This window comes from Microcaecilia unicolor, chromosome 2, assembly GCF_901765095.1.
Source record: "Microcaecilia unicolor chromosome 2, aMicUni1.1, whole genome shotgun sequence".
Classification (NCBI taxonomy): domain Eukaryota; kingdom Metazoa; phylum Chordata; class Amphibia; order Gymnophiona; family Siphonopidae; genus Microcaecilia; species Microcaecilia unicolor.
This window is the reverse complement of record NC_044032.1, coordinates 646,120,198-646,192,286: the sequence shown is the minus strand read 5'-3', so window position 1 is coordinate 646,192,286 and position 72,089 is coordinate 646,120,198.

Genomic DNA, 72,089 nt, shown 5'->3' with positions numbered 1-72,089 from the left:
TTGCGTTTATCCCACGCATGTTTGAATTCAATTACCGTTTTCATCTCCACCGCCTCCCGCGGGAGGGCATTCCACGTATCCACCACCCTCTCCGTGAAAAAAATATTTCCTGATATTACTCCTGAGTCTGTTGTGAGACAAGTATTTTGTGCATATAGGCTTCCCAATCACTTCCACTCGAAGGATGTAATTTTGAGAGCCATCTGATAAAAGAGGTATTTCACACCTTACACCTTGGGGATCTCAAAAGAACTCTAGATCCTATGCAGAAGCCACATGTGAGTTGTTTGGGGCATGCCTACAACTGTGCTAAAAATAATCTCCCTAGTGCCTCATGTTTGTAAGAATTCAAAAATATCGTAGTGTCTGGTAACATCCACAAGTAAACATATAAACCAGGAGCTTAGCCACCAAAATATAAACTCAAATCTCAGCTATCACCAATGCACCGTTTCACCTGTACGGTACACATGATGTAATGTACACATTATATTAAGTATAAAGGGAACCCTCAGAAGTCTCGTGTTAATTTGAGCCTGAGGAAGGAATTGTTCTCCCTTTTTTCTGCCTTAACCCTTGTCCCCGAAGCAAGTAATTGAAACCTGCAGAGTCGGGCGGTTCTCAGGGGAAGGCGTTGCTGAATGTTTCTAGAAGAATTTCAAGGAGACTGATAAGTATTCAGCTTTTCACCTAGCACATTTGTTTCAAGGATTTAAAGTTTGTAGCACTGTGGTGTTGGGAAGCTAAAAAAAAAATAACAAAGAGAAAAAAAGTCTTCCGTAAACACTTTGGGGAGACCCGATGAAAGAAATGCTCTACCACTTCATAGCAGCATTATTGACTGCATGAGAAGTGGAAAAACATCTGAGGGTTCCCTTTATACTTCATCATGTGTACCATACAGGTGAAACGGTGCATTGGTGATAGCTGAGATTTGAGTTTATATTTTGGTGGCTAAGGTCCTGGTTTATATGTTTACTCATGTTTGTAAGAGGCACAGATTGTATGTTTTGAAATAACCCCAAATGCAAACTCTGCTGAAAGTCATCTGAAACACAGCCAAACATTGAAAGGGCAACTGAACATTGCAAACTCAGGTTGTAGCTGATGCTAGATAAAGTAGACAAAATCAGATACGATTTTCATGTGAAACCTCATGACTTAAAGCCTAAAAATTGAGTAGTTCCCCGAGTGGAGGAGTGGCCTAGTGGTTAGGGTGGTGGACTTTGGTCCTGGGGAACTGAGGAACTGAGTTCAATTCCCACTTCAGGCACAGGCAGCTCCTTGTGACTCTGGGCAAGTCACTTAACCCTCTGTTGCCCCATGTAAGCCACATTGAGCCTGCCATGAGTGGGAAAGCGCAGGGTACAAATGTAACAAAAATAAAATAGATACTATTGGAGATTCTACATGGAATGTTGCTACTATTGGAGATTCTACATGGAATGTTGCTATTCCACTAGCAACATTCCATGTAGAAGTCAGCTCTTGAAGATCAACAATGTGGCCGTGTAGGCTTCTGTTTCTATGAGTCTGACGTCCTGCACATACGTGCAGGACGTCAGACTCACAGAAGCAGAAGCCTGCGCGGCCACATTGGTGATCTGCAAGGGCCGGTGGTGGACTTTGGTCCTGAGGAACTGAGTTCAATTCCCACTTCAGGCACAGGCAGCTCCTTGTGACTCTGGGCAAGTCACTTAACCCTCCATTGCCCCATTAAGCCGCATTGAGCCTGCCATGAGTGGGAAAGCGCAGGGTACAAATGTAACAAAAAAAAAAATGCTATGACTACAAGGTAAAGGTAAATACAGACTGTCAAATGGCTGTTTAAGGAGCCCTATATCACTGGCTCTTAGCTGATGTCATGGTGGACGATGATCAAAATTCAATGATTACTGATTAATGCGGTTTGGTGTTAAAATAGAGGCAAAGATGGTTCATTCAAAGGTGAGGGTGCAAGACTTCGAGACAACTAACTTTCTTAAAATGGGAGGAACACCTCAAGGAGTTCTGAACTATACTGGACACTATAACGGAATTCAAACATGCATGGGATAAACATAAAGGAATCCTGTTCAGAAGGAAGGGATCCTCAGGAGCTTAACCGAGATTGGATAGCAGAGCCGGTAGTGGGAGGCGGGGCTGGAGGTTGGGAGGCGGGGATAGTGCGGGGCAGACTTATACGGTCTGTGCCAGAGCCGGTGGTGGGAGGCGGGACTGGTGGTTGGGAGGCAGGGATAGTGCTGGGCAGACTTATACGGTCTGTGCCAGAGCCGGTGGTGGGAGGCGGGGATAGTGCGGGGCAGACTTATACGGTCTGTGCCAGAGCCGGTGGTGGGAGGCGGACTGGTGGTTGGGAGGCAGGGATAGTGCTGGGCAGACTTATACGGTCTGTGCCAGAGCCGGTGGTGGGAGGCGGGGATAGTGCTGGGCAGACTTATACAGTCTGTGCCAGAGCCGGTGGTGGGAGGCGGGACTGGAGGTTGGGAGGCAGGGATAGTGCTGGGCAGACTTATACGGTCTGTGCCAGAGCCGGTGGTGGGAGGCGGGACTGGAGGTTGGGAGGCAGGGATAGTGCTGGGCAGACTTATACGGTCTGTGCCAGAGCCGGTGGTGGGAGGCGGGGATAGTGCTGGGCAGACTTATACGGTTTGTGCCAGAGCCGGTGGTGGGAGGCGGGGATAGTGCTGGGCAGACTTATACGGTCTGTGCCAGAGCCGGTGGTGGGAGGCGGGACTGGAGGTTGGGAGGCAGGGATAGTGCTGGGCAGACTTATACGGTCTGTGCCAGAGCCGGTGGTGGGAGGCGGGAATAGTGCTGGGCAGACTTATACGGTCTGTGCCAGAGCCGGTGGTGGGAGGCGGGGCTGGAGGTTGGGAGGCGGGGATAGTGCTGGGCAGACTTATACGGTCTGTGCCAGAGCCGGTGGTTGGGAGGTGGGGCTGGTGGTTGGGAGGTGGGGATAGTGCTGGGCAGACTTATACGGTCTGTGCCAGAGCTGGTGGTGGGAGGCGGGGATAGTGCTGGGCAGACTTATACGGTCTGTGCCAGAGCCGGTGGTGGGAGGCGGGGATAGTGCTGGGCAGACTTATAGGGTCTGTGCCAGAGCCAGTGGTGGGAGGCGGGACTGGAGGTTGGGAGGCAGGGATAGTGCTGGGCAGACTTATACGGTCTGTGCCAGAGCCGGTGGTGGGAGGCGGGACTGGAGGTTGGGAGGCAGGGATAGTGCTGGGCAGACTTATACGGTCTGTGCCAGAGCCAGTGGTGGGAGGCGGGACTGGAGGTTGGGAGGCAGGGATAGTGCTGGGCAGACTTATACGGTCTGTGCCAGAGCCGGTGGTGGGAGGCGGGACTGGAGGTTGGGAGGCAGGGATAGTGCTGGGCAGACTTATACGGTCTGTGCCAGAGCCGGTGGTGGGAGGTGGGACTGGAGGTTGGGAGGCAGGGATAGTGCTGGGCAGACTTATACGGTCTGTGCCAGAGCCGGTGGTGGGAGGCGGGGCTGGAGGTTGGGAGGCGGGGATAGTGCTGGGCAGACTTATACGGTCTGTGCCAGAGCCTGTGGTTGGGAGGCGGGGCTGGTGGTTGGGAGGCGGGGATAGTGCTGGGCAGACTTATACGGTCTGTGCCAGAGCCGGTGGTGGGAGGCGGGGATAGTGCTGGGCAGACTTATATGGTCTGTGCCAGAGCCGGTGGTGGGAGGCGGGGATAGTGCTGGGCAGACTTATAGGGTCTGTGCCAGAGCCAGTGGTGGGAGGCAGGACTGGAGGTTGGGAGGCAGGGATAGTGCTGGGCAGACTTATACGGTCTGTGCCAGAGCCGGTGGTGGGAGGCGGGGATAGTGCTGGGCAGACTTATACGGTTTGTGCCAGAGCCGGTGGTGGGAGGCGGGAATAGTGCTAGGCAGACTTATACGGTCTGTGCCAGAGCCGGTGGTGGGAGGCGGGGCTGGAGGTTGGGAGGCGGGGATAGTGCTGGGCAGACTTATACGGTCTGTGCCGGAGCCGGTGGTTGGGAGGCGGGGCTGGTGGTTGGGAGGCAGGGATAGTGCTGGGCAGACTTATACGGTCTGTGCCAGAGCCGGTAGTGGGAGGCGGGGCTGGAGGTTGGGAGGCGGGGATAGTGCTGGGCAGACTTATACGGTCTGTGCCAGAGCCGGTAGTGGGAGGCGGGGCTGGAGGTTGGGTGGTGGAGATGGTGCTGGGCAGACTTATACGGTCTGTGCCAGAGCCGGTGGTTTGGAGGCGGGGCTGGTGGTTGGGAGGCGGGGATAGTGCTGGGCAGACTTATACGGTCTGGTATACACAAAAAGTAGCACACATGAGTTGTCTTGTTGGACAGACTGGATGGACCGTGCAGGTCTTTTTTTCTGCCGTCATCTACTATGTTACTATATATCGGTAGCAGAAGAGCAGCAGGCAAAACTGGAAGGAGACATCGTGAGGGCAATGACCATTTTTTTTCTTAGGAAAATAAAATGAAATCAAGACGAGGCCACTATGGATTTCAAAATAAGTAGCTAAAAAGAAATGGGGAAAAAAGGTCATCATTCATAAATTACAAGACGTCACAGAAACAGGAAAACTGGCAACAATATCTGGCAAACAAAGGAGAAGTTGGGAACGTATTCAAGAAAGCAAGGATGCAGATAGAAGAAAAAGTAGCTGAAATGGTACAACAGGGGATAAGGTCATATTTACCCATGTTAGTAACACTATGAAACTCGAAGACGAATGGGAGGAATGAGGAAAAAGTGGAATTGCTTCATAAATATTTCTGCTTCATGTTCACCGAAGACGATCCAAGAGTAGGACGGTCGAAAAGAGATACAAACAGGAATGGAAGTGATTTAGATCCTGAGCCCATTTCAGTTAACCATGTTCAAGAGGAGCTATCTAAACAAAGAATAGATGATCCTGATAGGATACATCTGAGAGCAATAAAGGAGCTATCGTAAATTATGGTGGGCTCCAGTATGTGACCTTTTTCGATGCTTCTTTGGAGATGGAGTAATTCCAAAGATATGACGACAGTTTTTCTCCATATAAGTGGGAGGCTGGTTAGTCTGATCTCTATGGTAAGCAAATTAATGAAGTCACTTAAAAAACAGAAGACAGTGCGGTTTCTGGAATCCATTGGATTACAGGATTCAACACAACATGGTTTTACCAGAGGTAGGTCTTGGTCTGAAGAATCTGATTTATTTCTTTGATTGGTCTGTCCAAGAGCAGGATCAGGGGAGAGAGGTATATGCAGTGTGTACTTGCATGTTAGCAAGTGTTTTAATACAGGTGGAGGGGCATAATCGAACGCGAATGCCCATCTCCATGGGCGTCTATCTCTGAGAACGGGTGCGTGAAGGGGTGGGACAGACCGTATTTTCGTTTGTGCTGGCCAAAAGCATCGGATTTGTGCGGTTTTGAGCTGGACGGTATCGTTTTTCAGCGATAATGGAAACCGAAGGCTCCCAGCTCAAAAACGAACAAATCCAAGGCATTTGGTCGTGGGAGGGGCCAGGATTCGTAGTGCACTGGTCCCCTTCACATGCCAGGACACCAACCGGGCACCCTAGGGGGCACTTGTAACAATTTTAAAAAAAAAGTAAAATACCTCCCAAGTCCATAGCTCCCTTCCCTTGGGTGCTGAGCCCCCCAAATACCCCCCCAAACCCACTGCCCATAACTCTACACCATTACCATAGCACTTATGGCTGAAGGGGGGCACCTAGATGTGGGTACAGTGGGTTTTGGGGGCGGTTTGGAGCACTCCCATTTATCAGCACAAGTGTAACAGGTAGGGGGGGGATGGGCCTGGGTCCACATGCCTGAAGTCCACTGCACCCACTAACAACTGCTCCAGGGACCTGCATACTGCTGTGATGGAGCTGGGTATGGCATTTGACGGTGGCATACAGGCTGGAAACAAAAGTTGTTAAAGTTGTTTGTTTTTTGGTGGGAGGGTTTAATGACCACTGGGGGAGTCAGGGGTGGTCATCTGGTCATTTAGGGCACTTTTTTGGGACTTTTTCATGAAAAAAAGGGTCCAAATAAAAGTGACCCAAATTTGCACTAAAAATGCCTTTCTTTTTTCGATTATCGGCCATGGGCGCCCATCTCTTCTCAGCCGATAAACAAGCCCCAGTCCCGCCTTCACAACGCCTCCGACACGCCACATCAACTTTGCCCGTTTCCGCGACAGATTGCAGTTGAAGACGCCCAAAATCGGCTTTTGATTATACCGATTTGGGCGCCCATGGGAGAAAGACGCCCATCTCCCGATTTGGGTCGAAATATGGGCGCCTTTCTCTTTCGAAAATAAGGTGGTTAGTCAACTAATAAATGCAGTGCCCTTGGTATGGGTTAAAATGTGACTCTTTGGATTAGGAACTGGTTGAGTGGGAAAAGGAGCTCACTCTGAGGTGAGGGACATTATCAGTTGTGTGACACAAGGATCGGTCCTTGATCTGGATCTTCTCACTGTTTTTTGTAAGTGAAATTGGGGGAGGGGGCAAGGTTTTTCTTGTTGTGGATGATACCAAACTCTGCAACAGGGTACAGATCTAGAAAAGTGCAGAAAATATGAAGAGGGATCTAAGGAAGCATGAAGGATCATGCATTTGGACTGAAAATACTCGAAAGAGTTGAACATTATAGAGCTGAATTATTTTTGTTCATAATAGAAGAGTGAGACTTTGAGGGTGATCGTAGCTCATGATTTCCAAACAGGTTTAAAAAAAAAACAAAGGCAATGGGAAAAGCAAGAAGGGTGCTTGGGTACATTAGGAGAGGAAAAATGAGCAGAAACAAAGAGGGATATGCCTCTGCATAAGTCTCAGATGAGACCTCAGTAGGAGTACTCTGCACAATTCTGAAGACTGCACCTGTCCCCCACTTACATGACCACATCGATTGACCTCCCACTCAAGAATTCCCTAACGAACGTTCGAAACTACCTTTTACTCCGCTACCCGAACTGCAAAGGTGTAACTTACAAATCTATCCATGACACAAGGTTCTCCTACCTCGCTACCCAATCATGGAACGCCTTGCCCTCAAACCTAAGGAAATTAAGCAACTATCTTACATTTCACAAAATACTGAAATCCTACCTCTTCAAAATTGTTTTACCTTCACAAGACAAGAACTGAGCACACAACCCGACCACTGGACAGGACCATGCACCAACAAAACAACAAAAAAAATGACATTCCTAGCATATCCCTTATCTCGATTACGAATCGGATGTCTATCACAAAATGGAACCCCCTTCACAACACCCTTAACTCCGCTGACCGCTTACAGCTCATAGCCCCCCTACTAGAATGCAAAGACGGTAACACTAACATAGCAATCCCTTGCTACTCAACTAATCTGGTAATATACCTGAAGACTATAGACTTATTCTGAAAGAAGTCTATAGTCTTCAGGTATAAACTATGATAATTGCTGTCCCATTTCTAAAATGTAAACCAATTCAATTGTACGTGCTACACTGTAAGCCACATAGAACCAAACCTGATTTGGATAAGGTGGGATATAAGACCAAATAAATGAAATGAAAAGGATACAAACAAGATGGTCCACAGGGCACCTACTAAAATGGTTGAGGGCATTCATCATAAACATATGAGGATAGACTTAAAGATCTATAAATGAATACCTTGGAGGAGAAGTGGGACAGGGGAGATACGATAGAGACATTTAAATACCTCCAAGGTATAGATATACAGGAATTTGGCCTTTTTTAATGGAAGGAGGCTCTGCAACGAGGGGTCATATGAAGGCACAGGCAGCTCCTTGTGACTCTGGGCAAGTCACTTAACCCTCCATTGCCCCATGTAAGCCGCATTGAGCCTGCCATGAGTGGGAAAGCGCAGGGTACAAATGTAACAAAAATAAAATAGATACTATTGGAGATTCTACATGGAATGTTGCTACTATTGGAGATTCTACATGGAATGTTGCTATTCCACTAGCAACATTCCATGTAGAAGGCTGCGCAGGCTTCTGTTTTGTGAGTCTGACGTCCTGCACATACGTGCAGGACGTCAGACTCACAGAAGCAGAAGCCTGCGCGGCCTCATAGGTGATCTGCAAGGGCCGACTTCTACATGGCATGTTGCTAGTGGAATAGCAACATTCCGAATCTCAAATAGTAGCAACAGTGGAGGAGTGGCCTAGTGGTTAGGGTGGTGGACTCTGGTCCTGGGGAACTGAGTTCAATTCCCATTTCAGGCACAGGCAGCTCCTTGTGACTCTGGGCAAGTCACTTAACCCTCCATTGCCCCATGTAAGCCGCATTGAGCCTGCCATGAGTGGGAAAGCGCAGGGTACAAATGTAACAAAAATAAAATAGATACTATTGGAGATTCTACATGGAATGTTGCTACTATTGGAGATTCTACATGGAATGTTGCTATTCCACTAGCAACATTCCATGTAGAAGGCTGCGCAGGCTTCTGTTTTGTGAGTCTGACGTCCTGCACATACGTGCAGGACGTCAGACTCACAGAAGCAGAAGCCTGCGCGGCCTCATAGGTGATCTGCAAGGGCCGACTTCTACATGGCATGTTGCTAGTGGAATAGCAACATTCCGAATCTCAAATAGTAGCAACAGTGGAGGAGTGGCCTAGTGGTTAGGGTGGTGGACTCTGGTCCTGGGGAACTGAGTTCAATTCCCATTTCAGGCACAGGCAGCTCCTTGTGACTCTGGGCAAGTCACTTAACCCTCCATTGCCCCATGTAAGTCGCATTGAGCCTGCCATGAGTGGGAAAGCGCAGGGTACAAATGTAACAAAAATAAAATAGATACTATTGGAGATTCTACATGGAATGTTGCTATTCCACTAGCAACATTCCATGTAGAAGGCTGCACAGGCTTCTGTTTTTGTGAGTATGACGTCCTGCACATACGTGCAGGACGTCAGACTCACAGAAGCAGAAGCCTGTGCGGCCACATTGGTGATCTGCAAGGGCCGACTTCTACATGGAATGTTGCTAGTGGAATAGCAACATTCCGAATCTCAAATAGTAGCAACAGTGGAGGAGTGGCCTAGTGGTTAGGGTGGTGGACTTTGGTCCTGAGGAACTGAGTTCAATTCCCACTTCAGGCACAGGCAGCTCCTTGTGACTCTGGGCAAGTCACTTAACCCTCCATTGCCCCACGTAAGCCGCATTGAGCCTGCCATGAGTGGGAAAGTGCGGGGTACAAATGTAACAAAAAAAACCCAGCAAGGTCAGAAGTAATCTAAGAAAATATTTCTTTATTGAAAGAGTAGTGAATACATGGACCAGCCATCCACTGTAAATGGTAGAGATGAAGATAGTATCAGAATTAAAGAAAACATGAACCATGCACAGAAGGGGTTGTAGTTAGAGAATGACACGGGGAAGGGGAACCCCAGTAACCGCAGGGATGGGGACGGGGACAGAGCTCGCAGGGACAGGGCAGGGACAGATCCCATGGGGAGGGGGACAGGGAACAAACTCTGTCCCCTTGTCATTTTCTACTTTGAAGCCTGTTAATGAACTGGATTGTTATTTATGTTTAAGTGATGCCTACAAAGACATTTAGATTTTTTGGAAAAACAAGCAAACGTACTGGCCACAACTAGCAAAATTTGCATGGGGGGATCCTGTACATCCTGCTACCAGCACATCTTCTAAGAAGACAACTTCTATACCAGGAAGCAGTAGCGTAGCCAGCGATTAATTTTTGGGTGGGCCTGGAGGTGGACTGGGTGGGCACAGACCTCTTTCCTCTCCACCGTCCGCCCGCCCACCCACCCGCCACCGCCACCACATTTTGTGTCCACCCGCGACCGCCCCGCCCGCGACAGCCCCCTGCACTGACCTGAAGCGCGTTCTCCCTCCAATCCAGCACCGGTGATCATAGCCAGTCTTCTACCACGTCCAGCGCGCGTCGTCGGAGCTTCTCAGACGCGTCCCGCCTACTCTGCAACTTCCTGCTGGACGTGGTAGAAGGCTGGCTATGATCACCGGTGCTGGATTGGAGGGAGAACGCGCTTCAGGTCAGTGCAGGGGGCTGTCGCGGGCGGGGCGGGCCTGTAGCAAAAGTGGGTGGGCCTGGGCCCATCCAGGCCCACCCGTGGCTACGCCTCTGCCAGGAAGGACTGTGGAAGACAGGAGAGCTAGATTGAATGCTGAGATTGTTGATGACTTCTTACTTATCCACAGATTAAAAAACCATAACAGTGCTTCATAGGGCATATTTTTCCCCTCTAGGGCATAGAGAATGGGTTGTATTTTATACCCCTGGACATTTTAACAGTGTGAATTAGGATTCCTTGGTGTAGTAGAAATCACGTATTGTTGGGGTTGGAAGGGTAGAGGGTGGTGGTGGGAAGGAGGGTTATTATAGCTGCTCATTGTTATTATTGTTCTCTATGTGTAATTTATACACAACAGTTGCACAGCATATTGTACCTTTTTATACTTTAATAAAAAGATTTAAATATAAAATCATAAGTGCTCAAGGCTTCTGCAGATGAGGACAGGGCGGGGACAGGGACAGAACCTGCGGGGACGGGGCAGGGATGGAAACAGAACCCACGGGGATGGGTGGGGAAGGAGACAGAACCCACAGGGACGAGGTGGAGACGGAGACAAACTTTGTCCCCGTGTCATTCTCTAGTTGTAGTGACTGAACTGCTGGTTTGAATGGACAGACCGGATAGGTCATATGGTTGGGAGGAGTGGCCTAATGATTAGTTCAACAAGCTTTGATCCTGGCAACCTGGGTTCAATTCCCACTGCAGCTCTTTGTGATCTTGGGCAAGTCACTTAACCCCATTGCCCCAGGTACTAAAACGTAGATGGTGAGCCCTCTAGGGATAGAGAAAGTACCTGCATGTAATGTGTACAGCGCTTCGTATGTCTTGTAGTGCTATAGAAATGATTAGTAGTCTCTTCTGCCATCATTTTCTCTGTGTCTGTGTTTCTGTGTAACTTCTCAACCTACTGGTCTTCAAACTGAAGATGTCCAAGCTTAGAAGACACTACACAGCAATCATCTGCTCTGTGTAGGGCTGTTGGTCTAGTTTGCATGTGAGTTACCCTACGATTACACATTGTAACCAGGTACCTCTCTTGTGCAGCCAAGGATAGAACAATCTCCTCCAGCCACAGGCTCCCAGTACAGTGAAGAAACAGATGTCCACCAGTAACTTCAATCTTAAGGACTTTTATTCCCATGCAGGTTTCTAGTACACAGTTCCAATAGCAGCATAGCACATACCAGGATTCAATACAGGCTTCAGTCTGGGCTCTTTATCCAGGGCACAATAAACAGTAATTCAATTCCCAAGACAAACAGTTTTCAGTTCATCATCACAGTTCAGTCACCAAGCAGCGTTTTCTACCTTCTATCCTCTTTACCTTCAGGAGAGTTCAATATTTTAGGGACTCCTTCTACCCAAGGGTTCTCCCCTGCATCAGCTTCACCATGAATTCAATACTTTCGGGACTTCTTCTCACCCAAGGAATCTCAGCCTGCTTCAGTACTTTAGGGACCTCCCTGCCCAAGGATTTTCAGCCTGCAAATACTTCTCTCCTTCTGCTTCTCTCTCCTGAACTGAACTCCTCTCCACTCCACTGCTGGGACTCCTTCCCACCTGCCTCATCAATCCCTGGCTTCAGCTACCACCACCAATCATTCTCCTTCCATTAGCTTCCTCACACCCAAACCAGCTGAGTTAAGCATTAGACTAATGAGACCAATGATGAGCTCCTGCACACAGGGTTTCCTAACTTTCTTTCCGCCTAGTGGCAGCCACTCTACACAACCTGCCAGCTTACACCCATGTCTTCCCTGATTGCAGCTAGGAGTCTGGTCCGGGTTCTTCATCTCCCCCTCTGGCTCCTTGCCTGCAATGCCTTCTGGGACTTGTATTTCAGACTGAAACTGCCTTAACCCAACTATCCTGGAGGCGACTTTATCACAACATGGCCTACAAAAACAAAGGCTCGCTAACAGTTATTCCTCTGATACTAATGTAGAACCAGAAAGCCATCATGTAGCAGCAAGAAAACCAGCAGATTTTCAGAAATGAGGTGCTCAGTAGGTCCCCAGCCAAGCAGGGTTTTAGACCCTATCAACTGTTGAGGAGATTCACCAAAAAACTTGCTGTGTGTTCAAATGTATCAGGGCATCTCATGGTCTCCCTACACCAGTTCCCTCAGCAGAACTTTCTAATTGCAAGGAAGCCCATTCCGATACACCACTGGCGTCACCTGCGCTAGATCAGAGGAATGTGTATTAGGTGATGTAACAATTGATCCTACTACCTCACCCTGAAAACGTTCCTCTTGAGTGTTTCTATTATAATGACATCTTAGAACCTTGTGCTACAGATTTGCCTGGAAGGTCTGGAAGAGTGAAACTTTCTGATTAAACCCCTGTTGATAGACCGTTACATGTGGTTCATAAAGCAATTTTTGTTGAGTGGGAGCTATCATCAGGTTGAAGAAGTCATTTCACTTACAGCTCTGTAAGATTATTGGGCTCATTTTCGAAAGAGAAGGACGTCCATCTTTCGACATAGATCGGAAAATGGACGTCCTTCTCCCATGGACGTCCAAATCGGTATAATCGAAACCCGATTAGGACGTTTCCAACTGCACTCCGTCGCAAGGACGGCTAAAGTTCAAGGGGGCGTGTCGGAGGTGTAGCCAAGGCTTGGGCGTTTCTAACACTTGGACGTCCTTGACTCATAATCGAAAAAAGCAAGGACGTCCCTGACGAACACTTGGACGTTTTCACCCGGACCTGTTTTTCTTACGACTAAGGCACAAAAAGGTGCCAGAAATGACCAGATGACAACCGGAGGGAACTGGGGATGACCTCCCCTTACTCCCCCAGTGGTCACTAACCCCCTCCCACCCTCAACAAACATCTTTAAAAATATGTCTTGCCAGCCTCAAATGTCATACTCAAGTCCATGACAGCGCATGCAGATCCCAGGAGCAGTTTTAGTGGGTGCAGTGCACTTCAGGCAGGCGGAACCAGCCCCACCCCCCTACCTGTTCCGTTTGTGGATGAAACAGCGAGCCCTCCAAAACCCACTGTACCCACAAGTAGGTGCCTCCCTTCATCCGTAAGGACTATGGTAGTGGTGTACAGTTGTGAGTAGTGGGTTTTGCGGGGGTTTGGGGGGCTCAGCACACAAGGTAAGGGAGCTATGTACCTGGGAGCAATTTATGAAGTCCACTGCAGTGCCCCCTAGGGTGCGCAGTTGGTGTCCTGGCATGTCAGGGGGACCAGTGCACTACAAATGCTGGCTCCTCCCACGACCAAATGGCTTGCATTTGGTCATTTTTGACATGGACGTCTTTGGTTTCGAAAATCGCCGAAAGTCAGAAACGTCCATGCCTAGGGACATCCAAATCTAGGGATGGCAAAATTTAAGGATTTGAACGTCCCTGACAGTATTTTCGAAATGAAAGATGGGCGTCCCGCCCCTGGATTTCACCGTTTTGCAAGGACGTCCAAATCGCAACTTGGACGTCCCTTTCGAAAATGTCCCTCCACGTCTGTTAGATATTTAGTTAGACATCAGAATGATTAGATTAGCTAAAATTGTATTATCACTTGTACTTAACATTAACTTCAGACAGTCAAAGGTTTACATGGTGGGGGGGGGGGGGGTGGAGAGGGATAGGAGATGCCACCAAATGCTATTGTTAACCTCCATCATAGTACCTTAACCTTTATTTTGCATTTCTTCCGTACTGCCCAAGTGTCCTTCTGCATTACCGTTCTGGTTAGTTTTTATTAAGTTCTCATAGCTCCATTGCCCTGATCACCTAAGCTTCATTTCTCTATCCCTCTGTTCAGGGAAGGCGATAGAGCATTATACAACATGAACAATGTAGAATAATAAAAACCAGAAAAGACTCCCAAGCTGCCGGGCCTGCCACACCCTGTCATTATGCTCTTGGGAATTAGTTTAGTAATGGGGGGGGGGAAAACTCAAAAACAAGAGCTTCATTTTATTTCATTAACATTATGTAAACATATACAATTTAGAAAACAAAGTTTCAGCCTGGTAAACCACCCTGGTCAGATGACGTGCTTCAAAACTATGAATGCACTTTGAGTTGAGTCAGGCCTTGAAAAGAAAGAAAGACGGTGGATAAGCATTTGAATTTATTGCTTTGAATTCCATCTCACTGCTAGGAATTGATCCTTTTAAATGATGAAGCGTGAGGTCCATAGCTCTGTACGTTGTCGCCATCTAGTGGCAAACCTCTCAAGCCTTGGCTGTCCCCAGTATTCATAATCACATAGTAAATTGATTCCAGGGCTCCTGTTTTCTCTGGGAAAGACAGCAAAATCCAAGTTTAATTGCCGGGGTCCGCCCAGTCCCATTTAATTCTCCTAAACAATAGGGCATAGAAGAGGTTGGGTTTTTTTTTTTTTGGTTTGAATAAATTAGTCACGGTATTAACTCTTAACAATGGGTTTTATTTAAAATCTATTATTGCACTGTCTGATTGTGAAATTCTCCAGAGACCAGGCTACAGATCGGCTTATATAGTGAAGCAATCTGAATTTAGGGGAGCTCAGAAATGCTAAAACCCTCTGCTCAGTGTGCTGCGGCGGCTAAGAAAGCAAATAGAATGTTAGGTATTATTAGGACAGGAATGGAAAACAAAAATGAGGGTGTTATAATACCTTTGTATCGGTCCATGGTGCGACCGCACCTCGAATATTGTGTTGAATTCTGGTCGTCGCATCTCAAAAAAAGATATACTGGAGTTAGAAAAGGTGCAGAGAAGGGCGACGAAAATGATAAAGGGGATGGGACGACTTCCCTATGAGGATAGGCTGAAGCGGCTAGGGCTTGAAGAAAAATGGCTGAGGGGAGATATGATAGAGATCTATAAAATAATGAGTGCAGTGGAATGAGTAGACGTGAATCGTTTGTTTACTCTTTCCAAAAATACTAGGACTAGGGGGCATTCGATGAAGCTACAATGTAGTAAATTTAAAATGAATCGGAGAAAATATTTCTTCACTCAACGTGTAAACTCTGGAGTTCGTTGCCACAGAATGTGGTAAAGGCGGTTAGCTTAGCGGGGTTTTAAAAAAGGGTTTGGGCGGAGTAGCCTAGTGGTTAGTGCAGAAGACTTTGATCCTAGGGAACTGGGTTTAATTCCCAGTGCAGCTCCTTGTGATTGTGGGCAAGTCATTTAACTCTCCGTTGCCCCAGGTACAAAATAAATACCTGTATATATGTAAACCGCTTTGAATGTAGTTGCAAAATACCACAGAAAGGCGGTATATCAAGTCCCATTTCCCTTTCCTAAAGGAAAAGTCCATAGACCATTATTAAAATGACTGGGGAAATCCACTGCTTATTTGTGGGATAAGCAGCATAAAATGTATAGAACTTCGTCTGGATCTTGCCAGGTATTTGTAACCTGGATTGGCCACTGTTGGAAACAGGATGCTGGGCTTGATGGACCTTTGGTCTGTCCCAGTGTGGCAATACTTGTATATATTTATCAAAAAAAAAAAAAAAAGAAAAACTTGTTTGAACTGCAGGCTTGAACTCTGTCCACTTGTATAATCTGAACAAATATAAAAATGACACATCACAAACTACTATTTCAGCCCTATTGCATTCACATTTCTTTGCAATTTACAAGTCCTGCAACAATGCCTTGTATATCATTGCATTAGCTATACAACTCAGTTGATTTGGGACAGTGCTCATTAGTAATACAGGATATACTCTATTTTTCTAATTGACTGAGCTCTGCCCAATATTATGTAAAGTTCTTGCAGTTCTGTGGGCAATACTGTTCCTCCGTCCTTTCTCCTCATCAGCCTTCTCTGTCTGTCTTTCTCAACACCTTCCTTTCTCCCCCAAGTAACTAAGGGTCCCTTTTACCAAGCTGTGGCAGAAGGGGGCCAGCGCTGGTGTCGGCGTGTTCTACACGCACGTCGAGGCCCCCTTTTACAGCAGCTGGTAAAATAGAAGTCTTGCTTTCCTACAGGAAATGGCCGTGCGGCAAGTAAAGCACTTGCAGCGAGGTCATTTCGAGGGGGGGAGCCCTTAACACCACCCATTGAGGTGGCGGTAAGGGCTCCCACGTTCCCGGTGGTAACCGGGCAGTGCGCGGCGCTGCCCTATTGCTGCCGGGTACACTCCGGCACTACAAAAATAAATACATTTTTGTAGCGCGGGAAATGACAATGCGCTAGGGGTGGGAAGTCCCGCTAGGCTGCTGCAGTAGCCCGGTGGTACTTCCTGTATAGCGAGCGGTAAGCCCGCATTGGGTTTACTGCCACTTAGTAAAAGAAGCCCTAAATGGCTCTTTTCCAAGGTCAACCCAATTGTTTTATTTGTAAGTTTTTGTTTTTTTTGTAATTGCTCCTTTCCATCAAATGATTATGATTTTAATTTGTAAATGTAGATAATAATTTAAAAAGACAAAAATATGAGGCATATTTTCAAAAACACATAGACTTAAAACGTTATATAGAGGCATAAGCATAAGCACATAAGCATCGCCATGCTGGGACAGACCAAGGGTCCATCGAGCCCAGCACCCTGTCATCGACAGCGGCCAAAAGAACAAGCAATTTGTCCCGCCCATCCTAGAAATACTGTATTATTCCCTCGTCCATTCAATAACATTCGGCTTTTTTCCTCCAGGAAGCCGTCCAACCCTTTTTTGAAGTCCGCTAAGTTAACCGCCTTAACCACCTTTTACAAAGGTGCGTAAGATCCTAAGCGCTTCCATTGTGCGCCGTCGGCATTACCGTGTGCCCTGGGCGGTAATTCCAAATTTGGTGTGAGCCGAAAACACCCGGTAGAAAATAATTTTCTATCGCGGGGAGCATTCCTGGTGGTAATCGTCATTTGGCGCGCTGCACAGTTACCGCACAGGTAACGCATGAGCCCTTACCACGAAATCAGTGGCTGGTGTTAAAGGCTCAGGCCATAAATAGACGGGCATTGGTTTTTATTTGGCTGCATGTCCATTTCCAAGCCCTAAGAAAAAAAAACCTTTTTCCAGACACGGTGGTGAAATGGTCTAGCGTGCGTCCAGTACACGCGCCAACGCTACCGCAGGCCATTGATTGGGAGGCAGGGCTAGTGCTGGGCAGACTTCTGTGTTCTGTGACCTGAAAATGGCCTTGTTTGTCCTGTCTATCTGTCCTGAATTAGATTGTAAGCTCTTTTGAGCAGGGACTGTCTTTTCTTCATGCTCAATTGTGAAACGCTGCGTACGACTGGTAGCATTATAGAAATGATTTATAGTAGTAGTAGAAGCCTGCCCTTGCAGATCAGCAACGCGGCCGCGCAGGCTTGTTTCTGTGAGTCTGACATCCTGCAGGACGTCAGACTCACAGAAATAGAAGCCTGCGCAGCCGTGTTGCTGATCTGCAAGGGCAGGCTTCTACATGGAATGTTGCTAGCGGAATAGCAACATTAACATTCCATGTAGAATCTCCAATACTAGCAACATTCCATTTAGAATCATTCCTATGTGTCCTTCTACCCTTATCCTTATTGGTCCTGTCTGTCTGTCCTGATTTAGATTGTAAGCTCTTTTGAGCAGGGACTGTCTTTTCTTCATGTTCAATTGTGAAGCGCTGCGTACGACTGGTAGCGCTGTAGAAATGATTTGTAGCAGTAGTTGTAGTAGTAGATACAAATCAAGGTCAGGTATACACATAAAGTAGCACATATGAGTTTATCTTGTTGGGCAGACTGGATGGACCGTACAGGTCTTTATCTGCCGTCATTTTTCTATGTTACTATGTTAATCTTTGGGGTTCTACATGGAATGTTGCTACTCTTTGAGATTCTATATAGAATCTTGTAACTCTTTAGGATTCCAGAATCCTCAGAACTTTTAGTACAAGAACAGTGCTGGGCAGACTTCTACGGTCTGTGCCCTGAGAATGGCAAGGACAAATCAAACTCGGGTATAAAGTATCACATACCATGTAAATGAGTTTATCTTGTTGGGCAGACTGGAAAACTCTTTTTATTGGAAAAAACTAAAAACAAATAACATACAAATCAAAAACAAGCCCCTAGCTATACACGGTCCTCCTATCTATGTACACCCCCTCCCCCTCCTCAATAGTACAGTGGAAACTGTTTATTAGAAAGACCAAAGAAAAAAACCGGACATGCAAATCAAACCCCAGGCTCCTAGCTAGACATGGTCTGCCTATCTATGTACACCCCCTCCTCAATAATACAATGGATCAACCCCCCCCCCCCCCGACCCCCCACAACCCCTTCAGACAACTGGCACACAATCCCCTGGGAAGCATGTCCCCTCATGGCGGCTTAAGCCTCACGTGTCTCCACCACCTCGAAGCCACCCCCACCCCTTTTTCTACCCTTTCCCACTTCGCCGCTTCCTGCACCGCCCTTACCACATCCCAGCTGACTACCTCCGCTGGCCGGACCTCCTGGTACAGGGACACCCTGCAGCGCGCCATCCAGAGGCAGTACCGCAATATCACCGAAATCAGAAAGCGTGTTACCGGATCCCCGCGTCCCTCTCCACCCTCTGGGCCATACACCCAGTCCGCATAGCTGTAGTTGCGGAAACTGGGGATCTGCAGCAACGAGGAAACCCGGTCAGAGACCTGGACTGTAAATGGGCACCTCACCAGGAAATGCTCCATCGTCTCTTCAGTTCCAGCACATTCCTCCCGTGGGCACCCTCTATCCCGCACATTGCGATATTTCAAATTTCCTCGGACGTACAGTCTACCGTGAAAGGACAGCCACGCCAGGTCTTTATACTTCACCGGGATGCGGTTCGAAGCAATCAACCGTAACCCCTGCTGCATCCGTGGGGCCGGCGCGTCCCTCAGCGCCAGAGGAGCTGAGAACACCTGCGCCCGTACTCTGTCCATCCAGACCCCCCGTTGTCCTGCCTTCACCTCCCCCACCGTCAGCCCCCACACCCTCACCAATTTCACTAGGGTCTTGCAATAACTCACCCCCCCCGGAGCCCCCCTTCGCAGTGCCACTACCCTCCCCCCCTCCCGCCATAGGTCCCAATATCTCGGCCACCACTGCAGGACACTCCTAGCCCACCCCGGTGGCTCCCGCCCTACCGCCCTCCCCAGATTGAACTGCAGGAACAAAGCGCTGAAAAACAGGACTGGGTTTATCATGCCCACCCCCCCCTCCCTCCTAGGCAGATAGGTAACATTCCGTTTTACCGGATTCGTCCTGTTGCCCCAGAGCAGCCGGAAGAACACCCCATACAAGGCCGTGTACCGGCTCTCCGGCAGCAGGCAGATGTAACTGACGAACAGAAACAAAGGAACTAAGTGTGCCTTGATGAGCTGTACCCGCTCCCCCATGGTCATTTTCCACCCCTTCCATCTATCCACCCTCCCCTTCACTTCTTGGAGACACCTATCCCAGTTGTAGAGCCTATAATCCCCCTTCTCGAAGTATATTCCCAAGACCCGTATACGTTCCACAGCTGTAGGAAACCTACCTCCCAACTCAAATTGCAGCCCCTGATCCCCAACCCACAGGCTATTGGACTTTTGAAAATTGACCTGCGACGCTGTTGCCTGCGAGTATTCCTGGATCAGGTTCTGCAATCTACCTCCCTCCCTCTGGTCCGCTACCCACACTGTAACGTCATCTGCATACGCCACGACCCTTAACTGGTTATTGTCCCCCACCTCCACCCCTTCCAGCCCCTCCGCCCCCCCCTTCTCCAGCCGTCTTATAAAAGGGTCGATGGCGTATGCATACAACAGCGGGCTGAGTGGGCACCCCTGTCGGACCCCTGCCCCTACCTCAAACCCCTGCCCTCTCCACCCGTTAACCAGGGGAAAACACCCCGCATGCCGATAGAGTAGCTGTAATTGCTCTATCCAACCCTTCGGAAACCCATAGCGCTCCAGAATGCTCCATAGGACACCCCACTGCACTCTATCAAACGCTTTTTCCTGGTCGAGTGTTACCAACAGCCTACCATGCCCTCCCACTCTACTGCGTTCTACCCCCTCCCGCACCCACGCTGCAGCTTCCAAGACCCCTCTCCCTTTAACCCCACATGCTTGCGAGGCTGCTAGCAAATCCCCAGACACCTGCCTCATTCTCTGGAATAGCATTCGCGCAAAGATTTTTCGATCCGTATTAAGCAGTGCTATAGGCCGCCAGTTGGCCAGCATCGCCGGGTCCTTCCCCTTACTTAGTAGGATAAGAGCCGCCTCTGTCAAGGAACTAGGCAAGGAACCCTCCAACTGGGCTGCCCCCCATACCCTCACCAGGATCGGCACCAGCTGCTCCTTAAAGGCCTGGTAGAACTCAGTTGTTAGCCCATCCGGCCCCGGCGAGGTCTTCCTGTGGAGCGCCCCGATGGCTTCCTCCACCTCCTGTTCTGTCCACGGGTTCAAGAGGGCCTGAAGCTGGGGTCCCCCGTGACCTATCCCCGGGGTTCCTTCCACATAACACTCCATCTGCTCCATATCAATCTGCTGGGCTGAAAGGAACGCCGCAAAGTGGTCCCTCACTGCCCCAAGAATCCCCTCCTTGGTGTCCTGCAGGACCCCCTGTGCATCCCGCACCCCCTCCATCACCCTGCGCGCCCTCCGCTCCCGGCAGCATGCGAAGGGGTCCGGGCTACACATTTTCCCGAAGTCCCGCTCATACACCAAGGAGGTGTAGCGGTTGTACTGTACCTGCTCCAGGAGTGCTTGGAGATCATGTATTTCTTCCTCCCTCCCCCCTTGTGAAATCAATGTGTCCCTCTTTTTCTTTATTGCCATGCCCAACTTTGTCCTTTCCCTCCCCTCCCTTCTCGCCTGTCTGAGAAAGAATCCCCGCGTTCGTCTTTTCACTGTATCCCACCACTCCCCCAATGACTGAAATGCCCCCTGCACTGACACCTGATCTTCCAAAAACCGGCGGTACTCCTCCCGCACCTGCTCGCTACCTAACCACTTTAAATTTAGTCGCCATAACCCCCTCCCTGGCCTCTGCGCTGCCGCCCCCCCCACCTGAAGGAGGACCATGTGGTGGTCTGAAAAGTCCACGTCCACGGCTCGTGGACCCCCCAGACAAACCCCCTTCTTTACCAGGAATCTATCGATTCTACTTTTACACTGCCCTCGAAAGAACGTGAACCCCTCCTGTTCCTCACAGAAGGCCACATGCGCGTCTACCAGCTCCGCCTCCCGCATGATCCCTGCCAGCCTCACCCCGTCATAGCCCACCTGTACCGATCGTCCCCCACTATCCTTTTTCCGCAATATGGTGTTAAAATCTCCCCCCCAGACTACTTGGCGCGAAGTGTATAGGTAGGGCTTGATCTTCCCAAAGAGGAGCACCCTTTCCTTCTTGCTTTGGGGCCCGTACACATTCACCACCCTCAGTGCTCTATCCTCCCAAATCGCATCCACAACAAGACATCTCCCCACCCCCAGCTCCACCACTCGCTGAATATTCACCCGGTGGGACTTAAATAAGATCCCCACCCCACCATACCTCTCCCCCGCCAACCCCCACACCGAGGGACCCCACTTCCAGGCCCGCCTTGCCCGCCTGATCACCTCAATGGACCGCAGCCGAGTCTCCTGGAGCAGGAAGCAATCTGCTTGGACCCTCGCGAACCAGTCATACGCTAAACCCTGCTTCTTCGGAGAGGCGATGCTGGCCACATTCAGCGTGGCAAATGTCAACACTAAGCCTGCCATCCTCATTGCGAGTCACGGGTCTGCTCACTCCCAACTTCTTTCCTTATCTCCTGGGATACCCCCTTCTTACCCTGAAGCAGGTCCTCTGCTATGCGGTCTACATCATCCCCTGCCAGATCCCCCTCCCCCCCCCCGCAGCCGTCCTGTCTGCACCTTACCCCCCCCCTCCCCCTTTCTTCCTTCCTTTCTTCTTTGCTCTATCCGGACCCACCCCCTGATCCCTCCCTCTCCCCTCTTCACCCCCGCCCCCTACCTCCTCCTCCGAGTCCTCCACCTCCCCCAAGTCCTCCAAGTCCTCCAGATCCTCCTCTAGCTCCACTCTGTCCCCCCAAGCCTGCACTTGGGCCTTCACCACCTGCCCGGCCCCCTCAGCTTTCCTCTTACTCCCCTTTCCCCTCCCTCCCTCCCTTCCCTCTTCCTCCTCCCTCACCCCTCCCCCTCCCCCCAGAGCCTTCCCGCCCTTCTTCCTACCACCAGTACCCTCCTCCAGTGCTTCCTCATATTTCCGTTTGCCCTCCCCAATCCCCCTGCCGCCCCCTCTTCCTCCATTAACTCCACCTCTTCTCCTTCCCCCTGTTCTTCCTCCTCCCTCCCAACCTCCCTATCCTCCTCCTCCTCCTCCAACACCTGAAATCTGTTCCCCTCCCTCTTCCCCTGCAGCGACCCCTCCCTGCCCACCCCTACTTCCCCCCCCCCTCCGAAACTTCCCTTTCCTCTGTGGCACTTGTACCCACTCCCCCTCTCCCCCCTGCTCCACTCCTGACCCAGCCCCCTGCCGCCCCCCCTCCTGCATCCCCTCCTTCTCCCCCCCTTGCCCCTCCCTGCCTATCACCCCCTGCCCTATCCCCTCCTCCATTACCCCCCCTCCACGTCCCTTCCCCCACATATCCCACTCGTTATGGGCCGCCCTAGGGCAGTTCCGATATGCATGGCCTAACCCGCCGCAGAGGTTGCACCTGATCGCGGTGCAGTCCTCTGTGGCATGCTGATCCCCGCATCTTCCACACTTTACCACTGGGCATGACATGCTGAAGTGCCTAAACGAACCACATCTGAAGCACTGCCGCGGCTGCCCCTTGTAAAAGCACAGTATCCTGTCACGACCGATAAAGGCAGCCGAAGGAATGTGCTGGACCACATGGCTCTCCTGTCTCAATTTGACCAGGGCTCCCCAACCTCCTGCCCAAACCCTGCTTGGATCCGGTAACTTTGCAAGTGGGGATCTCAGCTCCGCGTACCTCTGTAGCCAGTAGGCTAAATCTGCCCCAGAGATAGACTCATTTCTCACGAGCAGGGTGATCTGCACCAGGTCCGGCTTGCTGACTGGAATGGCCCTGAGGTCCCGCCACTCCCCCTTTCCCCTCACCCCCTCGTACCTTTCCCAGAATATTTCCATCCCCCTCTGGGTCATGAAGCTCAAGTCATATTCTGGGATGTTGATGGGGTGTATACACGCGTAAAAGTCCTCGGGTATAAACCCCATCCCCATCACCAGCCTCAAGACCCGATCCCTGGAGGGCATTGCCCCCTCCCCTATCCATTTCAGCTGTACCACATTTCGCCGCTTAGGCAGCTGTCCACCCCCTGTCCCCGCTCCCCCCCAACCCCTCCCTGGGCCCTCAAAACCACCCGATCTCCCCCCCTCCCTCCTTCCCCCTCCCTGGACTACTGCCGCAAAGGACTTGGACCCCAGCCCCCACCGCCCCCCCTCCACACTTGTTCCAGCCCTTCCCTCTGCCTCCCCCCCCTTCTGTCCCTCTGCCCCTCCCCTCATCCCTCTCCCTTCCTCAATATCCACCGCCCCCTCCCCCTCCCCTTGTCCCCCGTCCCCTTCCCTCTCAGACAAACATCCAGCAACGTCCATAGTCAGTTCTGCGGCTTGGGCTGCCTCCAACTGATTGTCCTGCCCATCACCACTTCCTGGAACGTCCCTGCTCGTCCCTGCCACTGCAGGCTCCAGCCTCTGGGCTAATCGCCTCCTCTCCTCTGTCTCCTGGCGATACTCTGGCACCTGCCCAGTCAGGTCTGCAGCTGGCGATACCAGACTCCCTGCTCGCTCTGCCCCCGAACTCCCTCCAACCTCCGGCACCAGGGGCGAAGCCTCCGGAACTCCGCCGCTCCCCTTGGCTCCTCGCTCCCAGCCGTCCTGCTGGCAGGTCTGCTCCACCACCCGCTGCACATCTGTTAGACTTGCCATGTCCACTTCTGTAGTCAACGAAAGTCTCTCAACAATCGGGTTACTTCCCCCTTGCTTCTGGTGCAGTCCCTCCTGCGTTCTCCCAATGGCTGGCGCTTCCCGGGGGCATGGCTTGTCTGTTCCTGATTCCGCCACAGGCTGGCTGTTAGCACCCCCCGATTTCACCTCTTGTAATGGACAGCTGGTCAAATGAGCTCCCAGCTGCTGCCCGCTCCTATTCCTCTCTCTCCGACCCCTCTCCTGTAAACCGCCAGCTACTCCATGCTCAGGGAAGACCTCCCCTGCTCCCGGACTTCGTGGGCGGGGCTTCTCCAGATGCCATGCTGCTTCGGTTTCCACTTCAGTCATTGCAGACCCGGCCAAAAATACCGGAGTCTGCCTCTGCTGACCCTTTTCCAACAGGGCCTCCTTCACGGCAACTGTCTCTGCTGTTTGCACAACTGCAGGTAAGCCCTCTGAGACTTCGACCACCACCTCTGTAGAAAACAGGCTGCTACCTGCGTCTCCCTCTGCTGCCTCCATTATCTGGAGTTTTGAAAAGTTACTGAGTTCTGTCCTCCCCTCCACAGGTAGGATCTCTACTCCAGCCCCCACCTCAGAGCCATGTCCTGCCGCTGCCTCCTTATCCTCTGGCTGCTGGGTAAGTGCTCTAGACTGTGTTGCCAACTGTCTCATGTATTTTAAAGTGGGGTCACCTCTGAACCCAGACAACTCTTTTGAGTCTAATGCTGCTGAAGACACTGAAGCTTGCTGCAACTGTAGTGTTCCTGAACCCCCAGACTGAGGTATTGAAGCCATCCTTTCTTGGTTAACATAGAGCTCCCTCAAAGGATTCACAGAGCCCTTTTTTAAACAGTTCAACAAGTGTTCTTTTTTCCCCAACAACTTTGATATCCGGGCTTCCTCTTTAACATACATTTGTCTGTGCTCCGCTGGGGCAAATTTACACATAGTTCTTGCCATTTTCAGACGTTTTCCTAGCTCCACTACTTCTTTTTCCACCAGCTTAATTCGTCTTACAATATTTACCACACTACTTGCTGGATCATCAGGGTCATAGCTCACTTCAAGGAACTCCTCATCTGACGATCCATTCTCCTCACTCTCACTCTCAGCTGCCTCCAGCAAAGGCTTCTGGCAAACTTCCATCGCCTCTTCCTTCTCCCTTCCTTGGAAGCGCCCTTCTGGGGCCTGTACTATCTTCCTCCCCCCTCCACTGTCTTCTCGCTTACCTTCCGCAAGCTGGGCCATGGAGGGGGAAATGCTCTGGTGGCCTCCACTGGGCTGCTTCTCCCTTCGGTCCACTGGACTCCTTTCCCTTCTCCCGGTAGTCAAACCAGGGAGAGAGCCACTCCTTTCGGCCTTCTGGTCCCGGGCCCCAGGAGGCCCCATAGCCTGGGACTTTCCTGAGGCCTTCTCCCCAGGGACCCTCCTCATCTTTGGGGAGGGAGCTAGGTCTCACTCCCTTTCCACTGGAAGTCAGCAGAGCTCACTAAAACACCTCCTTCCTCCTCAGCAGACTGGAAAACTCTTTTTATTGGAAAAAACTAAAAACAAATAACATACAAATCAAAAACAAGCCCCTAGCTATACACGGTCCTCCTATCTATGTACACCCCCTCCCCCTCCTCAATAGTACAGTGGAAACTGTTTATTAGAAAGACCAAAGAAAAAAACCGGACATGCAAATCAAACCCCAGGCTCCTAGCTAGACATGGTCTGCCTATCTATGTACACCCCCTCCTCAATAATACAATGGATCAACCCCCCCCCGACCCCCCACAACCCCTTCAGACAACTGGCACACAATCCCCTGGGAAGCATGTCCCCTCATGGCGGCTTAAGCCTCACGTGTCTCCACCACCTCGAAGCCACCCCCACCCCTTTTTCCACCCTTTCCCACTTCGCCGCTTCCTGCACCGCCCTTACCACATCCCAGCTGACTACCTCCGCCGGCCGGACCTCCTGGTACAGGGACACCCTGCAGCGCGCCATCCAGAGGCAGTACCGCAATATCACCGAAATCAGAAAGCGTGTTACCGGATCCCCGCGTCCCTCTCCACCCTCTGGGCCATACACCCAGTCCGCATAGCTGTAGTTGCGGAAACTGGGGATCTGCAGCAACGAGGAAACCCGGTCAGAGACCTGGACTGTAAATGGGCACCTCACCAGGAAATGCTCCATCGTCTCTTCAGTTCCAGCACATTCCTCCCGTGGGCACCCTCTATCCCGCACATTGCGATATTTCAAATTTCCTCGGACGTACAGTCTACCGTGAAAGGACAGCCACGCCAGGTCTTTATACTTCACCGGGATGCGGTTCGAAGCAATCAACCGTAACCCCTGCTGCATCCGTGGGGCCGGCGCGTCCCTCAGCGCCAGAGGAGCTGAGAACACCTGCGCCCGTACTCTGTCCATCCAGACCCCCCGTTGTCCTGCCTTCACCTCCCCCACCGTCAGCCCCCACACCCTCACCAATTTCACTAGGGTCTTGCAATAACTCACCCCCCCCGGAGCCCCCCTTCGCAGTGCCACTACCCTCCCCCCCTCCCGCCATAGGTCCCAATATCTCGGCCACCACTGCAGGACACTCCTAGCCCACCCCGGTGGCTCCCGCCCTACCGCCCTACCCAGATTGAACTGCAGGAACAAAGCGCTGAAAAACAGGACTGGGTTTATCATGCCCACCCCCCCCTCCCTCCTAGGCAGATAGGTAACATTCCGTTTTACCGGATTCGTCCTGTTGCCCCAGAGCAGCCGGAAGAACACCCCATACAAGGCCGTGTACCGGCTCTCCGGCAGCAGGCAGATGTAACTGACGAACAGAAACAAAGGAACTAAGTGTGCCTTGATGAGCTGTACCCGCTCCCCCATGGTCATTTTCCACCCCTTCCATCTATCCACCCTCCCCTTCACTTCTTGGAGACACCTATCCCAGTTGTAGAGCCTATAATCCCCCTTCTCGAAGTATATTCCCAAGACCCGTATACGTTCCACAGCTGTAGGAAACCTACCTCCCAACTCAAATTGCAGCCCCTGATCCCCAACCCACAGGCTATTGGACTTTTGAAAATTGACCTGCGACGCTGTTGCCTGCGAGTATTCCTGGATCAGGTTCTGCAATCTACCTCCCTCCCTCTGGTCCGCTACCCACACTGTAACGTCATCTGCATACGCCACGACCCTTAACTGGTTATTGTCCCCCACCTCCACCCCTTCCAGCCCCTCCGCCCCCCCCTTCTCCAGCCGTCTTATAAAAGGGTCGATGGCGTATGCATACAACAGCGGGCTGAGTGGGCACCCCTGTCGGACCCCTGCCCCTACCTCAAACCCCTGCCCTCTCCACCCGTTAACCAGGGGAAAACACCCCGCATGCCGATAGAGTAGCTGTAATTGCTCTATCCAACCCTTCGGAAACCCATAGCGCTCCAGAATGCTCCATAGGACACCCCACTGCACTCTATCAAACGCTTTTTCCTGGTCGAGTGTTACCAACAGCCTACCATGCCCTCCCACTCTACTGCGTTCTACCCCCTCCCGCACCCACGCTGCAGCTTCCAAGACCCCTCTCCCTTTAACCCCACATGCTTGCGAGGCTGCTAGCAAATCCCCAGACACCTGCCTCATTCTCTGGAATAGCATTCGCGCAAAGATTTTTCGATCCGTATTAAGCAGTGCTATAGGCCGCCAGTTGGCCAGCATCGCCGGGTCCTTCCCCTTACTTAGTAGGATAAGAGCCGCCTCTGTCAAGGAACTAGGCAAGGAACCCTCCAACTGGGCTGCCCCCCATACCCTCACCAGGATCGGCACCAGCTGCTCCTTAAAGGCCTGGTAGAACTCAGTTGTTAGCCCATCCGGCCCCGGCGAAGTCTTCCTGTGGAGCGCCCCGATGGCTTCCTCCACCTCCTGTTCTGTCCACGGGTTCAAGAGGGCCTGAAGCTGGGGTCCCCCGTGACCTATCCCCGGGGTTCCTTCCACATAACACTCCATCTGCTCCATATCAATCTGCTGGGCTGAAAGGAACGCCGCAAAGTGGTCCCTCACTGCCCCCAGAATCCCCTCCTTGGTGTCCTGCAGGACCCCCTGTGCATCCCGCACCCCCTCCATCACCCTGCGCGCCCTCCGCTCCCGGCAGCATGCGAAGGGGTCCGGGCTACACATTTTCCCGAAGTCCCGCTCATACACCAAGGAGGTGTAGCGGTTGTACTGTACCTGCTCCAGGAGTGCTTGGAGATCATGTATTTCTTCCTCCCTCCCCCCTTGTGAAATCAATGTGTCCCTCTTTTTCTTTATTGCCATGCCCAACTTTGTCCTTTCCCTCCCCTCCCTTCTCGCCTGTCTGAGAAAGAATCCCCGCGTTCGTCTTTTCACTGTATCCCACCACTCCCCCAATGACTGAAATGCCCCCTGCACTGACACCTGATCTTCCAAAAACCGGCGGTACTCCTCCCGCACCTGCTCGCTACCTAACCACTTTAAATTTAGTCGCCATAACCCCCTCCCTGGCCTCTGCGCTGCCGCCCCCCCCCACCTGAAGGAGGACCATGTGGTGGTCTGAAAAGTCCACGTCCACGGTTCGTGGACCCCCCAGACAAACCCCCTTCTTTACCAGGAATCTATCGATTCTACTTTTACACTGCCCTCGAAAGAACGTGAACCCCTCCTGTTCCTCACAGAAGGCCACATGCGCGTCTACCAGCTCCGCCTCCCGCATGATCCCTGCCAGCCTCACCCCGTCATAGCCCACCTGTACCGATCGTCCCCCACTATCCTTTTTCCGCAATATGGTGTTAAAATCTCCCCCCCAGACTACTTGGCGCGAAGTGTATAGGTAGGGCTTGATCTTCCCAAAGAGGAGCACCCTTTCCTTCTTGCTTTGGGGCCCGTACACATTCACCACCCTCAGTGCTCTATCCTCCCAAATCGCATCCACAACAAGACATCTCCCCACCCCCAGCTCCACCACTCGCTGAATATTCACCCGGTGGGACTTAAATAAGATACCCACCCCACCATACCTCTCCCCCGCCAACCCCCACACCGAGGGACCCCACTTCCAGGCCCGCCTTGCCCGCCTGATCACCTCAATGGACCGCAGCCGAGTCTCCTGGAGCAGGAAGCAATCTGCTTGGACCCTCGCGAACCAGTCATACGCTAAACCCTGCTTCTTCGGAGAGGCGATGCTGGCCACATTCAGCGTGGCAAATGTCAACACTAAGCCTGCCATCCTCATTGCGAGTCACGGGTCTGCTCACTCCCAACTTCTTTCCTTATCTCCTGGGATACCCCCTTCTTACCCTGAAGCAGGTCCTCTGCTATGCGGTCTACATCATCCCCTGCCAGATCCCCCTCCCCCCCCCGCAGCCGTCCTGTCTGCACCTTACCCCCCCCTCCCCCTTTCTTCCTTCCTTTCTTCTTTGCTCTATCCGGACCCACCCCCTGATCCCTCCCTCTCCCCTCTTCACCCCCGCCCCCTACCTCCTCCTCCGAGTCCTCCACCTCCCCCAAGTCCTCCAAGTCCTCCAGATCCTCCTCTAGCTCCACTCTGTCCCCCCAAGCCTGCACTTGGGCCTTCACCACCTGCCCGGCCCCCTCAGCTTTCCTCTTACTCCCCTTTCCCCTCCCTCCCTCCCTTCCCTCTTCCTCCTCCCTCACCCCTCCCCCTCCCCCCAGAGCCTTCCCGCCCTTCTTCCTACCACCAGTACCCTCCTCCAGTGCTTCCTCATATTTCCGTTTGCCCTCCCCAATCCCCCCTGCCGCCCCCTCTTCCTCCATTAACTCCACCTCTTCTCCTTCCCCCTGTTCTTCCTCCTCCCTCCCAACCTCCCTATCCTCCTCCTCCAACACCTGAAATCTGTTCCCCCCCCTCTTCCCCTGCAGCGACCCCTCCCTGCCCACCCCTACTTTCCCCCCCCTCCGAAACTTCCCTTTCCTCTGTGGCACTTGTACCCACTCCCCCTCTCCCCCCTGCTCCACTCCTGACCCAGCCCCCTGCCGCCCCCCCTCCTGCATCCCCTCCTTCTCCCCCCCTTGCCCCTCCCTGCCTATCACCCCCTGCCCTATCCCCTCCTCCATTACCCCCCCTCCCCGTCCCTTCCCCCACATATCCCACTCGTTATGGGCCGCCCTAGGGCAGTTCCGATATGCATGGCCTAACCCGCCGCAGAGGTTGCACCTGATCGCGGTGCAGTCCTCTGTGGCATGCTGATCCCCGCATCTTCCACACTTTACCACTGGGCATGACATGCTGAAGTGCCTAAACGAACCACATCTGAAGCACTGCCGCGGCTGCCCCTTGTAAAAGCACAGTATCCTGTCACGACCGATAAAGGCAGCCGAAGGAATGTGCTGGACCACATGGCTCTCCTGTCTCAATTTGACCAGGGCTCCCCAACCTCCTGCCCAAACCCTGCTTGGATCCGGTAACTTTGTAAGTGGGGATCTCAGCTCCGCGTACCTCTGTAGCCAGTAGGCTAAATCTGCCCCAGAGATAGACTCATTTCTCACGAGCAGGGTGATCTGCACCAGGTCCGGCTTGCTGACTGGAATGGCCCTGAGGTCCCGCCACTCCCCCTTTCCCCTCACCCCCTCGTACCTTTCCCAGAATATTTCCATCCCCCTCTGGGTCATGAAGCTCAAGTCATATTCTGGGATGTTGATGGGGTGTATACACGCGTAAAAGTCCTCGGGTATAAACCCCATCCCCATCACCAGCCTCAAGACCCGATCCCTGGAGGGCATTGCCCCCTCCCCTATCCATTTCAGCTGTACCACATTTCGCCGCTTAGGCAGCTGTCCACCCCCTGTCCCCGCTCCCCCCCAACCCCTCCCTGGGCCCTCAAAACCACCCGATCTCCACCCCTCCCTCCTTCCCCCTCCCTGGACTACTGCCGCAAAGGACTTGGACCCCAGCCCCCACCGCCCCCCCTCCACACTTGTTCCAGCCCTTCCCTCTGCCTCCCCCCCCTTCTGTCCCTCTGCCCCTCCCCTCATCCCTCTCCCTTCCTCAATATCCACCGCCCCCTCCCCCTCCCGTTGTCCCCCGTCCCCTTCCCTCTCAGACAAACATCCAGCAACGTCCATAGTCAGTTCTGCGGCTTGGGCTGCCTCCAACTGATTGTCCTGCCCATCACCACTTCCTGGAACGTCCCTGCTCGTCCCTGCCACTGCAGGCTCCAGCCTCTGGGCTAATCGCCTCCTCTCCTCTGTCTCCTGGCGATACTCTGGCACCTGCCCAGTCAGGTCTGCAGCTGGCGATACCAGACTCCCTGCTCGCTCTGCCCCCGAACTCCCTCCAACCTCCGGCACCAGGGGCGAAGCCTCCGGAACTCCGCCGCTCCCCTTGGCTCCTCGCTCCCAGCCGTCCTGCTGGCAGGTCTGCTCCACCACCCGCTGCACATCTGTTAGACTTGCCATGTCCACTTCTGTAGTCAACGAAAGTCTCTCAACAATCGGGTTCCTTCCCCCTTGCTTCTGGTGCAGTCCCTCCTGCGTTCTCCCAATGGCTGGCGCTTCCCGGGGGCATGGCTTGTCTGTTCCTGATTCCGCCACAGGCTGGCTGTTAGCACCCCCCGATTTCACCTCTTGTAATGGACAGCTGGTCAAATGAGCTCCCAGCTGCTGCCCGCTCCTATTCCTCTCTCTCCGACCCCTCTCCTGTAAACCGCCAGCTACTCCATGCTCAGGGAAGACCTCCCCTGCTCCCGGACTTCGTGGGCGGGGCTTCTCCAGATGCCATGCTGCTTCGGTTTCCACTTCAGTCATTGCAGACCCGGCCAAAAATACCGGAGTCTGCCTCTGCTGACCCTTTTCCAACAGGGCCTCCTTCACGGCAACTGTCTCTGCTGTTTGCACAACTGCAGGTAAGCCCTCTGAGACTTCGACCACCACCTCTGTAGAAAACAGGCTGCTACCTGCATCTCCCTCTGCTGCCTCCATTATCTGGAGTTTTGAAAAGTTACTGAGTTCTGTCCTCCCCTCCACAGGTAGGATCTCTACTCCAGCCCCCACCTCAGAGCCATGTCCTGCCGCTGCCTCCTTATCCTCTGGCTGCTGGGTAAGTGCTCTAGACTGTGTTGCCAACTGTCTCATGTATTTTAAAGTGGGGTCACCTCTGAACCCAGACAACTCTTTTGAGTCTAATGCTGCTGAAGACACTGAAGCTTGCTGCAACTGTAGTGTTCCTGAACCCCCAGACTGTGGTATTGAAGCCATCCTTTCTCGGTTAACATAGAGCTCCCTCAAAGGATTCACAGAGCCCTTTTTTAAACAGTTCAACAAGTGTTCTTTTTTCCCCAACAACTTTGATATCCGGGCTTCCTCTTTAACATACATTTGTCTGTGCTCCGCTGGGGCAAATTTACACATAGTTCTTGCCATTTTCAGACGTTTTCCTAGCTCCACTACTTCTTTTTCCACCAGCTTAATTCGTCTTACAATATTTACCACACTACTTGCTGGATCATCAGGGTCATAGCTCACTTCAAGGAACTCCTCATCTGACGATCCATTCTCCTCACTCTCACTCTCAGCTGCCTCCAGCAAAGGCTTCTGGCAAACTTCCATCGCCTCTTCCTTCTCCCTTCCTTGGAAGCGCCCTTCTGGGGCCTGTACTATCTTCCTCCCCCCTCCACTGTCTTCTCGCTTACCTTCCGCAAGCTGGGCCATGGAGGGGGAAATGCTCTGGTGGCCTCCACTGGGCTGCTTCTCCCTTCGGTCCACTGGACTCCTTTCCCTTCTCCCGGTAGTCAAACCAGGGAGAGAGCCACTCCTTTCGGCCTTCTGGTCCCGGGCCCCAGGAGGCCCCATAGCCTGGGACTTTCCTGAGGCCTTCTCCCCAGGGACCCTCCTCATCTTTGGGGAGGGAGCTAGGTCTCACTCCCTTTCCACTGGAAGTCAGCAGAGCTCTCTAAAACACCTCCTTCCTCCTCAGCAGACTGGATGGACCGTACAGGTCTTTATCTGCCATCATTTACTATGTTTCTATGTATTATATGTTACTAAGGCGCGCCAAAGCGTGGGCTGCGCTGGTGCAGACGCGTGTATTGGACACGTGCAGGTCCATTTTTCAGCGCACCTGCAAACGCCTTTTTTTTTTGGCCAAAAATAAACATGCGGCAAAATGAAAATTGCCGCACGTCCATTTTGGTCCTGAGACCTTACCGCCACCCATTTACTTAGCGGTAAGGTTTCGCACGTTAACCGGATGGTAATCGTCAGCGCACGTACAATGCCGATTGCCGCCGGGTTAGCGCCACACGCTGAAAATAAAAAAATATTTCCAGCGCGTGTAGCGGATGCGTGTAAAAAGAATTGGCACACGTTGGGCTCGCGTAGGCACCTACGCAGCTTAGGCTAATATGCGTTAAATCAATTTTGCATGCAGAAAAATTTGTAAGGTGCCTTAGCAAACCGAATGCACATCTCCAGTAGCAGACGTCGTAACAGATCGAGTTTAAGGAAAGGGGCGACGGAAGAGACTAGTTTCAAGTGGGTAATACAAATAATATACATTGTTTAAAGCAAAAAAATATGACCTGTGTTCCACATTGCTAACTTCTGGGAGGTATTTTCCAGGACTGGGCCTGCAGTCTGAACTGAAGGTAATTTACAAGACTGTGGTGAGGGGCCTAAATCGTGTAAACATCTTGGACATCGTGTTTATAACAGAAAACCTTGTAAAATGGCGTATAGGAAAATCACTTGGCATACTCAGCAAGTCCTTTACATCCAAGGGAGGCCACTTATGTGAGATGCATTTCCAAGGCCTCCCCTCAGTGAATCTGTAGCTATAGTTAATCATATGCCCTCAACAAAAAGGACTGTTTTTTTCTGACATGGTTTCAAAGGAGCCTTTGTTGGTCCAGGAGCCGTTTCCACAAGACCCAGACCGGTGGAAAGGATTCACAGCGTTAATAATAATGAGCCACCCCAAACCCCCGTCATCAGTTTCATGTTACTGGCCTGCTGTCCTAAGGCAACACTGAGCAGTCTCTCAGGATATTTAATCCTCTGTCTCCCGGTTCAGCCAAAACTAATGTTAAGAATCGCAAGCCAGGTAACGGGGAAGGCTGCCCCCACACACGTGCGAGACCTTACCAGCTTAGAAAACCAGGGATTTTTACATGAGCCACGACACTTTCTCAGATTTTACTCAGTAAGGGGCCCTTTAACTAAGCCGTGGTAAAAAAAATGGCCTGTGGTACTGCGAGCGCGTCTTTTGGAAGCGCGCCTTCCCATTTTATACTGCGTCTAGGCAAAAGCGCCTTTTTTAAGGGGTCGGAAAAGGGACATGCGCTAAAATTGAAACCAGCACGGGTCCGTTTTTAGCCTGAGACCTTAGCGCCACCCACTGAGCTAGCGGTAAGGTCTCGCGCGCTACCCGCGTTGTTAGCATGCAGCGCGCCAACTGCTGTTTACCGCTGGGTAAGTGGCCCGCAGTAGAAAATAGAAAATTAATGTTCTACCGCGGGATTTGACGCATGCCAAATTCCGAATTACCCCCCGGCTCACGCTCTAGCCGGGAGAAAGTGCCGATTTGGCGTACACTGTACGCAGTTTAGTAAAAGGGCCGCTTAGAGCCTTTGTCTGTAGCAGAGTATTCTTTCTATGGGATGCCAGTGCTGTTTCCTGATAAAAGCAGGAGGAAAAGCTCAGAGAAAACGTGGGGGCCCTATTCTGTGCTGTGAGACTGTGGCTGCTGGATGAACACTGTATTACCCAGATAAGTCCCGAGCCCTTTTTGTATTTGCGCTGCGGGATTATATCAGATGGGCTTCTGAGTGTATATGTGATGAGAGAATATACCAGTAAATATTTTAAAACTAATTTGCAACATAAGATTTTTTCAAAACATATGTTTTTAGGGGGGGTTTGGGATCTGTGATGACTTTTTGCAACCTTCTTCTCGCTGGCCTCCCGCTTAGCCATCTATCCCCCCTTCAATCTGTCCAAAATTCCGCCGCACGTCTCATCTACCACGTGAACCTATACTCTCATATCACCCCTCTCCTCAAGTCGCTTCACTGGCTCCCGATCCGCTACCGTGTACAGTTCAAGCTTCTCCTATTGACCTTCAAGTGCACTCAATCTGCAGCCCCCCATTACCTCTCTACCCTCCTCTCCCCATATGTTCCCACCCGTAACCTCCGCTCTCAGGACAAATCACTCCTTTCTGTACCCTTCTCCACCACCGCTAACTCCAGACTCCGCCCCTTCTGCCTCGCATCACCTTATGCCTGGAACAGACTTCCTGAGCCCATATGCCATGCGCCCTCCCTGCCCATTTTCAAGTCCTTACTCAAGGCCCATCTCTTCTCCCTTGCTTTTGGTGCCTAACCACCTTCCCATTCCTGATACCTACACTGACTACATACTTTTTACCTTTAGATTGTAAGCTCTCTTGAGCAGGGACTGTCCTTCCCCATGTTTAAACTTGTACAGCGCTGCGTAACCCTGGCAGCGCTATAGAAATGCTAAGTAGTAGTAGTACTTTTTCACTGTGTGCCGCCTCAAAGTCATAAGAAGAAGAGCTGTTTGTTTTTCGTGCCACAGTATTTATTTATGTATTTGTATCCCAAATTTTCCCACCCATTAGCAGGCGCAGTGTGGCTTACAGAATACTGTCAAGGCGATCGCCAAGTCATAAGTACATAAGTATTGCCATTCTGGGAAAGACCAAAGGTCCATCAAGCCCAGCATCCTGTTTCCAACAGTGGCCAATCCAGGTCACAAATACCTGGCAAGATCCCGAAAAAGTACAAAACATTTTATACTTCTTATCCCAGAAATAGTGGATTTAATAATGGTCTATGGACTTTTCCGTTAGGAAGCCATACAAACCTTTTTTTAAACTCCGCTAAGCTAACCACCTTTAATAAGTACATAAGGTGAAGAGCTCCTACAGCCTTTGACCTGACCTTACTCAATCTGAAGGCTAGAATAGGGAAAGTGCATATGAATCTCAAATCCCTGGGTCCCCTTAAGCCCTGGATCAAAATTCCCAAAACTGGATCCAGTCATCTCTCCTGCAAATTCTTTTCTCATTTGCATTACATACTGTATTTTGTTCTAAACAAATACCTAAGCAAAACCGGAATCTCGCAATTTCTCACTTGGAGTATTGTGTTCAGTTTTGGAGGCCGTATCTTGCTAAAGACGTAAAAAGACTGGAAGCGGTGCAAAGAAAAGCTACAAAAATGGTATGGGATTTGCGTTACAAGACGTATGAGGAAAGACTTGCTGACCTGAACGTGTATACCCTGGAGAAAAGGAGAAACAGGGGTGATGTGATACAGATGTTCAAATATTTGAAAGGTATTAATCCGCATACGAACTTTTTTCGGAGACGGGAAGGCGGTAGAACTAGAGGACATGAATTGAGGTTGAAGGGGGGGCAGACTCAGGAGTAATGTCAGGAAGTATTTTTTCACGGAAAGGGTGGTAGATAAGTGGAATGCCCTCCCGTGGGAGGTGGTGGAGATTAAAATGGTAATGGAATTCAAACGTGCATGGGATAAATGCAAAGGAATCCTGTTTAGAAGGAATGGATCCACGGAATCTTAGCGGACGTTGGGTGGCAATGCCGGTAATTGGGAAGCGAAACTGGTGCTGCGCAGACTTCTACAGTCTACACCCTGATCGTAACTGAATAGATAGGGATGGACTGGAGTGTAAATTTTAAGGGGCTTCGACGTTAGCGTCAGAACTTTTAGTACAAGAACAGTACTGGGTAGACTTCTTTGGTCTCTGGGCAGAGTGGATAGACCGTTCAGGTCTTTATCTGCCGTCATTTACCACGTTACTATGTAATTAGTTTCAACAATATTTTATGCATTATTGTATCAGACAGAACATCTTACAAATGTTGACAGTGAGCACGCACAAACATTTTGTCCTAATCTAAAATCCCAGAACGGATCTGTGCAACCTTGGCTAAGAAACTCTGCTCTAGGGGTGAGGTGCTGGATGCCAGTTTTCATTCCACATAGCAGCTCTTGCCAGAGTTATAAATGTCTGACAGTGTGGTTTCACAAAGTTCACCGATGCACAAGAAACTAACTGCATGTCATGCTGCGCCGACCTGTTTTCCATCAATCCTGGCAAGTCTGTGATTGCATCTGTGCCTCCTTACAGACTTCGGTCTTTAAAACAATAGCAGAAAGCAGAAAGGAAGACTATGGATGGACCGTACAGGTCTTTAGCTGCCATCATCTACTATGTTACTATTAAAGGAAGAAAAACTGTTCAAATACAGCTTCACTGGCAAAAACTGCAAACAGAGCACTTCTAATTGCAAAAGTGCAGGTTTATGCATGCAAAGTTTAAGGGGTAGATATTCAGCTGTCAGCAGCCAAAAAAGCAAACTGGATGCTAGCAATTATTAGGAAAGGGATGCAAAAGAAGACCAAGAATATTAGAATGCCTCTGTATCACTCCATGGTACAGTGGCGTTCCTAGGGGGGCTGACACCCGGGGTGGATCGCTGATGCGGCCTGCCCCTCGGGTGCAGCGCCCCCACCTGGATGCAGCGCGACCCCCCCCCCGGGTGCACGCCGCTGGGGGGGTGCCGCGCGTGCCTGTCCTTCGTTCGTTCCATGCTCCCTCTGCCCCGGAACCGGGGCAGAGGGAGCATGGAACGAACAAAGGACAGGCGCGCGCAGCACCCCCCCCCCAGTGGCACGCACCCGGGGCGGACCACACCCACCGCCCCCCCTAGGAACTCCACTGCCATGGTATGACCTCACCTTGAGGATTGTGTTCAGTTCTGCTCACAGTATCTTTAAAAAGATACAGCGGAATTAGGAAAGGTTCAAAGAAGAGCGACCAAAACGATAAAGGGGATGGAACTCCTCTCGTATGAGGAAAGGCTAAAGAGGTTAGGGCTTTTCAGCTTGGAAAAGAGATGCCTGAGGGGAGATATGATAGAGGTTTACAAAAATTCTGAGTGAATCCATTTTTTACTCTTTCAAAAAGTACAAAGACCAGGGGACACTGATTGAAATTACTACTACTACTACTTAACATTTCTAAAGCGCTACTAGGGTTACGCAGTGCTGTACAAATTAACATAGAGGGACGGTCCCTGCTCAAGGAGCTTACAATCTAAGAGACAAGTGAACGGACAGTCCGAAACACTTTTAAAACATATAGGAGGAAATATTTTTTTCACTCAAAGAATAGTTAAGCTCTGGAACTTGTTGCTGGAGGATGTGGTAACAGTGGCTAGAGTATCTAGTTTTAAAAAAGGTTTAGACAAGTTCCTGGAGGAAAAGTCCATAGCCTGTTACTGAGATAGGCATGGGGAAGCAACTGCTTGCCCTGGGATTTGTAGTATGGAATGTTGCTACAAGGTTTCTGCTAGGTAAAATGTTGCTACTCTTTGAGATTCTGCATGGAATCTTGTCACTCTTTAGGATTCCAGAATCTTGCTATTCTTTGGGGTTCTACATGGAATGTTGCTATTCTTTGGGGTTCTACATGGAATCTTGCCACCCTTTAGGATTCCAGAATCTTGCTATTCTTTGGGGATTCTACATGGAATGTCGCTGCTATTTGAGATTCTACATGGAATGTTGCCATGATTTGGGTTTCTGCCAGGTACTTGTGACCTGGATTGGCCACTGTTGGAAGCAGGATACTGGGCTAGATAAACCATTGGTCTGATCCAGTATAGCTAATCTTACGTTCTTAGGACAGCAGGTTTGCTACTTCTTATTTCTACAGCAATACTAGATGTACGCAGTGCTGTACACATTCCCCCTGATACTGAAAATCATTTAACCAGCCAACGTAGCCGGTTGAATGGCACTTAACCAGCAATCCGGCGATATTCAGCAGGGGATTGCTGGCTATCCCCTGCTGAATATTCCAGGTTAACAGCTAGAAAATAACCATCTTTATTGTTTGATATAATCAGCTATCCATGACTATTCACCACGTAGACAGGTCTTATAAACAGCCACATTGGGCTATCTCTGAATATTAACTTAGCTAACCGCCAACTGTGGGAGTTAGCCAGGCTCGCTCCCATGGTCTGAATGTCAGCTGTTTTATATAAAGGGACTTTCTCCGTACCTAGAGGGTGTCACGGTCTTACCATGACTTGGCAACATCTTCGGACGAGGCTGGCCTCTGAGAGTGAGGAGGAGTCTACAGTTTCACCTACCAGAGCTTTGCCAGGCACACATTGAACCATTTCGGGGATTGAACGGGCCGGCGTCTATATTGGATGACGTCAGACACCGGACCCGATTTAACCCCGCCAGTATTTGAATCAGACGCTCTAGCGTCATAGCCGCCCCAGCCTTGGTTTGTCATGTACTGTGTGTTTTTGAGACGTGTGCTGCTTGTGTCAGTGTGGGTTCACCTTTAACCCTGTGTTTGCTGAGTATCTCCTAAGCAACGTGTTGCTGCTTGAGTCTGTACAAGCATGCATCTTGGCCTTTTGTCTGCGTGAGTTACGAGTGCAGCGTGTGCTGCTTGTGTCAGAGTGGGTTCGCCATTGCCCTTATATTCGCTGAGCATTCCTAGGCAGTGTGTGGCTGCTTGTGTTTGTGTGGGCTTGCCTTTAGCCTAATGTTTGCTTCTGCCCACTTGTACTCTCTTTCCTTTTCTTCCTTGTTCTTTGGGTTCCAGTTCGGCCTTGCGGCCCGTGTGCCTGGATTCTGTTACACATGTGTTCCATTTCAGCCTTGTAGCCCATATGAGTGTTCTACCTTTTCCCTCCTGTGTCCCGCTTTCTGGTCTCTGTGCATGCAGGGCCTTGCGGCCTTTTAGTTTCCTTTTACTAATGTGGGTTCTGTCTAACAGGCCTCGGCATAGGCGCCCGGTATAAGAGGCTTGGAGAGGCTAAGCCTCCCCTGCTGTGCTCTGAGGGGTTTAAATTGTTGATTTACCTTCATCCTCACAGCAGGAGCTGCAGTGAAAGCCCTCTAGCCTTGTAGTAGTTGTGTAACCAGTTGTAGAAATTGGTTTATGGTTTGTTTACCTTACTGTTGGGAGAGCAGGGGGGATTGGCTGGAGGTGTCCTGGGTTGCCAGGGAGATATTTAAGGAGGATGACTTCCTGACCTGCACTGAGGACAGATAGCAGGAGAATCGGATACTGGACCAGCATGATCAGAAAAAGTCACCAAACAAAGGTAGAAAAGATAATTTTATTTTCATTATAGTGTTTGGAATATGTCCACTTTGAGAATCAGGTGCTCAACATTAAAAGTTTATATTTATTTACTTATTTATGGCATCTTATCCCACATTAAACATGAATTAGGGTGTTTTGTGGCTCTACATGAGAATTGTGATGATATGATCCCTTGTTTCATATTGTTGACGGTCTGCATTTTCCGTATGGGTGGTATATTGGTGTATTAGGTTCTGCCCAGTGTAATATTTATGGTACAGTAAGGTTCTGAGTGTGTTTTTGCACAAAGTTGTGCATAGTGTTTTGCAGTTGAGTGATTGTGGTTAGAATATGCTTTGAGCAACCACTTTATTCTTTGACATATGATACATATCTAATATCTAAATTTAATAAAAGGTATTAATTGTGACTTTTATTTTTATTTATTTTTTCTGTGTGTTATCAGACAATTATGGATTTAAGCTCCACCCCTGGCCCCACCCCTAACCCCACCCCCTTTAGCCTCCCCAAACAGTTGGGCCACCGACCGCTTATGGGCCTCGGCTTTTGTCCAAGGGCTCACTACCAAACATACATAACAGAGGGCTCACAATCTAAGTTTTGCACCTGGGGCAGTGGAGAGTTAAGTGACTTGTCCAGGGTCACAAGGAGCTCCAGTGGGAATCGAACTCAGTTCCGCAGGACCAAAGTCCACCACCCTAACCACTAGGCCACTCCTCCACTGTTGCTACTATTTGAGATTCTACATGGAATGTTGCTATTCCACTAGCGAAGTCGGCACTTGCAGATCCCCAATGTGGCCTGGCCGCGCTGCGCAGGCTTCTGCTTCTGTGAGTCTGACGTCCTGCACATACGTGCAGGACGTCAGACTCACACAAACAGAAGCCTGCGCAGCCTTCTACATGGAATGTTGCTAGTGGAATAGCAACATTCCATGTAGAATTTCCATGTAGAATCTCCAATAGTAACTATTTTATTTTTGTTACATTTGTACCCTGCGCTTTCCCACTCATGGCAGGCTCAATGCGGCTTACAGGCTCAATGCGGCTTACATGGGGCAATGGAGGGTTAAGTGACTTGCCCAGAGTCACAAGGAGCTGCCAGTGCCTGAAGTGGGAATCGAACTCAGTTCCCCAGGACCAAAGTCCACCACCCTAACCACTAGGCCACTCCTCCACTGTTGCTACTATTTGAGATTCTACATGGAATGTTGCTATTCCACTAGCAACATTCCATGTAGAAGTCGGCCCTTGCAGATCACCAATGTGGCTGCGCAGGCTTCTGCGAGTCTGACGTCCTGCACACAGTCTGACGTCCACTCACAGAAACAGAAGCCTGCGCAGCCTTCTACATGGAATGTTGCTAGTGGAATAGCAACATTCCATGTAGAATCTCCAATAGTATCTATTTTATTTTTGTTACATTTGTACCCTGTGCTTTTCCACTCATGGCAGGCTCAATGCGGCTTACATGGGGCAATGGAGGGTTAAGTGACTTGCCCAGAGTCACAAGGAGCTGCCTGTGCCGGGAATCGAACTCAGTTCCCCAGGACCAAAGTCCACCACCCTAACCACTAGGCCACTCCTCCACTCCAAGAGTCTTTGATGCATTTTCAAAATGCATCAAAGACTCTTGGGCATAGGTCTCCCCAGTTCCCCTTAGTATAAAGGAGTATTTTTGGTTTGTTTGTTTGTTTTTTTAGTTCACTATAAACTGCTCTTTATTTTTTTGATCACATTGGATACAGTTTTCAAGCTGCTAAATTTGTGAATACCTCCACGCAAATCTGCAGCAAGTTTCTAGTGTTTTCCTAATATAAACACCCTTCCTGCAACTTCCTCTCAATGCAGCTGAACATATGTGCCTTCTATGAAAAATCATGCGCACTTTAAGCCAGGTGGAGCAGGGCAATTTTCAGCCAGAGCAATTTGGCCCTGAGTAAGTAGCTATTTACCTGGGGAAATTACTTTGAAAACTGCTCGCTACTCTGGCAACCTGAGAGGCATCTGTTTCGGGTCCCTCCAATCTGCCATCAAAGTGAAAAGGAAGCAAACATCAGACAGCAGACCAGACCTCCAGTATCTGCCATGTGAGACACAGCATGCAAAATAAAACAGGGCGGGAAGTGTGGCAAAGTGCAGCGGCCACAAGCATGTATGCTATTCGAACGAGATTGTTTAACGATTGCTGCCAAGTAGGGAGTCAAACATATGCCATGTGCAGAGTCCAAGAAAACACCAAAGACAGAGAAAACAAACCAGTAGACTTTGAACACCACGCGGAGGAGAACAGATGAAATCCTAATGGAGCACTGACAGCGAAGGCGTTCATCTCAACAGAATTCATAGTAACATAGAGGGCCATAATCGAACGGGGCCGGCCATCTCTAATGACGGCCCCGTAAAGCGGCGTACCCGACCGTATTATCGAAAAAGATGGGCGGCCATCTTTCATTTCGATAATACGGCCGGGGCCGGCCAAATCTCAACATTTGAGCCGCCCTTAGAGATGGCCGACATTGGTTTTCGCCGATAATGGAAACTCATGGCGGCCATCTCAAATCCGGCCAAATCCAAGGCACTTGGTCATGGGAGGAGACAGCATTCATAGTGCCCTGGTCCCCCTCACATGCCAGGACACCAACCGGGCACCCTAGGGGGCACTACAGTGGACTTCACAAATTGCTCCCAGGTGCATAGCTCCCTTACCTTGTGTGCTGAGCCCCCCCAAACCCTACAACTGTACACCACTTCCATAGCCCTTTTGGGTGAAGGGGGCACCTACATGTGGGTACAGTGGGTTTGTGGTGGGTTTTGGAGGGTTCACATTTACCACCACAAGTGTAACAGTTAGGGGGGGGGGGGGGAATGGGGATGGGCCTGGGTCTGCCTGCCTGAAGTGTACTGCAGTACCCACTAAAAACTGCTCCTGGGATCTGCATAGTGCTGTGATGGTGCTGGGTATGACATTTGAGGCTGGCATAGAGGCTAGCAAAAAATGTTTTTTTTAATTTTTTGGGGGGGTGGGAGGGGGTTGGTGACCACTGGGGGAGTAAGGGGAGATGATCCCTGATTCCCTCTGGTGGTCATCTGGTCAGTTTGGGCACCTTTTCAAGGCTTGGTCGTGTACAAAAAGGGACCAAGTAAAGCCAGCTAAATGCTCATCAATGCCGGCCTTCTTTTTTCCATTATCGGCCGAGGACGGCCATCTCTTAACCACGCCCCCGTCCCGCCTTCAGTACACTGCCGACACTCCCCCTTGAACTTTGGCCATCCCTGCGACGGAAAGCAGTTGAAGCCAGCCAAAATCGGCTTTCGATTATACCGATTTGGCCGGCCGGCCATCTCTGTCGATTTGTGTCAGAAGATGGCCGCCCTTCTCCTTCGAAAAGAAGCAGGATAGTAACATAGTAGATGACGGCAGAGAAAGACCTGCACGGTCCATCCAGTCTGCCCAACAAGATAACTCATATGTGCTACTTTTTGTGTCTATCTGACCTTGATTAGTATCTGCCTGGTCTGTCACTGATGATGCGGCCCACCCCCCGCGACAACTTCCTTCTTCAAGGGCGGGCCACGCGGGACGGGCAGAGAGAGAGTTCCAGTTCCAGTTCCAGCTTGAGCTTCCAGCCGCAGTCAGTCAGAGACAGAGTGACAGAGTCGGAGTCTTCTTGAGTCAGAGAGTTGTGGTATATATTTTAAAACAATTTTAATACCTAGGTGGTCTATATGTTTTTATATTGTACATTATATTTTACACATCACTTTATTTTATTGTATATCTTTTCATTTCATTTTTATTTTATTGCATATATCTATATTATTTTTGCTTATCAATGGGGTGGAGCTAGGGTGGGGGCGGGGCTGGGATGAGGCCCCACCAAATTGGTCTGCACAGGGCCCCGCACTTGCTACGACCGGCCTTGCTCTTCAGCTGGCAGGGCTTGGGAATCACCACCAGTCACTGCAGCGAATAGTGCCTCCATTATTGGGGGTCCTGAACCCTTCCCCCACCCCCCATGGCTACACCACCTCCAAGAAGCTTATAGAGTAACTTGAAGCATTTCCTGTAGGTTAGAAAAATCATGCATGAAGTGGTTTTTACAAATGCAAACGAGCATGCAAACATTTGCTAGCGGCCCGACAGAAAATTAGACAATTACCTTTTATATAATAACTAGCCGTTAAGCCCGTAAAAATGGGCGAGTATTGCAGCCCGCCTCTCTCCCATGGCCTCCCCCCCTCCCCCCATGTCCAGCAACCCTCCTCTCTACCCTGCTCTCACCCCATGTCCAGCAACCATGCCCTCTCCCCCCTGCCCTCCCCCCATGTCCAGCTACCTTCCTCGCCGCCGCTCCCTCCCCCCTCCATACCGGGCCCCCTGCACTGACCTGACAGCGCCTCTCCCCTCCGTGTGAAAGCGCTACAGGCAGCAGCAGATCACTCTGCTGCAGCGCTTCCACACGGAGGTGAGAGGCGCTGTCAGGTCAGTGCAGGGGGCCTGATACGGAGGGGGCGGGAGCGGTGGCGGGGATGGGAGAGGGTGGAGGTTGGTTCGCACGATGTTCGTTTCCAGGCGGCAGCGGCGGCGTCCGACAGTCCGACTCCGTTTCCCTCTCTGTTCCGCCCTCTGACGTCATCACGTCTTGACGCGAGGGAGGGACAGAGAGGGAAGTCTGTACTGCGCATTTGCAGGTGAGTCGGTCACTTGCCGTTTATATGTTCGATTATTATTTTTTTTATGAAAACCAGCACGAAACGGAGTTTTTGAGCACTGGTTTTAGATATAATCATCATTTATTTCTGCAGGCTCTCTCATCAGAGCAGAGAGACAGGCACAATTTTGGAACAATTTTCAGAAACAGACTGGAGTTGTGAAAAACAAAGTGCAGAACCTTTAAATGCCAACATGTTCTTGTGTTTCAGGGGGGTTTTATGTACGTCCGCATGTGCAGGCCTCTCTCTAACTGCAAGCACATTCGCTTGCCAGTTCATCAGCCTTCAAGCCTATAAGGACTAAGAAAGTTTCCAGATTTATACCTTCACGAACACTGGCCCCAATTTCATTTCAGCTGCACATGAATAGAGGCCGTTTTCACAGGCGGCCCTAGGTAAACTGAAACAGATGCTGGAGGAATAGTTTGAAAAACACTGATTTATGTCAACCGCCTTGTAGTCTCAGCAAATCAAAGCAATGCATTCAAGGAGTTCGGTCAATTTTCAGGAGGACGTCAAGGGAATGATTTGAAATGTCTACTCTAGACATTTCTAATTATTCATATATTCATTGGCACTGCGAGGGTCAATCTTTAAGTGGGCACCTCCCTTAGGTGTCCCAGTGCTGCACAGTGAAAGTATATGCTATAACATAGTAACATAGTAGCATAGTAGATGACGGCAGAAAAAGACCTGCACGGTCCATCCAGTCTGCCCAACAAGATAACTCATATTTGCTGCTTTTTGTGTATACCCTACTTTGATTTGTACCTGTGCTCTTCAGGGCACAGACCGTATAAGTCTGCCCCGCACTATCCCCGCCTCCCAACCACCGGCTCTGGCACAGGCACAGACCATATAAGTCTGCCCAGCACTATCCCCGCATCCCAACCACCAGCCCCTCCTCCCAACCACCGGCTCTGGCACAGACCGCATAAATCTGCCCAGCACTATCCTCACCTCCCAACCACCAGCCCTGCCTCCCAACCATGGCTCTGGCACAGACCGTACAAGTCTGTCCAGCACTATCCCCGCCTCCCAACCACCAGTCCCGCTTCCCACCACCGGCTCTGGCACAGACCGTATAAGTCTGCCCAGCCCTATCCCCGCCTCCCAACCACCAGCCCCGCCTGTGTTACGGAACGCTAGTATAGCCCATAAGAACATAAGAATAGCCACACTGGGTCAGACCAATGGTCCATCTAGTCCAGTAACCTGCTCTCAACAGTAGGTAATTATCTATTTATTTGTTTATTTTAGGACATTTATACCATGCCATTTGCCACAGGTTTGCAGCCCCAAAGCGGCTTACAATGAACCAATAAAATAAATTAAATACAGTTACGGTTACATTTCAATAGTTAGGGCGGGAGAGCAGAATGAGAAGGGAAAGGGAAAGGTAAGGGAGACAAAGATGGGCAGCAGAAGTCCAGGTGGGCCAAGAGGGATGATGGAAATCCAGCCTAACAAGAACAGGTCAAGCAAGGCGAATGAAGATCTGAAGAAACAGCAGCAGCATGTAGAGGCAGGACGACGCTGGAGGCAGGCTTCCTCTGCGACGGAGTCAGTGGCGCAGGAGTCAAGATGGCGGACCAAACGGTCGTCCTCCGCAGCACCAACCGTCGGGGCTTTCCAAGCCAGAGACCTCCTCCACTGCACCTCCATCAGGCCAGCCGAAGAGAAGAGCCGGGGTACAAATCCGACAGGCGGGCAGGAGGACGCGAAGGCAGCAGACTCCCCGATGGATGAGATGACGAGCAGGGGAGAGGCAACAGCGCAGTAGCCAAGTGAGGTCACAAGTACTTGGCAGAAACCAAAATAGTAGCAACAGTCCATGGTACCAATCCCAGGGCAAGCATTGGGTTCCCCCATATCTATCTCAATAACAGACTATGGATTTTTCCTCCAAGAACTCATCCAAACCTTGTTTAAAACCCAAATACGCTAACTGACATTACCACATTCTCCAGCAACGCATTCCAGAGCATAACTATTCTTCGAGTGATAAACTACTTCCATTTGTTTTAAAAGTATTTCCGTGTAACTTCACTGAAAGTCCCCTGGTCTTTGTACTTTTTGAATGAGTGAAAAATCGATTCACTTTTACCAGTTCTACAACACTCAGGATTTTGTAGACCTCAGTCATATCCCCCTTCAGCCGTCTCTTTTCCAAGCTGAAGAGCCCTAAGCTAAATCCAGAGGTCTCTATTCCATCCTCATTCTTCTTGATCTTTCCGCTGCTTTTGACACTGTCGATCACAGCATACTCCTCGATACCCTGTCCTCACTTGGATTCCAGGGCTCTGTCCATTCCTGGTTCTCTTCCTACCTCTCCCTCCGCACCTTCAGTGTTCACTCTGGTGGATCCTCTTCTACTTCTATCCCTCTGCCTGTCGGCGTACCTCAGGGTTCTGTTCTTAGTCCCCTCCTCTTTTCTATCTACATTTCTTCCCTTGGTTCATTAATCTCATCCCATGGCTTTTCCTACCATCTCTATGCTGATGACTCCCAAATCTACCTTTCTACCCCTGATATCTCACTTTGCATCCAAACCAAAGTTTCAGCGTGCTTGTCTGACATTGCTGTCTGGATGTCTCAACGCCACCTGAAATTAAACATGACCAAAACCGAGCTTCTCATCTTCCCCCCCCAAACCCACCTCCCCCCCCCCCCCCCCCCCCCCCCCCCCCCGTTTTCTATTTCGGTTGATGGCTCTCTCATTCTCACGGTCTCCTCAGCTCGAAACCTTGGGGTCATCTTTGACTCTTCTCTCTCCTTCTCTGCTCATATCCAGCAGATTGCCAAGACCTGTCGTTTCTTTCTTTACAACATCCGTAAAATCCGCCCCTTTCTTTCCGAGCACTTTACCAAAACCCTCATCCACACCCTTGTCACCTCTCGTTTAGACTACTGCAATCTGCTTCTTGCTGGCCTCCCACTTAGTCACCTCTCCCCTCTCCAGTCGGTTCAAAACTCTGCTGCCCGTCTCGTCTTCCGCCAGGGTCGCTTTACTCATACTACCCCTCTCCTCAAGTCGCTTCATTGGCTCCCTATCCGTTTTCGCATCCTGTTCAAACTTCTTCTACTAACCTATAAATGTACTCACTCTGCTGCTCCCCAGTATCTCTCCACATTCGTCCTTCCCTACACCCCTTCCCGTGCACTCCGCTCCATGGATAAATCCTTCTTATCTGTTCCCTTCTCCACTACTGCCAACTCCAGACTTCGCGCCTTCTGTCTCGCTGCACCCTACGCCTGGAATAAACTTCCTGAGCCCCTACGTCTTGCCCCATCCTTGGCCACCTTTAAATCTAGACTGAAAGCCCAGCTCTTTAACATTGCTTTTGACTCGTAACCACTTGTAACCACTCGCCTCCACCTACCCTCCTCTCCTCCTTCCTGTACACATTAATTGATTTGATTTGCTTACTTTATTTTTTGTCTATTAGATTGTAAGCTCTTTGAGCAGGGACTGTCTTTCTTCTATGTTTGTGCAGCGCTGCGTACGCCTTGTAGTGCTATAGAAATGCTAAATAGTAGTAGTAGTAGTTTTCTTGTATGGAAGAAGTTCCATCCCCTTTATTATTTTAGTTGCTCTTCTTTGAACCTTTTCTAATTCCACTATATCTTTTCTGAAATACGGCGACCGGAACTGAATGTAATACTGAAGGTGAAGTTGCACCGTAGAGCGATATAGAGGCATTATAATAGTCTTGGTCTTATTTACCATCCCTTTCCTAATAATTCTCTGCACCTTGTTTGCTTTTTTGGCTGCCACTGCACACTGGGCAGAAGATTTCAGCGTATTATCTACGTCAACACCTAGATCTTTGTCTTGGGTGCTGACCCCCAAGGTGGACCCTCGCATCAATGCACCTCACATTTTTGTGCCCACATAGGATTACCATATGTGAGGACATAAAAAAACATGGTTGCTACCTTTGCTAAAAAAAAATATTTAATCATAGCAAATCAGAGGCGTTCCTAGCATTTACCCTTGTTTTTATAGAATAACTAGTAAAAAAGGCCCGTTTCTCAAAAAAAATGAAACGGGCACTAGCAAGGCTATCTTGTAATGGTGATTATGTTTTTAAGGCTCTCGTTGAAATGATTTCTCCTCTCTCCCCTGCCCTCCCCTCCACGTCCAGCGGTTCTTCCCTCCCATCCCCTCCGTGTCCGGCAATTCTGGCCTACCCTCCATTTACAGCAATCCTCCTCTGCACTGCCCTCCCCTCCATGTCCTTTTGTGAGATAAACGTCCATCTCCCGATTTAGGTCGGAACTTGGGCGTTTTTCTCGTTCGATTATAAGCAGGAAGGACTCACGTGTTAACCGGGTAGTAATGGCCTATCCTGCTTATAATCGAACGAGAAAAACGCCCAAGTTCCGACCTAAATCGGGAGATGGACGTTTATCTCACAAAAACGAATAACGCGGTATAATCGACAGCCGACCTTGGACGTTTTCAACTGCACTCCATCGCGGAAGCGTACAAAGTTGACGGGGGCATGTCGGAGGCGTGCTGAAGGCGGGACTGGGGCATGGTTATCACCCGAACAGAGTTGGGCGCCTTTCGCCAATAATGGAAAAAAAGTATGTGTTTGTAGCTAGAATTTAGGGCACTTTTCCTGGACCCTTTTTTTTCACGAATAAGGCCCCTAAAAGTGCCCTAAATGACCAGATTACCACCAGAGGAAATAGGGGATGACCTCCCCTGACTCCCCCAGTGGTCACTAACCCCCTCCCACCACAAAAAATGATGTTTCACAACTTTTTATTTTCACCCTCAAATGTCATACCCACCTCCCTGGCAGCAGTATGCAGGTCCCTGGAGCAGTTGTTAGGGGGTGCAGTGGACTTCAGGCAGGTGGACCCAGGCCCATCCCCCCCCCCCCCCACCTGTTACACTTGTGCTGGTAAATGGGAGCCCTCCAAACCGCCCCCACCAAACCCACTGTACTCACCCCTCCTTCACCCCTTAGGGCTATAGTAATGGTGTAGACTTGTGGACAGTGGGTTTTGAGGGGGATTTGGGGGGAAGGGAAGGGTGCTATGCACCTGGGAGATCTTTTACCTTTTTTTTTGGTTTTTGTAAAAGTGCCCCCTAGGGTGCCCGGTTGGTGTCCTGGCATGTGAGGGGGATCAGTGCACTACGAATCCTGGCCCCTCCCACAAACAAATGCCTTGGATTTATTCGTTTTTGAGCCAGGCGCTTTCATTTTCCATTATCGCTGAAAAGCAAAAACGCCCAGCTCACAAATTGTCGAATAAAACATGGACGTCTATTTTTTCCGAAAATACGGTTCGGTCCGCCCCTTCACGGACCCGTTCTCAGAGATAAACGCCCATGGAGATAGGCGTTTCCGTTCGATTATGCCCCTCTATGCGTACCAAATGCCACTTGGCGCGTGTAATGGACGCATGCCGGAAAATAAAAATTATTTTTCGGACACGCGTATTTGACGTGTGCCAAAAATGAAATTACCGCAAGAGCCACATGGAAGCTGGGCAGTATCTCCAAATTGGCGCGCGTTGCTTGCTCGTAGACACTTACGCAACATAGTAAGTACATAAGTGTTGCCATACTGGGACAGACCAAAGGTCCATCAAACCCAGCATCCTGTTTCCAACAGTGGCTAATCCAGGTCACAAATACCCGGCAGGATCCAAAAAATGTACAAAACATTTTATACTGCTTATCCCAGAAATAGTGGATTTTCCCCAAGTCCATTTATTAACGGTCTATGGAGTTTTCCTTTAGGAAGCCGTCCAAATCTTTTTTAAACTCCGCTAAGCTAACCTCCTTTACCACATTCTCTGGTAACGAATTCCAGAGTTTAATTACACTAGCCATAAAGTTAGCGTAAATGTTTAGATTGCTCAGGACAGTAAGAGGTTGCTGGGTTGATGCATGGTAAGTGTGAATTCTGTAAAGGTCATTCTGTGAGGAACTGTCTTTATCGAATATTATTGTGACCCCCCTCCCCCCAAAATGCCCATGCTTGAAGGGTGGGAGAAAGGATTTTCAGGGTGGTCACTAAGGAGACACAGCCTAGATCCCTTGAGAAAGCAAAGTAAGAGGGCCCCATATAAAACAAAGCAACTGGGTTACACACACATGCACAACCAGTGGCAGGCATGGAGGGGCATAATTGAACGGCAGCGTCCAAATTGATGGCCGGCCATCTTCGGGGCCGGCTCTGCGATGGGGTGGAGCCAGGCATATTTTCGAAATATGCTTGGCGCCGGCCAAATCGCTCGCCGGGTTTAGAACAGGATCACTGGGTTTATATGAGATGGCGGGCTTCGTTTTTCAGCCATAATGGAAACTGGGCCTGACCATCTCAAACCCGGTGAAATGCAAGGCATTTGGGCGAGGGAGGAGCCAGCATTTGTAGTGCACTGGCCCCCCTCACATGCCAGGACACCAACCGGGCACCCTAGGGGGCACTTAAAAAAATAAAAAAACAAAACAAAAATAGCTTCCAGGTGCATAGCACCCTTACCTTGGGTGCTGAGCCCCCCATATCCCCCCCACCAAAACCCACTCGCCACAACTCTACACCATTACCATAGCCCTAAGGGGTGAAGGGGGGCACCTACATGTGGGTACAGTAGGTTTTGGGGGGTTTTGGAGGGCTCAACATTAACCACCACAAGTGGAACAGGTAGGGGGGGATGGGCCTGGGTTCACCTGTCTGAAGTGCACTGCACCCACTAAAACTGCTCCAGGGACCTGCATGCTACTGTCAAGGAGCTGGGTATGACATTTCAGGCTGGCATAGAGGCTGGCCAAAAACGTTTTAGGTTTTTTTGGTGAGGTGGGAGGGGGGTTGGTGACCATCCCGTACCCACGCACCCGTCCCGCCCCCGTCTCGCCTTTGCTACCCTACCAACATGCCCCCTTGAAGGTTGGCCGGTGCCGCGACGAAAAAGCAGTTGGGGCCGGCCAAAATCGGCTTTCGATAATACCGATTTGGCTGGGATCAGGAGATCGCCGGCGATCTCCCGATTTGTGTCGGAAGATCGCCGGCGATCCCTTTCGAAAATAAGCCTGATACTACTACTACTACTACTTATCATTTCTAAAGCGCTACTAGACGTACGCAGCGCTGTACACTTGAACATGAAAAGACAGTTCCTGCTCGTCAGAGCTTACAATCTAATTAGGACAAACAAGAGATAAGGGAATATTAAAGTGAGGGTGATAAAATAAGGGTTCTGAACAAGTGAATAAGGGTTAGGAGTTAAAAAAGTGGGCTTTTAGCTTAGATCTGAAGACGGCCAAAGATGGAGCTTGACATACCGGCTCAGGAAGTCTATTCCAGGCATATGGTGCAGCAAGATGAAAGGAACGGAGTCTGATAGCGTACATCTGTGTACACGACACCAGAGGATCATTAAAAAAAAGCAGCATATACTTACGAATAACCAACAACTCCCTGCCACACACCCTCGGCTACCAGACACAGCTGCAGCAACATGACCACATGACATCCTTATAGTAAAGAGTGCCTGTGAAGGTTTTGTGTTCTCCCTGGGATACACCTTGCCAATGTTGTGGGGAAAAGGCAGCATAACGGAAGGTTTTTCTTAAAAGCATCAAAGGAGAAAAAGCCTCCAATACATCAGACTTCCCTTTTATTTATGTTTTTTGATATGTGAAACAATCCGTCTTTTAAACAAAACATTATTCAATGCGAGCCCTGGCTGGTACCAAGCAAGCTTTCAGATTCAGCCTGAAGGTCCTAAGCAGCAGAACGAAAACACACGAGAGCCAGCGGGAGCTTGGTAAACTTCTGCGCTCTCTCGATCAAAACAGAGCAACCTGTGGGCCGCCCGCAAAAATATTTTTCTAGACCGTTTCTCAGAACGGAAGGGGCTGTGGCACAGATGGTCTACAAAACTCGGACTGTGGGATGGCACTGTGGCCTAAGCAGTCGCCAAAACACAGAGGGAATGAGGTGGAGAGAAGAAGGTTCCACCCTAGCCAGGCAATTTGATAATCGGTCAGGGCAGGCCGCTGCTTTTCCAGCCATGCCCGTTGCCCTGCGCTCTGGCTTCAGGAGCAGTTTCTAAGAAAAAAACTGAACACAATCAGAGGAAGACCAGGAATTACGTTTAAAACTACTGTGTGACAAACATGCAGCAGCTGTACTTTCAGGCTTCCTGAGATACAAAAAGAAGCTCATTGTCTTGGCAGCGTAATGGCCTGCTGCATTGTTCAAGATTTAACCTGTGAGGGAGGGGGTGAGGAGGTCATACGTCGCAGACCATGTGGATCTTCTCATACACCAGAGAGGATTAAGATGCTCTTCAGAGGGCCAGATGCACTAAACTTAACGAGCAAGTAGATTACCCTGGCATGCACTAAAGGCCCTTTTCCGATGACGGTAGCAGCTAATGAAAACGGAATGCAGATGAGCAAATTATTATTATTACTAGGAAAGAAGGCCCGTTTCTCAGAGCAATGAAACGGGCGCTAGCTTTTTTTTTGGGGGGGGGGTGACTCACATACGGAGAACAGTGGCGATTTTCCTGGGCCGCCCCGTGGTTCGTCGCGGTTGTAGCTGGTTCGTGCGCCGCCGCTGTTGCTAGTGTTGTACCTCTGTGTGGGTGGCGATTTTCCTGGGCCGCCCCTGACGTCATCGCGTTTTGACGCGAGGGCGGAGCACAGGTACAGTAATAAAACTCACCCTCAACGTTTGCTCCGCCCTTGATGTCATGACGTTTGACGCGAGGGCGGGGCCCGGTGGCTTCACCACCACGAACCTTCGAACCTGAAGGAACTGAAGTCAGTGGCTTGGCTTCACTGACGTCAGTGTCCTCAGAACGTTGAGGGTGAGTTTTATTATAGTAGATTTATTGCATTTGTATCCCACCTTATCCCACCTATTTGCAGGCTCAAAGTGGCTTACATAGTATTATTAACATGGTTTTTCCAGTGTATCAATCATGTAGAAACCATATTGTAATGAGATGCACTAACATTTTCCGATTGCCTTAACGCTGGAAAATGTAGCGAGAGGTCTGTACCTCTCGTTGGGGCTGCGCGGGATTGAAAACTTCATAAAATGTAACAAAAAAAAATCGGAGGGGGGTGGGGAACGGCCAAGTGCTCGTCACGGACGGCCATTATGGGCGGTCTTCACCCGAAAAAATGCCCAAGTGCTCGTCAGGGGCCTTAAGCTTTATTAAATATTATTTGCGCTCCGTTTCAAAAAAGATGTCTTTTTTGGCCGTTATTCACCCCCCGCAATAATAAAAACTTCCTTTTTGGCCGTGCTAAACGTGCTGTGATTGGCTCAGAGACTTCCAGGTCTCTCAGCTGAGTGAAGCACGGCCAAAAAGGAAGTTTTTATTATTGCGGGCATGAATAACGGCCAAAAAAGACGTCTTTTTTCGATGGACGCCCTCAACTGCACTGTCCTCTGCGAGCCGCATCGGAGGGGGTGAGCGGCGCGGTGTCCGGGCAGCACAGGAGGCGTATTTGGCATGCGCAGAGCAGCCAGCATAACGCTTTGCTGCTCTGCGCATGCTCGACCGGCTGATTTGCCGACTGTTTTACGATGGAATAGAGAATGCAAGTGAGCTACAAGGAGTAGCTCATTTGCATTCCCTTTCCTTGATGCATAGCCGTGCCCTACCCATTCGCTATGGAATTCGGCAGGGAACGGCTCTAATGACGACTTTAGTGCATCTGGCAGAATGCAGGAAGTTGAAGTGGGTTTTCACCTGATAAGACTGATCCGTTCTTGATTTTAATGAGAGTCCTTAGCGGGGGCAGGTGAGATAGGTAGCTGCCCAGGGCATCAGGCCACAGGGGTGTCAGTGCACCTCATTAAGAGGCATGGTGTGAGCACTCCATGCTGTAGGAGGGTTTCTGCTATACACAGATACGATCAATTACCGATGTCTTCAAAGAGGGTCTTTGATAGGCTGTCCTTGTCATCCGAAGAATATCCATCTCCTACATGGCTGACTCCATTCTCAAACTGCCCAGGGCCACTGGGTCTGGCATTATCCCCACTATGAGGGTAATTCTATAACAGTTAAACACTAACAGCCTGCCCAAAACCAGCATCTTCATGCTTGTAACGCAGGAACATGCTAAGCACAATTCTGTAAAGCGAAAATAGGCAGACATGTGGCAAGATCCCAAAAATGTACAAAACAACATTTTATACTGCTTATCCAAGAAACAGTGGATTTTCCCCAAGTCCATTTAATAACGGTCTATGGACTTTTCCTTTAGGAAGCAGTCCAAAACTTTTTAAAACTCCGCTAAGCTAACCGCCTGGTGGTAATCGTCATTCTACGCGAATAGACCATTACTGCCCGTTTAACGCATGAGACCTTACCACTGGTCAATGGTGGAAAGGTCTCAGGCCCCAAATGGATGCGTGCCAATTTTGATTTTGCCGCATGTCCATTTTCAGCCCCCCCCCCCCCAAAAGGCCTTTTTTGCAGGTGCGCTGAGAAATGGACCTGCAAACGTCCAGTACACGCATCTACACCGGTGCAAGCCATATTTCGGCGCACCTGATAGTTGAATTGGTAGCTGGAAGTGTTAAGTTTTTATTACCTGCTTTGTAAGAGAGAATTATTTCAATTTTAAATGCTGAGGCCACAGTTGTCAAAAGTAGACAGAACAGTTACAAGGTGAGAGGTTGGAATGGGCAGACTGGATGGACTGTGCAGGTCTTTTTCTGCCGTCATCTACTATGTTACTATGGTATGTTACCTTAGTAAAAGGACCCCTGAGTAACATGTTAGACACAGGATACTGGGCTTGATGGACTTTGAGTCTGTCCCAGTATGGCAATGCTTATACAGTGATACCTTGGTTTTCGTCGATAATCCGTCCGAAAACAATCGGTGAAATCCGAAACCGACGAAAACCGAGGCAATGAGATTTGAAACTGAAAAACGCAAAATAAACACATTACACCGAATACTGTAATTGTAGTATTAGCACTGAGCAGGAGGACGTGTGGGTCGCCCTTTGTTTTCGCAAAATTAGCAGCGAGGTCACGTGGGCACGCCGACGAAATCCGAGGCAACCGCCGAAAACCGAGAGAAATTTTTTGCGGGAAAAATCGACGAAAACCTAAACCGGCAATAACCGAAGTCAACGAAAACCGAGGTATCCCTAAGTTTAATCAGGAGAGTCATGCATTTCTACCTATGCTACAGTTCAAGCCCACAAAAGTCCAGGGAACTTATTGTCTCAGCTTGTAAATACCTGGGTTCCATGTGACAGAACTTTTCTCTCTGCTTTTCCCTGAGGCCCTATCAGCTCAGACTCTCCTGGGGAGTGGACTATAGCCCTTAAATTGACCAGCCACAATGGGGAGGCAGGGTGGGGGGGGGGGGCCTGATTCCAGCACAAAAATGGTTTTGAAGTCTGTGAATCGGGTTCCCCTCAACAAGAGGCCAATGATACTTTTGTTTTTGCCAGCTGAAAAACCCTGGCTTGCTTTGCCAGGTCAGCCTTACAAGCTGAGACACTAAAATTTGCTGCAATCAAATGAATGAAGGGATGATGCTCATGGTATTTATTTATCTACTTATTTATTTATGGCACTCATACAGGTTTCCAGAGCGCAAATAACTCAGTGGAGGAAACCCAGACTTTTCAAGGTTTCGTCTACAATGGCTGACATTCTTAGCGGCTTGTTCCCGTTTTTTTGTAACATAACAATCGGGGCAGGATGTAAGAAACAGCAAGTGAAGCTTTTCAGAGGGAATTCAAAGAGGTTCAATGAACGCGGCCATGAAAATCCTCTAGGAAAAATACAGCATCTGTCCTGAGTGACAGCCATTCTTCGAGCAAGTGCATTTACTGTAACACCTCGGAGTTAGCGGTGGATGAAGTGACCTGAGTAACTCATACCATTGGGTAGGGGTTAACGCAGTTTCTTATACGCCCGCTTACTTTCAGAGGTAAAAAAAATGGCACCGTTTGAATGGCAAACCTGATCACATGCCCTTCATTCTTTTGCACCGGGGTGAGTGACAGCATTACATAAGAGTTAACAAACCTTATCCACTTTTAAACACATTTCTGCATTGAAGACTAATGGAGCTGAAAACTGAATAGGGAAAAGGCTCCGCTTTTGTGCCCATTCTCTGGAAGCAGTTGTGAAAGGACACCCGGAGAGAACTTAAAGGAAAATGTTATGGCTTTTCTGAAGAGAAATCCATGGACGGTGGTGGGGGGGGGGGGGGGGGGGGGGGGAGGTGGGTTGAGAGAAAGAGGGTTGAGGGGTCTGTTGTCTTTCAATATCATAAAATGGTAACCAAACTTTCAGACTAGCAGCTTAAGTTAAATTCTAATACCTGGAAATGAAAAAAAAAATCATCAATTCAGGTCTGGGAGCATTTTCATGCTCTAGAAATTCAAAATACATCATTCAACGCTGAAAGTGAAAGAATTTTGAGAAGCACATTGCTTATTTTATGGCTTTGAGACCTAGGTAAGACAATAACCTCCCAGTTGCCTTTATTTCACACTGAAAGCCTGTTTAGAAGGATTTCTCTGCTGAGGAAAGGAATGAATGTTATGGCAGCGATCTCTTGGGGCAATGGCAGAAGGCTGGATGACCCGTAGATGAGGTCAACCTGATCTGAAGGTTCGGTCTTATTTACTGAGCTATTTCTAACGCTGCTCTTACCAAAATTGTATTGTTTTATGACGGCTTGAACATGAAATATGACCCAACTCAGACTATAATAACAATAGTTCAACAACAAGAGAATAAGAGAGTTTAGGATTCACAAAACATAAAGGCAACACCTCTCTTGAATAAACCTGCAAGATACTTAATATAATGCTATATTCCTGCGAAGTACAAAATATGAGAAAAGAAAAAAGCCTCTGTGCCCAAACCACCACCCAATTTATAGGGTGAAGAGGAAATACAACAGGTCAAACTTTCTTCATCAGCATAAAAAAACCCCTTTCTCTTGAAAACTTGCTAAAACTCAGGGGCGTAGCCAGACTTCGGCGGGAGGGGGGGTCCAGAGCCCGAGGTGAGGGGGCACATTTTAGCCCCCCCCCCCAACGCTGCCGCTGCCGCCAACTTTGACGACCCTCTCGACCCCCCCCCCCCCATCCCGCTGCCAACCCTCCCTCGCCATCGCCTACCTTTGCTGGCGGGGGACCCCAGTCCCCGCCAGCCGAGGAGGTCCTCTTCTTCCCGCGAAGGCTTCGTTCCGTTTCTGACGTCAGACTCACAGAAACAGAACGAAGCCTTGCGCCGGAAGAAGAGGACCTCGCTGGCTGATCTGCAAAGCGTCGTTCTGTTTCTGTGAGTCTGACGTCAGAAACGGAACGAAGCCTTCGCGGGAAGAAGAGGACCTCTTCGGCTGGTGGGGATTGGGGTCCCCCGTCAGCAAAGGTAGCCCACGGCGATGGCGGGGGACGGTTGGCGGCGGGAGGGGGGGTCGAGAGGGTCATCGGCAGGGGGGTCGAGGGCCAAATGTACGGGGGCCCAGGTCCCCCCTGGCCCCACGTAGCTACGCCACTGAACTCCACAGGAAGTTATACTTTTTCATGGATCCATCCCCAAAAGCTAATAAAAGGTCCTTAGCTTTTAGGTTAGTGGTAGACACAAACATGCAAATAGAGTCAGTCACACCGGAAATGGGTAAGTTATTGGACTATGATTCTATGTGGAACGAGTTACCACTGAGGTCTTGAAGAAATGGATATTTATTTATTTATTTATTTATTGCACTTGTATCCCACATTTTCCCACCTATTTGCAGGCTCAATGTGGCTTACAAAGACCTGTTATGGCATCGCCTTGCCACGGCAGAGAAATACAATTGGTGTTACAAAGAAGTCAGTAAAACAAAAGGATTTGGTCAAGCAGTTAGGAGAGATACATTCTGAATAAAAGTGTATAGGTGCAGTGGCGTAGGAAGGGGGGCGGGAGGGGCGGTCCGCCCCGGGTGCACGCGCTCGGGGGTGCCGGCCCCGCTGGTTCCCTGCTCCCTCTGTGCCCCGGAACTTCCGGGGCAGAGAGAGCAGGGAACCAGCGGGGCCGACGCAGCTCCGAGTGACGTGCACTCGGGGCGGATCGGCCCTCCCGCAGGTAAGAATGCGGTCCGGGGGGGGGGGTGCGCCACAGAGGGGGTATCGCGCCGTGCTGCACCCGGGGTGGGTGCGCAGCGGCGACCTGCCCCGGGTGCCATTAGCCCTCGCTACGGCACTGTATAGGTGTTGTGTTATAGTTGGTTATGTGTTCTCGTGGTAGGCTTTGTTAAAGAGATAGGTCTTCAGAGATTTGCGGAAGTTAATTAATTCATTGATCGCTTTCAAGTGGGTTGGCAGTGCATTCCACAACTTCGCACTCATGTAGGAAAAGCTGGTCGCGTGTGTTAGTTTGTATTTTAATCCTTTACAGCTGGGGAAGTGTAGGTTTAGAAAGGTGCGGGAAGATCTTTTTGCATTTCTGGGTGGCAGGTCCACGAGGTCTAGCATGTATGTTGGGGCATCTCCGTAAATGATTTTATGAACAATTGTGCAGCTCTTGAACTCGATACGTTCTTTAAGTGGGAGTCAGTGTAGTTTCTTTCTTAGGGGTTTCGCACTTTCATATAGATGTTCATACTGCATTCCTGATTAAACCTGAGATATTAGTGCTCGCTAGCGTTTAGCATGTTATAGCATTATAAAATTACTCATGCAATGTATTTTTTAGTTCAATAAATAGGTATCACCTTCGTATAAAGGTTTTCAATTAATCTGTCCACGCTATCAAGTAGACTGAACCAATTTTTTAAACAAAACTCACAGACCAATGCATTACTTCTTACTGACAAAGCAACTGGAAGAACTTATATTTGTTATCACATGATAGCTAAGCATTGATATCTAATTGATTGATAATAATGCATCGTACTCCATCCATACTCAATTGACAAACAGTGCGCTCTAGTGGATACTTGGAAGCATAGCAGATGACTTTTGGATTCTTACCTTTAAAACTGGGACAATTAAAGGTCTGATTTTTTTATTTTTTTTTTTTAAAGCTGATCTCCTAAATTTTTTTCCTATTTTCTGCCAAACTTAGGAACCCAAGAGCTCAATATTTAAAGGATTTCTGCTTCTAACTGTAAGAGTTATGCCTCTAAATTGGCCTTTTTGAATGATTACTAGGACCAGTAGCGTTCCTGGGGGGGCTGGCACCCAGGGCGGATCGCCGATGCACCCCGCCCCCAGGTGCAGCGCCCCCCCCCCAATGCAGCACAGACCCCCCCCCCCCCCCGGCGAAAGGACACCCCCGCGAAGGAACCCCCCCGGGTGCACGCCGCTGGGGGGGGGTGCCGCACGCGCCTGTCCCCCGTTGTTCCATGCTGCTTCTCTGCCCCGGAACAGGAAGTAACCTGTTCCGGGGCAGAGAAGAAGCATGGAACAACGGAGGACAGGCGCGCACGGCACCCGCCCAGCGGCGTGCACCCGGGGCGGACCGCACCCACCCCCCCCCCTAGGAACGCCACTGACTAGGACTGAGTTTGGGATTACGGAAGAGAGTAAATCCCTGTGAAGAGCCACTGAGGGGAGTGACTGGGAGGTCTCTGGGTGGGAGGAAGCCCAGCCCAAGGGGAGTGTTTTATGGAATAAGAGGCAGAAAGCAAGTGCAGGGAGAAAAGGGTCCTTGGGCTGAGTGACAGATTTGGGAGGGGTTAGGACAGTGGTGTGCTGGAGCAGGCTCTCACAGGCTCGCAAGAGCCGGTTGTTAAGTTTTTAAGAATTTTGGGAGCCGGTTGTTAAAGTAGGGCCCTCCATGGCTACTTTAACAACTGGCTCCCAAAATGTGGGCTTGGGCCCCCTGCTGAATTCTCTTTTACTTTGCTGGTGGGGATGCTGAGCCCTACCAGCCAAGTAAATAGACTACTGCTGCTCCCCGCTCCTTGTTTCCAGCTCTGAGCAGCAGGCTGGGACTTCTCCAGCATGTGTGAGAAGTTCCAGCATACTGCTCAGAGCAAGACGTTGGGAGTGGTGGCAGTCCATTTATTGGCTGCCAGCAAAGGTATGCCTAGCGTGCCCACACAAAGGGAGGGAGGAGAGAGAGGCAAGTGTTGCTCCCCCTTCCCCCCCCCCCACCCCCACCCTTGGCCCTTCCAACTGCAGAGCTGGCTACATCCGGAGAAAGAGCCTGTTGTTAAAATTTTACCAGCACACCCCTTAGGATTTAATAAAAGTAGTTGCATGTGAAAGCACAACATGGGGTCTTTGGTTGCCTGCAGGTTTAAGGTACTTGACAGTCCCCTGCCATCAGTGGTGTTCCTTGGGCAGCTGCCACCCGGGGCGGATTGCCATTGTGCACCCCCCACCCCTGGGTGTAGCACGACACCCCCCTCCCTCTCGAGTGCACCGTCGTCTTCCCCTCCCCCAAGGCACATCACCTCCAAACCCCCCCAGGTGCATTCTTCTTACCTGCTGGGGTGCTGGGAGCAGCCATGCAGCTGTTGGCTCCACCAGTTTCCTGCTCCCTCTGCCCCAGAATAGGAAGCAACAGCAGAGGGAGCAGGGAACCGGCAGAGGTGACAGCCACACGGCTGCTCCCTGCAACCCTCCTGCAGCATGCACCTGGGGTGGACCGCCCCACCGCCCCGCCCTCGGTACGCCGCTGTCTGCCATTGACCTGGAGGAGATGAAAGGGAGTCTCATTTTAAGAGAAGCAGACCACTGACTGCAAAACAGAGTTATGACTTAGCAAAGCGGCAACTGTATTGAGGAGAGCTCTACAGGTGGGTAGAGGAGAAACCCAATCTGGGAGCATGGGTGTGGAGCCAGGAAGAGCCCATCCCAGGATCAGGATGGTGCTAACGCAAAGGACCATTCTGAAGGGAGGTCAGACCACAAGGGGTCTGGACCTGGAAAGCAGTGAGGAGTACATAGTGGAATTGGAAAAGGTGCAGAGACATTGCTGCCTGGATGTCCAACCGCCACCTGAAACTGAACATGGCCAAGACCGAACTCATTATGTTTCCACCCAAACTCACTTCTCCTCTCCCTCCACTCTCTATTTCAGTCGATAACACCCTCATCCTCCCCGTCTCATCTGCCCGCAACCTTGGAGTCATCTTCGACTCCTCTGCGCATATCCAGCAGACAGCCAAGACCTGTCACTTCTTTCTCTATAACATCATCAAAATTCGCCCTTTCCTCTCTGAACACACCACCCGTACTCTCATCCACTCTCTCATTACCTCTCGCCTTGACTACTGCAACCTACTCCTCACTGGCCTCCCACTTAACCATCAATCCCCCCTTCAATTCGTTCAGAACTCTGCTGCGCATTTTATCTTCCGCCTAGACCGATATGCTCATATCACCCCTCTCCTCAAGTCACTTCACTGGCTTCCGATCAGGTACCGCATACAATTCAAGCTTCTCTTATTAACCTACAAATGCACTCAATCTGCAGCCCCTCACTACCTCTCTACCCTCATCTCCCCATACGCTCCTACCCGTAACCTCCACTCACAGGACAAATCCCTCCTCTCAGTACCCTTCTCCACCACCGCCAACTCCAGGCTCCGCCCTTTCTGCCTCGCCTCACCCTATGCTTGGAATAAACTCCCTGAGCCCATACGCCAAGCCCCCTCCCTGCCCATCTTGAAATCCTTGCTCAAAACCCACCTCTTCAATGTCGCTTTCGGCACCTAACCATTATTCATCTATTCAGGAAATCTAGACTGCCCCAGTTTGATTGACTGCACTTTTTTTGTCCTTTAGATTGTAAGGTCCTTCAAGAAGGGACTGTCCTCTGTGTTAAATTGTACAGCGCTGCGTAAGCCTGGTAGCGCTTTATAAATATTAAGTAGTAGTAGTAAGTAGTAGAAGGGCGACAAAGATGATACAGCGGATGGGACGACTTCCCTATCAGGATAGGCTGAAGAGGCTGGGGCTGTTCAGCCTGGAGAAAAAGCGGCTGAGGGGAGATATGATAGAGGTCTATAAGATAATGAGTGGAATGGAACGGGTCGATGTGGAGCGTTTGTTTACGCTTTCCAAAAATACTAGGACAAGGGGGCATGCAATGAAGCTGCAGTGTGGTAAATTTAAAACAAATCGGAAGAAAAGTTTCTTCACTCGACGCGTAGTTAAACTCTGGAATTTGCTGCCGGAAAAGGTGGTTAAGGCATTTAACTTAGTGGACTTCAAAAAGGGGTTGGTTGGCTTCCTGGAGGAAAAGGCCATAGAATGTTATTGGATGAGGGAATAATACAGTATTTCTAGGATGGGCGGGACAAATTGCTTGTTCTTTTGGCCACTGTCAGTGACAGGGTGCTGGGCTCGATGGACCCTTGGTCTGCCCCAGCATTGTGATGCTTATGTACTTATGGGGATTGACGTCTCTGGGATAGGCATGGACAGGAGCATTTGTCTATATGTAAATAGCCTTGTAAATATCCCTCGTGAAGTACAGTGGTAAAAGCGTTCCCCACGGAACAAAGAAGTATGAACTTAAATTATGTGAGTTGCGCAAATGACTATGGTGAGAACTAATTGAAGTTGCTCTCTGCCAGTTGCAGACGTTATAATAAAAGTTGAGTTAGTTATTAAATCTTTCGAGTGCAGCATGATTGCTGGACTGAAGAGCTGAGTTGGAACCCTGAACGGTAAAGTGTTTCCCAAACCCCTGGATCGCTATTCCGGACCGTTGACCCACCCCAGTTCCACTCTAGGTGGACTGAAAGGAGGTGCGGGGTACGAATGGCCCACATAGGGTTACCATATTTGCCGTAAGAAAAAAAGAGGAAGCATGACCCGCCGTCGCACCCCTACCCTGCCCCCTTTCGCACCCCACCCCTCGTCACACCCTGCCCTGCCCCCCAAGGAAAGCCAGGTTCTGTGTACGAAAGAAGAATGAGACTTGGGAGTGATTGTGTCTGATGACCTTAAGATGGCCAAACAGGTAGAAAAGCCAGAAGGATGCTTGGGTGCATAAGGAGAGGGATGACCAGCAGGAAAAAAAGAGGTGATAGTGCCCTTGTAGAAGTCTCTGGTGAGGCCCCATTTAGAGTACCATGTACAATTCTGGAGACCGCACACCTATTGAAGGATATAAACCCAGCTTCTCCTACATAAGCACTCAACTACGGAACGCACTACCAAACATCATGAAAACAAAGCACGACCTAATAATCTTTCAGAAATTATTAAAAAACAATTTGTTCAAAAAGGCATACCATAATGACCCAACCTAAACACCGGAACCCCACAACACAACGAAACTCATACAAGAACTGGACAAAACTCAACCCTTCCTCCTTGACTACCCAATGTACTCTATCACTTATTGATCCTTACTGCAATTACCACTCTGTATTTCTCATACCGGAATTGGCGATCGCCATCACGGTATTATGTAAACCACATTGAGCCTGCAAATAGGTGGGAAAATGTAGAATGCAAATGCAATAAATAAATAAGCAAGATGGAGTTGGTCCAGAGGGTGGCTACAAAATTGGTAAGCAGTCTTTGTTATAAAACATATAGGGACAGGCTTATGAACCTCAACGTGTATATGTTGGAAGAAAGGCGGGAGAGAAGGAATATCTCAGTGGCGTCAATATACAGGAGGTGAGCCTTTTTCAAATGAAGGAAAACTCTGGAATGAGAAGGCATACAATGAAGATAAGAGGAAATAGGCTTAGGAGGAATCTAAGAAAATACGCTTTCACGGAAAGGGTGGTGGATGCTTGGAGTGGCTTCAGAACACTGTATCAGAATTTAAGAAAATGTGGGGCAGGCACACGGGATCCTTTAGGAAATGGAGGAGTTTGGATGGGCAGACTGGCTGGGCCATTTGGCCCTTATCTACCATCATGTTTCTATGTCTCTTAAACAGAAGGGCGATGAAAATGATAAAGGGGATGGGACGACTTCCCTATGAGGAAAGGCTAAAGTGGCTAGGGCTCTTCAGCTTGGAGAAGAGACGGCCGAGGTGAGATATAATGCAGTGATTGTGTTGATGTTTTATTTGTTTTTAGATTATGTATGTAATTATGTAATCTGCTGAGAAGTACGGATCAAGTGGAATGAAAAATGTTTAAATTAATAAATATAATAGAGGACTATAAAATCCTGAGTGGAGTGGAACTGGTAGACGTGAATCGCTTGTTTACTCTTTCCAAAAATACTAGGACTAGGGGGCACTCAATGAAGCTACTAAGTAGTAAATGTAAAACAAACCGAAGAAAATGTTTCTTCACTTAGCGTGTAGTTAAACTCTGGAATTTGTTGCCAGAAAATGTGGTAAAAGCAGTTAGCATAGCAGGGTTTTAAAAAAGGTTTGGCTAATTTCCTAAACGTAAAGTCCATAAGTCATTATAAAGATCTTTTTTTTCTAGAATAAGCAGCAAAAACAACCTTCTAGCTACGGCCACTGCCTTGTCACACTGTTTCGTCGCCTTCAGAATCCTCAGATACTATCACCCCAAGATCCCTCTCCCCCTCAGTACCTATCAGACTCTCCCCGCCTAACAAATACATCTCCCGAGGATTTCTATTCCCTAAGTGCATCACTTTGCATTTCTTCACATTGAATTTTAATTGCCAACCTTAGACCATTCTTCTAGCTTCCTCAGATCCTTTTTCATGTTTTCCACTCCCTCCTGGGTGTCCACTCTGTTGCAGATCTTAGTATCATCCGCAAATAGGCAAACTTTACCTTCTAACCCTTCGGCAATGTCACTCACAAATATATTGAACAGAATCAGCCCCAGCACCAATCCTTGAGGCACTCCACTACTCACCTTTCCCTCCTCTGAGCGAATTCCATTCACCACCACCCTCTGGCTTCTGTCCGTCAACCAGTTCCTAATCCAGTTCACCACTTCGGGTCCTATCTTCAGCCCATCCAGTTTATTTAAGAGCCTCCTGTGGGGAACCGTGTCAAAAGCTTTGCTGAAATCTAAGTAGATTATGTCCATAGCTCGTCCCTGATTCAATTCTCCTGTCACCCAATCAAAGAACTCAATGAGATTCGTTTGGCACGATTTCCCTTTGGTAAAACCATGTTGTCTCGGATCTTGCAACTTATTGGCTTCCAGGAAATTCACTATCCTTTCCTTCAGTATCGCTTCCATTACTTTTCCAATAATCGAAGTGAGGTTTACCGGCCTGTAGTTTCCAGCTTCTTCCCTATCACCACTTTTGTGAAGAGGGACCACCTCTGCCATTCTCCAATCCCTCGGAACCTCTCCCGTCTGCAAGGATATATTAAACAAATCTTTAAGAGGACCCGCCAGAACTTCTCTGAGCTCCCTCAATATCCTGGGGTGGATCCCGTCTGGTCCCATGGCTTTGTCCACCTTTAGCTTTGCAAGTTGTTCATACACACTCTCTTCTGTGAACGGTGCTCTATCCACTCCATTCTCATTTGTACTTTTCCCAGTCCATCGCGGTCCTTCTCCTGATTTTTCTTCGGTGAAAACAGAACAAAAGTATCTATTTAGCAAATTTGCTTTTTCTTCATCATTATCCACATAGTGGTTCGCAGCATCTTTCAGTCTCACAATTCCCTTTTTAGTCTTCCTCCTTTCACTAATATACCTGAAGAAATTTTTGTCACCCCCTCCTTACATTTCTAGCCATTTGTTCTTCCGCTTGCACCTTCGCCAGACGTATCTCTCTCTTGGCTTCTTTCAGTTTCATCCTGTATTCCTCCTTGTGTTCCTTTTCTTGAGTTTTTGTGTATTTCTGGAACGCCAACTCTTTAGCCTTTATTTTCTCAGCCACTTGTTTGGAGAACCATATCGGTTTCCTTTTTCTCTTGCTTTTATTTACTTTCCTTACATAAAGGTTCGTGGCCCTATTTATAGCTTCTTTCAGCCTGGATCACTGTCCTTCCACTTCTCGTATTTCCTCCCAGCCCATCATCTCCTTCTTCAGGTACTCCCCCATTTTACTAAAGTTTTTAAGAGTCATTTAAACTGCAAAGGCTCTGCACATAGATGTAGGCACCGCTTCCAAGAATTCCAGCTACAGAAAAAGCTGAAAGCCTTGTGTCACAAAATCTCACACCAACAGATGAATCCAGTGAAAGACTCATTGCAACCTCTGATCTCAAATGTCTGCTAGGACGATATAACATGTATGCCCTGGAAGAAAGGAGAAACAGGGGTGATATGATACAGACGTTCAAATATTTGAAAGGTATTAATCCGCAAACGAACCTTTTCCGGAGACGGGAAGGTGGTAGAACTAGAGGACATGAAATGAGATTGAAGGGGGGCAGACTCAGGAGTAATGTCGGGAAGTATTTTTTCATGGAGAGGGTGGTAGATACTTGGAAAATTCGTTTATTAATGGAAACGGAAAACCAAATACATAAAAGCTAAAAGGTACATAAAAACCCCTCAATCCCCTATTTACAAAGACAGACCAAACCCCCTACCCCCCCAACACAGTCAAATAAATTCAAAACAAATTCAAGGTGGCTTCAATCGCACATGTTTCCACCATTTGCAAAATGTACCCCTCCCTACTTCTACCCGCTCCCAACGTGCCACTTCCCACACAGCTCCAACAATATCCCAGCTAACCCGTTCTACTGACCTGAACTCCTGGCGCAGGGAGACTCCGCCACCGTGCCATCCAAAGATAGAAACGACAATGACCGAGATCAAGACGCCGTCCCTGGGTCCAAGCCCCCCGACCCCTGCCCCCGCCCATACACCCAATCCGCATAAGAGTAGGTGCAAAAGCTGGGATATGAAGCAGGGAGGCCACACGTTACATACCAGAATCGAAAATGGACATTCCCTAAGGAAAATGATCCATCGTCTCAGTACAACCAACACATTCCCCCCTTGGGCAATCACGATCTTGTACGTTCCTATAATTCAAGTTTGCTCTCACATACAGTTTCCCGTGTAGGGACAGCCAGGCAATGTCACGATATTTGTGTGGAATCCGCTTTGATGCCACAAACTGCAGGCCTTGTTGCAGACTGGCTCTGGAGCGTCCCGAAGTGCCAAAGGAGAGGAGAATCGCTGCATCCGCACTCTCTCTACCCATACCTCCCCTCCTTCCCTCTTTAACCTCCTCCACCGTAATCCCCACAACCGCACCAGTTTAGTCAATGTCCTGTAATACCCAACGCTTCCCGGGAAACCCCTCCGTCGGCCCACCACTTTCCCCCCTTCCAACCACGGACCCCAAAACTCCTCCCACCACTGCACAACACTACACGCCCATCCCGGAGCATCTCGCCCCACCGCCTTCCCAAATTAAACTGGATAAAGAAAGAACTGACGTAAGAACCGGATTAACCATCCCAACCCCCCCCCCCCTTTCCCCGTGGCAGATATGTAATATTCCTCTTACAGGGTTCATTCGGTTCCCCCAGAGTAAACCTGAAAAAAACACTATAAAGCCCTGTTATAACAACATTCCGGCAAACAAACAAATATAACTAAGAAACAAAAACATGGGCACCACCTGCATTTTCATGTAATCTCACCCGGTCAGTCATCGACATCCTCCACCCTTTCCACCTCTCTACCTTAGCCTTGGCCTCCAAAATCTTCCGTTCCCAGTTCCACTGTCCATAATCCCCCCCCCCCCCCCAAAGTAAACCCCTAGAACCCGCATCATTTCCACCCCTGGCGGAAACCCTCCCCCTAACTCAAAACGAGCCCCTTCCGGACCCTACCCACAAGGAAGTACACTTTTGCAGGTTAATCCTGGATCCTGTCGCCCGAGAGTACTCCGCAATCTTCCTGTGCAAATTTCCCCTTCCCCTTGATCCGCCACCCAAACTGTTATGTCATCTGCGTATGCCACCACACGCAGAGACACCCCCGTACACACTTCTATCCCTCTAAGCCCATCCACTCCCCCCCACTCTAAACGGCGCACCAGTGGATCAATCGCGAAAGTGTACAGCAGGGGGCTCAACGGGCACCCCTGCCGCACCCCAGCCGTGATGTCAAATTCCCTTCCTTTCCACCCCATTAACTAATGGAAAGCAGCGAACACCGAGTACAACAACTGGAGCTGCTCAAACCCCAAGCCCTCGGAAACCAAGAACCGCAAACTCTCCCAAAGAACCCTCCACTGCACCGAGTCGAAGGCCTTATCCTGGTCCAAGGCCACTACTAGACGACCCCTCCTGCCCCCCCCCCAGGCTCCGCTCCACCCCCGTCCCGAACCCAGGCCACTGCTGCCAAAACCCCCCCTCCCTGGAACCCCACACCCCTGAGACACCGCCAACTCCCTCCCCTGCCACCTGCCGCATACGTGCCAACAACATGTGAGCAAAGATCTTACGGTCCACTGTTCAATAAGGCAATGGGCCCTCCAATTTACTATAGCTCGAGCATCTTTCCCCTTACTGAGAAGAACCAAGGCCGATTCCCAAAGGACTCTGGCAGAGAACCTCTTCCGGGCCTCCTCCCATACCTCCAACAAGATAGGTGCCAACTAACTTTAAAATCGGTGATAGAGACTCTTGCCGGGAGAACCGTCGGGCCCCGGTGCCGTCTTGCGCCGCAGAGCTCAATGGCCGCCTCCACCTCCCTGACTGTCCAAGGCTGCAGCAAGGCCTGAAGATGGGGCCCCCCCTGTCCCACCCCCGGAGTCCCTTCCACATACCTCCGTATGTCTTCCTCATCCAAATGTAGATCGGAGAAGAAATGTCCAAAATGCTCCTCCACCACCCGCAAATCCCTTCCCTCGAATCCTGAACAACCCCGTCCCTGTCCATTAACCCTTCCATGACCCTACGTTCCCTTCTTTCCTTACAGCACTCAAACGGGTCCGGACTCAATAATTTGCCAAAATCCCTCTCATAAACTAATGAGGGTACCGGTCATACTGAACTCGCTCAATTTCCACTTGTATAGCCTCTATATCCTCCCTCTTCCCTCCCCTGGAAATTAAATTATCCCTCCTCTTTTTTAATGCTATTCCCAACCGTGTCGCCTCCCTCCCTCCTGCCTTGCCTGTCTAAGAAAAAACCCCTTCGTGCGTTGTTTCACCGCTTCCCACCACCTCCCTACCGAGGGGAAGATGCCTAAGATAGTCTGCTGATCCCCCAAAAACTCCACATACTCTCTATGCACCTCCCCCTCCTTTAACCATTTCAAATTTAATCTCCACATCCCCTTTCCTGGCCTATGGACCCCCGACCCCCCTACTTCTATCCGCACCGCCCTGTGGTCCGAAAACTCTACCACCACCAACTCGGGAGCCTGTACGCAGGTCCCTCTCCTAACCAAAAACCGGTCGATCCGACTTCTACAATTCCCTCTAAAAAAAGTAAAACCCCCTTGCCCCCCCCCCTGCTCCAAGTAGACATCCACTAACCCTGCCCCCCTCATTATCCCCACTAAACGAACTCCCGTCATACCTCACCTGTGCACACCTGCCCCCACTGTCCTCCTTCCTCAGAATCGTGTTTAAAATCGCCCCCCCACACTAACTGACGTGAAGAATACAAATAGGGTTTGATTTTCCCCAAATAACTGTGACCTCCCCTTCTTAGTTTGTGGCCCATACACATTTATCACCCTTAACGCCACCCCGTGCAACACAACATCCACCACCAAACACCTCCCTACCCCTAACTCCACCACCCGTTGAATCACCGCTTTGTGAGATTTAAACAAAATTCCCACTCCCCATACTTCTCCCCTGCCAACCCCCACACTGAGGGTCCCCATCTCCAAGCCTGCTTTGCTCTTCTCACATTGGCCAAAGACTGCAGCCTGGTCTCCTGCAGGAGAAAACAATCAGCCGACATGGAGGAAAGGCCCTCAAAGGCCAGACACCTCGCCCTTGTGGAGGCAATACTTGCCACGTTCAGCGTGATGAACGCCAACAAGGACCTGCCATCATTATCAATTAGAAACCGCCTCCCCTGGCCCTGCTTCCCCATCCTTCCTTCTCTCTGCTCCAGACCTCCCTTTGAAGGCCCAGCTTCTTCCTCCACCTCTTCCTCCGCCCAGTCCCTAACCCCAAACTCAAAGGTCCCCCCTTCCATCCTTCCCTGGTCCTTGCTTTCTTCCTCCCCTTCTTCTTCCTCGCCTCCCCCCCCCCTCCCCCTTCACCCGGAAAAACCCCGGTCTCTCCCCCTTCCCCCACCCCCTCCCCCCCCATCCCACCCTCCATCCCCCCTCCCTCCCCTCCATCTTCCTCCCCCCTCTCTTACCCCCTGCTCCCCTGAACCTTTCCTAATTTCCTCTTCTCCCCCTTCTCCCCCACCTACCTCTGCTCTCCCTCCCTCCTCCTGCACGTCCATACCATCTCCTATCTCCAACCTCCCCATCCTCCCCCTTCCCCTCATCGTACCCTTCCTCCCCCCCTCTGTCCCTATCTCCCCCTCTTAATCACCTACCACCCCTGCCATGCCTCACTGTCCTCTCTTCCAGTCTCCTCTCCATACTCTTCCCCCCGTCCCCTCATCTTCGAGGACCCGAAATCTATTCTCCACCGCTATTCCCTGCCCCTAACTTCCTTCCAGCCTCCACCAGAAGTCCCCCCCCTTCCTCCTCCTAGAGACTCGAGTCCACCCTTCCCCCTCCCCTCCTTGCCTCTTCTCAACCCTTCCGAACGTTCGCCCCCTGCTCCCCCAACTCTTCCTCTACCCTCCCCCCCTTCCAATCACTTCTACTGCCCGCCCCAAACCTCCACCCCTCCCCCCAGCACGATCTCCCCTATCATCACCCCGCCCTCCCCCTTCCTCCCTCCTCCCCCCCCCCCCCCCCCATTATGAAAGGCTTGCGGGCAAGCCCGAAGGCGTGCCCCAATCCCGCACAAATACCACCGGATGGAGGTACAATGTTCTGCCACGTGCTCCCTCGCCCCACACTTTGCACACTGAACCACTGGGCATGACATACTATAATGCGGAAGGAACCACACTTAAAACATTGCCTAGGCTGTCCCTTATAAAAACACAAGATCCGATCTCTTCCGATGAAAGCCGCTGAAGGAATGTGTTGGGTGACGTGCCCCACCTGGTATAACCTCACCGTCGCCCCCCACCCCCCTGCCCATACCCCTACTAGGGTCTGGAAGCTTGACCAGAGGAGTCCTTAACTCTGCATACCTCTGCAGCCAGTAGGTCAAATCCGCCCCCGATATTGGACTCATCCGCACTAACAGAGTCACCTGCACCAGGTCAGGTTTTACTAATAGGCACACTTGAAAATGTCTCCAGTCCCCCCCCCCCCCCCCCCCCAGCCTTTAACCTCTCCGTATTTCCTCCCAAAAAATCTCCATTCCCCGTTGGGGTCAAAAAACTGACATCATACTCTGGAATGTTCGCCGGGTGAAT